The sequence below is a fragment of the Antennarius striatus genome, chromosome 17 (assembly GCF_040054535.1).
Source record: "Antennarius striatus isolate MH-2024 chromosome 17, ASM4005453v1, whole genome shotgun sequence".
Taxonomy (NCBI): domain Eukaryota; kingdom Metazoa; phylum Chordata; class Actinopteri; order Lophiiformes; family Antennariidae; genus Antennarius; species Antennarius striatus.
Genome location: NC_090792.1, coordinates 7,468,858 through 7,540,946, shown reverse-complemented (window position 1 = coordinate 7,540,946; position 72,089 = coordinate 7,468,858). Strand labels below are relative to the sequence as shown.

General features: G+C 40.7%; 2 protein-coding genes across 8 annotated transcripts; one reads left to right on the top strand and one right to left on the bottom strand.

Moving 5' to 3' along the window:
- Positions 1–3,412: 3,412 nt before the first annotated feature.
- Positions 3,413–4,958, top strand: nkx2.4a (NK2 homeobox 4a). The gene is made up of 2 exons (XM_068339366.1): positions 3,413–3,782; positions 4,276–4,958. The coding sequence occupies exons 1-2, from the start codon at positions 3,413–3,415 to the stop codon at positions 4,956–4,958; spliced, it is 1,053 nt and encodes a 350-aa protein (XP_068195467.1).
- A 38,841-nt stretch (positions 4,959–43,799) lies between these two features.
- kiz (kizuna centrosomal protein) lies at positions 43,800–66,780 on the bottom strand. 7 transcript variants are annotated; one of them, XM_068339314.1, is made up of 15 exons: positions 66,644–66,780; positions 66,147–66,209; positions 65,510–65,666; positions 64,095–64,163; positions 62,229–62,841; positions 61,895–62,135; positions 58,585–58,704; positions 57,771–57,935; positions 56,292–56,442; positions 54,036–54,192; positions 53,544–53,606; positions 52,104–52,196; positions 51,687–51,756; positions 45,137–45,183; positions 43,800–44,490 (listed from the first exon to the last, which is right to left on the bottom strand). In XM_068339314.1, the coding sequence occupies exons 1-15, from the start codon at positions 66,706–66,708 to the stop codon at positions 44,387–44,389; spliced, it is 2,178 nt and encodes a 725-aa protein (XP_068195415.1). In that variant the 5' UTR covers positions 66,709–66,780; the 3' UTR covers positions 43,800–44,386. The 7 variants fall into 7 exon arrangements, 4 of the variants coding, with proteins under 4 accessions (XP_068195415.1, XP_068195418.1, XP_068195417.1 ...); XM_068339317.1 differs by lacking the exon at positions 65,510–65,666 and having other exon boundaries at positions 43,801–44,490; positions 66,644–66,673; XM_068339316.1 differs by lacking the exons at positions 65,510–65,666; positions 66,147–66,209 and having other exon boundaries at positions 43,801–44,490; positions 66,644–66,702.
- Positions 66,781–72,089: the final 5,309 nt, after the last annotated feature.

Sequence of the window (72,089 nt, the reverse complement as noted above, 5' to 3'; positions counted from 1 at the left end):
GAATTAGAGGACTCTTGCTTGGTATCTTATCTAATGGAATCGATAAACATATCTCTTCAGATTTAGATTTTGACTAATTACAATCCGGATAAGAGAGATTTTAAAAAAAAAACATACTTTGCGAAGCAAACCACGCCATTAATCGTTACTTTAAAAAAAACAGTCTAAACGTTTTAGAAAACAGACTTATCGTTTTCTTCAGTAAAGACAAATCCTTACAAATCTAACAGTAAACCGAGGTGGCGAAGACGACTAGTAAATGTGTACACAGGTTGTGCGTAAATTACGCGCTCAAAAATTTGGTGGAATTGTTTTTTTTTTTTTTATAGTTGTGCACTTCAGATTTAATCTACAGCAGTGACACAATAAAACCGTTAATTAATGTATTTCTTTATTATTTTTTCACATTCTAATCTGAACTTTACTAAAAGAAAGACGAAGAAACAACTGGAAACCTCTCATTGTTTTTACACATTGTCTTTTATTTTATTTTATTTTACGTCTGAGCATTTTACACGCTTTATAAGGTAAAAGGCAGATTAACCATGTGAGGCCCGTGAGACTAAATAAATAACCACGTCTTCTTCACTCTACTCGGTCACTGAGATTGCGAGTTGCAGGTCAGGACCCTGGTCCTTCAACTATCTCTCCACATCTCTCAGGGTATAGCAAGGACGAGATGGAGAATAGAAATTCACCAACCTGATGCTTTGGTCCATCTGCTGTGCTGTAGGGGGTGGGGAACAAAGATGATATCGGAAAAAGATTGTCTATAATATATCTATATAGGCGTAAATGGTCAATTATTTTGTTCTGATAACAACATCTAAGTGGCCGGCTGAACGCTTAGATTTCACATAATGGGAAATTGGTTGTAATGTCCATATGAAACATCCTTTTTCTTTGATACATGAGGCTACTTTTGCATGTCACCAGATTTTTTCTTGCATACATAAAAAACGGACAATTTACTGTCGTTTAATATTTACTTTAGACATTAAGTCTTTTTTGGGGGGAAAAACAAGCTTGTTTAATATTTTCCATGAAAGTTTGACAAGTCTGAAAATTAAAGCTCAGCATTTAAAAATTTAATTGCAGGTAACACCAATCAGCTGCAAAGCAGGTTTTCACGTCGTCCCCGTATGTAGTTCTGGGAATATAAAATATTTTGCCGTCGCCTTGCAGTAACCAAGATATTGTGCTTGTAGCTGAGATGAATCAATAAATTGTATGCTATTTATTAGTAAGTATCACAGACACTGGCTACACTGTAATGCAACACCAAGCTCTAAAACGGATCCAAAAAGGCTTCTGATTAAAATGATTTTCTCGAAAAAGATGCAAGATGCGTAAACAAACCTTTGCTGGGCCTTCTTCAAAGCTTCTTTGGCGCGTCCGTTTGTTCCACTTCCACTGATCACATCATGTTCACTCTATGGAAGTTAACTCGTTTGAAAATTATATTAATGTGAACTATGGGCTCTCATAAGCATGCAGCTAACCAGCTCCAGATTTTTATGTGATCCCAACGTGGAGGGTCTGTGGTTCAGGGTCCTGCACTCTGACTCAGTAATCCACAAGGTTGAGAGGTTTGTCTCATTTACATAATGTTAGAGGTCTGGGCCGAGGCCTACCTTTCTTTTGGCCCTGAAAAGCCGACATGCTGCCTCTGTGAAAACAGACGAAAAGGCGCACATGATTCTGGACAGGCAGATGAATATTTGCACGCATGAAATTTATGTAGGAAGTTAATTGTCTTTCTAACCATTGATATTTTGTCTATAATATTAAATTTTAATGTTTTTTGTGAAAACCTTTTGAACTTATCCTCTCAGACAGATTTTAAAGCCTTCAAGATTCATGTTTTTTTTTTCCCTTCTTCTTCAGTGTCTTTCTGACATCGCCAGCTGACTTTGGAATACGCACGCATTGTTTTGTTTTCCTCAGCAACGATAAAGTCCAAGCACTTCAATTCAAATCCGCCGTGGAGTCCAGGCATCTGAGGAAAAGGGTAGAAGTAATTCGGCTACTGAAATCTGCATAAGATCTCTAATTTATTACAATCAACTTAACCGGAGATTGGTGTTCTTGATATGTCGCTATAATTGATGGCTGACCATGTCACATCTTCAAATGCTCAATTAGAGAAGGCAGCTACTTGGTGCCATGCTATGCCAAATTGCATTAGTGACTTCATGCAGACGAGTGTTTTCCTTCCTTCGAAGGAAGATGATAACATTTCACGTCTGGAAAACAACTTCACTGCAGCACACCTGCGCCAGTAAGGTGCTGATAGTGATGCGCTGCATGATAAATGTATGCACACTTCTGTTGGTTACTAGCTATAGGCAAAAAAATGTGCCATAAATCCATAGGGGACACATGTTAGGTTATAACGTGCATCTATATTAGCGCTTTACCTCATTATTACAATTTGTAGTACCTCTTTTCTCGCATGACCCTCCTGTTGTTCCTCCCTTCCTCTGATTCCTCCCCTGGCGCCAGTCAGTTTGCTCACAGATTACAATGTCAGGTCAAGACTGCAAAGAGCCTTTAATGCGGGATGCCCAGATTCGAGGGTTTGAGGCTCACAATATTGTCACCAAATTTCATTACGTCTAATGAATCAACTGATTTTTTTTTAAATAATAGATGTATATTATATTGTGAGGTCTAAATTATTCCCATGAGGAATAAGTACAAGAGAGACTGCAGTAGAACGATCAGATCTAGTTCATAAATATTTCTCTGCCTCGCCTGTTCCTTATTTAGGTATAGGTGTACTCACAGGTTGTGTCTCTACCGCCGCTCCTTTTCAGCTTTTTTGTCAATTGGAGTTTATTGGACTTGTCCCTCTTTGGTGTGGTAAAAATGATGCTTAAGAAGCATAAATGAGTCGGTCATAAAACTTCATTGTACCTCTTTGATGATACTCTGTGGCCCTTATGTCTGTTCAAAGTGCTCTCAAAGTTTCTAGAAAGAGTGGAATTCCCTACTGACGCAAAATAGATATGTTGTCAGATCAGCTGATTTGCAAAACATAATGGGTTATTCTCAGCAGCGTGGAGTTGTCACAAGGGACAGAATTATAAATATAGAGCGTCAGTTTTTCTATATATGCGACTTAGTCTAAAGAAAATATATTTTCATGAGTAATTTCACCAAAATGTCAATGCCTATTGTTTGATGGTTTAGGAGTTCGCTCCGCCCCCTGTGTTTGTCGTAAACCTGGCTCCTGGCTCCAATAAACCCGGGCTAAGAGCGCCCAGGGCTCGCCTCCTTCTCCAAGGCGATCAATAGGATCTCAGGCGCACTACAAGCACTCTCTTACGTAGACATCCACCAAGGAGAGAGCCGATACAACAACACGGTTGATCTGCTCGAACACAAAAATCTACCTGCTTTCTGAATCATGTCTTTGAGCCCAAAGCACACAACGCCTTTTTCAGTGACAGATATTTTGAGTCCAATCGAGGAGACCTACAAGAAGTTTGGTGGCATGGACGGCACAGGGAATCTAACCTCTCCACTGGGAGCCTACCGACAGCCTCAGGTGTCTCAGACCGGCATGCAACAGCACTCTATGGGCCATAACGCCACCGTGGCCACCACTTATCACATGCCGCACACCGTCTCCCAGTTCTCCCACAGCGCAATGGGGGGATACTGCAATGGAAGCATTGGCAACATGGGAGATCTGCCGTCGTACCAGGAAAGCATGCGGAATAGTGCAGCAGCAACAGGGTGGTACAGCGCTAACCCCGATCCAAGATACTCCACAAGTAAGTTCTTTATTTATACACACTTTTGAGATACTGCATTCGGTCATTGGAATGGAAATAAATAAATAAATAAATAAAAGTGCAATTTTTACGAGAGAGGAAAAAGCAAAGCATTTAATATTTGAATTTTAAAATATTTAATTTTGGATTATTTTATCGAACAGGGATATAAATATTCTACACTATTGTGATAAATCCTTAATTTTAAATCACAATGTATGACTGTTAAACTGAAAAGGAGATCATTCTTTCAAGTATGGTTCGACTTTTTTGTAATTATTATTGTTTTTATTATTATTATTATTTTATAATTATTATTATTATTATTATTTTACTATTATTATTATTATTATTTTATTATTGTTAGTATAGTAAAACTAATTCTTTCCAACTTTCGTAATTAACACTTACAAAAGCCAATAATCAATAAAGGCGAAATAGTGTTCTCCTCTTCTGTTTAATGAATGCACGTATATGTATGTATATTTTTAAGTTTCTAGATTCATGGGACCTTCCACAGGTATGAACATGACCGGCATGGGGAGTCTCACAGGAATGGCAGACGCCACCAAATCCATGCCAGCTCTCCACGCTGCGCCCAGGAGGAAACGGCGGGTTCTGTTCTCGCAGGCTCAGGTCTACGAGCTGGAGAGGAGGTTTAAGCAACAGAAATACCTATCGGCGCCCGAGAGGGAACACCTGGCCAGCATGATCCACCTGACGCCGACCCAGGTGAAGATCTGGTTTCAGAATCACCGGTACAAGATGAAGCGCCAGGCCAAGGATAAGGCAGCTCAGCAGCTACAGCAGCAGCAACAGGACGGCAACCTGTGCCAACAGCAGGCGCAGTCCCCGCGGCGCGTAGCCGTGCCAGTTCTGGTAAAGGACGGTAAACCGTGTCAGAACGGCTCGAACACACCGACGCCGAATCAGCAACAGGTCCAACAGAACCAACAACAAAGTCAACAACAGAACGGAGTTGTGCTCGCATCCCCGACCAGCAGCCTCTCCCAGCATCAAAACCAGCAGCAGGTGAACGCTTTGGACCTGGAGGAGATGTCGCCCAGCCCCCCCTCACTGCACAGCCAGCTCAACATGGCCCAGATAGACACGTCTGCTGTAGATTACACCAGTAACATGGTCAGCTCAAACCTCCTGTACGGCAGGACGTGGTAGGACTCACTACAGTTACTGTCACTCTTTCTATAACTGCGGATAAGCCCATATGTATGTATGTATGTATATGTATACATACATACATACATACACACACACACACACACACACACACACACACACACACACACACACACACACACACACACACACACACACACACACACACACACACACACACACACACACACACACACACACACACACACACACACACACATACATGTGGGCCTTCGGTGGTGGAGCGGGACAAGGCGCAGAGGCGCACCAGCTGATCAGGGCATATTTTTTTGACATCTTTAAGAGGGGAGTCTATTTTTGAACGTTGCAGAAATGGCTGCCCTTCAAAGCAATTGTGTCGTTCCTGGACCTTTCGTAAACCATGTTTTGGACCTTCCTCATGATGTTTAAACGTAGTCTATGTTGTTGAAACAAAAAGGAATGCTGCTTCATTAGAGTGCGGACTTGGAGTAAGGTGGGATCATGTCTGAAGTACACTAACTACCACTCCTCATTTGCGGTGATAACCTGGTATTTTATCATATTAATATTGTAAACTAATGTATTCATTTAGACTTAATAAATAAAGTAGGGACTTGTATATTTGGCTAACACACAAGAAGACGTTTAACTGTATAATAATCGTTATTACGTCCACCTTCATGTTTTCTTTATTCTTTTGTAAGTTAAAAAAGGAACAAATGCGTGATGGCTGCTGTATATGTTTCAAAACCAAGTGAACGTTAACAATAAATAACTTGAAGTGTGAGAGCTTTTCCTCAAGAAGTAATTTTTAGAGTGCATTTTCATTATGTTGTGATTGAGACCAAATTGAGCTGGAAAGCAAGGTCGATGAGGGAGCCAGCATTGTTCAGCTGACATTTTTGAGGGCCGCCTTTCATGGAGAATGTCTGTAAGACTCGAAGACCGGGCAAACCCCCTTTGAAAACCACCTACAGAACCTGACAGGTTTCATATAAAAAAATAAATAATACATTTTTAATACTGAGTGTTAATTTTTCGAATAAACTGATCAGTCGTATATTGTGTTCAATGGAGCCGCAGTGGAATTGATCAAGTTCCGTATCACTACGATATTCTATGAAAAAAACTACCAATTATTTTAACAACGATAACATCGGTAATAAATATTATACGGCATTTAATAAAACTCTTTTATTACTATAATAATAATAATAATAATAATAATAATAATAACAATAATAATAATAACAATAATAATAACAATTATTATTATTATTATTATTATTATTATTATTATTATTATTATTGCTAGTACGCGCAGAACTTCGTTAGTTTAAAAGTTCTACATTCATCAAAAAGCAATTTTAACCTCAATCTAAATAAAAATAAAAACGAATATATAAATGTTTCCTAATCTATCTTCGACTAAGTTACATAAGTTCCTCTCGTTTCGTGTAAAGTTAAAGTTAGGCTTGGTGTCCGTGATAATAATATTTGGGTTTAGGGTACTCTTGTTGACAATATAATAAATATGTCAAATTAAATCAATAATTTTCAATATGTGAAAATTTTAAAGACCTGTTAACTTCTAAGTTAAATCTAATTTATTTAAACGTGAGTCCGGGTTTTATTTTTGATTGAATCAGAAGGATTTAAATGGAATTTCAAAAATGCATTACAAAAATTATTTAAGAATTCTTCCCAAAGACTCTCAGAGACCGACCCTCTGGTAATTCAAATATTGTGAGTACTTTGTGTTATTCTGGTTTTGCGTGACAGTAAGAGGCTTATTTTTATTCCCTGAAAGATTCTCTGAGACTGTTTCTGTTTCAAATGCTCCGCAGTGCAAACCTTTTTTCCCCAAGCTGAGTCTCAATCTGATCAATCTCTGTTACAGATGATTGATTTGTGCACACAAACTCCACAGTGTTAAAGGACTTCACTTAGCGTCGCTGTGAGTTCCCCTTTGCTTCTGTCCTCCAAAACAATTTTTTGTCCAAGCATTTGCTGATAAAGGGATGTAACATTTCATTTCCTGTGGTCATTTAAACACGTTTGAAAATTACTTCTCAATCCCCTTGCTGATGACACCATGTGATGATGATGATGGCTATCAGTGTGTCTCAGTGGAGACCTTGGAGAGCCCCCATTTCAAACCCTTCACATACCTGGCAGCTGTATGTATATGTGCGATCATCCCTACACTCGAAGGAAGCGTCAGAGCCAATATGCACCTGACATTTGGAGTTGAGCTTTGCAACTCCATCACGAGGTAGTTTGAAATGAGCATTACAAGGAGAAATGCATTCCACAATATACATTTTGATGCTGCAAGACATTTCTAATATATTTTGTCTCTAAATAGAAGACATAAATGAACTGTTAACAAAGAATTTCATGGTGTACCACATGAAATGAAAGTGGAGGTGAAAGCATTCTTTTCTCCTTTGAATAGCCATAGTTATGGCGTACTAATAGGCTATGCTTGGTAATCACTGGCCATTGTGCCTGTTGCTCCTCTCAGTTTATTGTGGGGTACCTCTCTTTGTAAGGATATATGAGACAGGCTGGACACTGTAATTGGTGCAGCATCATCATTTCTGTCTGCAAAGTTTTGCAGGTTGCAGCTGCTGTGTTTTTGCAGAGACCGTGCAAAAGGTTGTCGATGTTAACAACAACCCTGCCCACACATGTGTACATGCATGCATTCAAATCGACGCACATGCAACCCACATTCACACACGCAAACATCTAATACAAAATTGCCTCTTTTACACATTTTTCCATCAGAGCTGGCAGACTTCAATGCCACATATACTGTCATTGCGGAGCATGAAGAGGGACATATTTTGTTTCAATGATGTAAAGAATTTTTTACACTATTCTTCTCATGTAATTGCATGTTGTACTGCATAATGTGAATATAGAAGAAAGCCTTGCTCTGCAACTCCCCAACCCCCCAACCCCCTTCCTTCCCATTATTCTACTTAATATGTCAGAAGGTCTGATCACAGAAAAACCTTTTCAAGTCCTATTGATGTGTTCCCCAATTGACCATGGCGACCTAGCAACCTAGAGAGCGCTAATTGGCAAGGGTTTAACATTATTGCCTGCATAGTTTACACAGAAATAGTCCAAACATATAACCCTCATCATACACATCACTCTACATTCTGTTTTGTTTTTGTTCATTTTTTGTTTATTTGTGTTTAGTTTCACTGTAGATTAACATAGAAAATTGCTTCATGTTTTCTGTCTTAACTAGAAAACGTTTAACAGTGAAAACAAAACCGTAGAGTGGGCCAGTTTCTGAATGGAATACAGAAAAAGAGTATACACAGGTAAATAGATACACAGGTAAATACTATTTATGAAATTGTGTTTCATAATTTACACCCAGGTGTATCATCTAGACATCATTAATGGATATAAAGTCAGATGCAGTGCCATCACCTCGTCTCTCCAGAAACAGTCGCCAAGTTTTGCCCCATCGAAATGATTAGGGGAGGTGAGATTTGCTTTTCTTTTCTTTGTGCAATTGATTGCATTGAATTGGCAAGTTCTGAGAGAAACCCAGCGAGATTTTAATTAGTGTATTGCCATCGTTTTCTGCCAAGGAGAATCTTTCTCTTTTCTGCGACAAATCTGTGCTCGCTGGACTTGTTTGGTTTCTACAGAATGAATCACGGCTAGTCTGCAAGTCTTGGCGTGTATGAAAAAAAAAGTTCCCTAATTCCTGTCATTTTCAAATGGAAAAAATAGCCTGCAAGTAATCATATTTCTACATAGGGAAAACATTTCAAGAAGGTCATTGGACTCTGAAAGCAATTCTTACTCCAATAGCTTTCCATGAAATTTAATATACGGCACACTTTTACCGCTGCATTTAGTTTCATGATGACGAGAATTGAAACGCACATGCAGACGCACTCACGACCATAATTACATGCTATTCTGGGACTTTCACTATGGCTACTTCTTTTTCTTATGATGAATAGCATTTTAGCAATATGTGGCGTTGCAGGTCCAACATTTTGAAGACTATTCGCAAATGTTTGCAAAAGGGTTGATGATGAAGGATGGAGGTGTGTGTGTGTGTGTGTGAGTGTGTGTGTGTGTGTGTGCGCATGTGCGTGTGAGTGTGTGTGCGCGTGTGCGTGTGTGTTTGTGTGTGTGTGTGTGTGTGTGTGTGTGTGTGTGTGTGTGTGTGTGTGTGTGTGCTGGTGGGTGTGATGGTAGAGGCTGTAGTTGGGGGCAGCATCCCTTATTAGAAAACCATGTCACATTCTCTTCTGCGCCGGCTGGACTCTCTGCACCGCCAGTAATCCCCCCTCAAAGTCTCCCTATGCATGTTATTCAATTCGCTCATAAGTAGTTAGAGAAACTGTTTTCAGTTGCCACTAATAACTACTGACCTCCAGTGACACAGGCCGACAATAGGTTTGTCAGGCCTGAAACGCACAACCAAAGAAGCTGATTAGGAACTCAAGAGGTTTGAAGCAAGAATCAATGGCTGCTCTGTCCCGCCACAGTGGTTCCAACATGGCACTGATGATTGTGGGACCTCCATTAGTTATGCCTCATTAAGTCCCACAAACTTCTTCAGGAAAATTACTTTAGCCAATTCTGAAATCTATTACGGCCAGGGAGTCCCCACTGAGGCGAGGAGGGACCTGTTTCAATAACTGACTGAGACGTATGTGAGAGCATGTGGCATTGAAACAACACATGCAGCGATAGACTTTTCCTTCATTTAAACACATCGCTACACTTGTTGGAATACATTTCATCTCCACGTTAAAATGCATGAAGTGATGTCTGAACTTTGTCCAGATTATAATATCACATAAAAGCAATGTCACTGAAAAGTGTGGAAAGTATCTGTATTGATTTTATTTCAGGAATTGTAAAGGAATGTGCTTTCATGCAATATGCCTGGTAGATTTGTGTGTTTCTGTAAAATGAATATGATTCCATAAGTGTTTTTTTTTAGTTGACCTCACACACCTATGAAGAACAGTGTAGTAAATTGTCATGGTGACTCCGCTTAAGTACTGAAATACCTACATTTACTCCTGACTGTCTGTTTTGTCGGTGGAGCTACACAGGATATAATTCTACTCCATCCTCACAATGGATTTCAATCTGCCAGAAAGACAAAAAAAAAGAAAATCAGCCAGCCTGAAAGATACTGTAGATAGATAGAAAGTTGTTGCCTATAGAGTTCAAGTGAAAATGAAAAACGAGACATCAAATTTTTGTCCAGAAATATGAACGGACACATTTACAGGACAATTCTTCTCCGTCATTCATAACACTGGTCTTTACTTTTGAACTAGCGAGCGTTTTTCTCCCAGCTCACCGTTGCCACAGTAATGGCCAGCTGCCAGTCTGCGGATTACTGGTTAATAGGGCTCGGGCTGAAGAGCAGTTCAATGTAGGTACGCAGTGGATAAGATCGGTGTGTGTGTATGTGTGTTGGCAGGGCATATTATCAGTGTGAGTGGTGCATTGTTATATTAGTTGTTATTGTCAGGATTCTTTTTGTAGATAAACCAAATCAGTTCCGCTTCAGCCTGCTTAGCTACAGACATTTTAATTTGATATGAGTACATATGCAGTGAACACGTAGCACACAAACGAGTCAGAATCCAGACTAGTAGTAAATTTTAAAAAAAATGAAGAAAAAAAAAGATTGTGAAATGGAAAATTCAAGGATGGCATTTCATGCATGTTAAAATGATCTGTGAGTTAATGGTGGGCAATGATCCAACAGCAAACAGGCAAACGCACACAGAACACACAAATTGACGGGAAGGGCAAAAGACAACAGACAGAGCCGCTACTCAACAACTACGTCTGTCAAATTAAGCCCTGAAGGACATAATCATTTCTTCAAATATAACATTCAGTAATCTGTCCCTCCAAAACATGCAGTAGTCTCAATATAACCATCCCAAAGGGCCACAGGGGCCAAAGAGGACCACCCACTTTCTTTTCAATTATCATCTTGCAGCAACCTGTCTCCTCTCCAGCATTCAGCGGGAGACACTGACTGCTCTCCAGAGGGAATTACAATTAGACCGTTGTTTGTCCCTCCAATAAACTTCCAGACTGTAGCCAACAATCTCAACTCTGTAGAGCATGTGACCCCGAGGACAAACAGGATTACGCCTCAAATCCCATGTTCCTTTACGCTCCCTACTTGAGTCGCTGCAGTGAGGGGGTCCAGGGTGGAGGCAGGAAAGGGAAATGTGGTGACACATCTTTATCCCTTTTAATTCCGCAAATTGCATCATTTGAAATTGACACGTCATCTCATCGCTGACTGTTACTATTGGCTTCCTGGTTTAAAGATGGTTCTTTTTAAAATGTCTAATATTGTTGTAAGTCATTTGAGTCAAGATTTGGTTGAGGTCCCCGCTTGTATGTAAAAGAGTGGCTCTCAACATATCGTCAAGTTCGCCAGAATCAAATCTGAGGGTCCAGGAGATAACAGATAGAACAGGACCAAAACTATTGTTCTTTTTTAAAACTTTTTCAAAGAGGTTGTGATGGCCTTTATTTTAGCATAGGTCCATGAAGTCCAGTGTTTGAACAAAAATGGCCAAAACTTGGCATATCCTTTCACAAATCACATCTACCTCTGTGACAGGACAGACATTATGAAAATCTGAATGTCATGTTGGATACTGTGTATTGAAATAATTTGATGGACTGGAATTGACGTTTGGTATATTTACTGAATTACTCTTTTATATTTCAATCTAAAGATGGTTTTTGTGATGTGTGAGAACTGTACATGTCTCCATCATTTTTAAAAAAAACAAGTTGAGTCTCCCTCTATTATTTTGGCAGGTTATTTAGTCTATTATTCACTCGTAACTTGTATCTTCTTTGTATTATCTGTCTGTTAAAACCTCATCAGTGCAACAAGAACAACAATCACGCAGAGAATTTGTCTGTGCAAGCCAATTAGGGCACAAACCACGTGGGACAAAGGCTGTGTTTCAGAGAGCCTGGGAGTCATACTGGCCAGTGGATCTTGAGTGTTTATTAGCCCCGATGTAGCCAGCTGGTCATACGCAGGCACAGAAAGGGTACATTGACTCCACCCGGCAGGGGGTTGTGGCACAGCAAAGGGGAAATGGGACTCTTTTTCAACTCTCCTCTCCACAATACAGCAGAGCCAATCAAAGACCCCCAGACCCTTTTGTGGGGGTAGTGAGTGGACTAGGGAGGGAGAAAGGGACAACCAGAAGGAGGGGGTGAGTTTGGGCTGCCTCGCTCCTCCTGCCGTTGTCCTGTCTGTACGGCCGGCCACACTTCACAGTTAATTAGCGGTCAGTTCCATTGGCCCCAATCAGCAGGAAATGTTAAAACTGCCCTAATCAGGCCTAATCCTGGCTTTGTGTCTCACACACACCCTTCCCCTGTCTACTTACTTTGTCTGCTGTATTGATTAAGGCACCGTTTGGGGATTTGACGATCAATACACTGCAATCTGCAATGGGTTGTAGGTGTACTCATGTCACACTGTGCAATGACATTTTAGAATATCCTTTAACTTTGTGGTAACTTTGGAGGTGGCATGGATGATTCTCTCACCTCAGCATCCAGCACTTGATTATATGTACTGTAGACAAATATCACTGTATGACATTATGTTGTTCTTTTTTATAAGCAGTGAGGATGTTCAGTGTCTCCAGTGAATCGGTGTCCCGTCCATCCGTTACTTTTCACTTCTAGAGTTTAACTCTAGAAGACTTTGATTTCTCAATAAACTTTCTGCACAAAAACAGAAAAGTGGAATTGTGATTTGTTCTACTCAGAGATTTTATACAACATTTTTATTTATTTTATTTCTTTAGTTACATGATCTCTGCAATGAGCTGGCGTCTTGTCTAGCGTGTGCCCCACATTTCACCCATAGCCAGCTGGGATAGGCTCCAGCAGACCCTCAGAGACTTAAAACAAGGTGATTGCAATTGTCTTACCTACAAGAAAATGGATGGATGGATGGATGGATGAATGGATGGATGGATGGATGGATGGATGGATGGATGGATGGATGGTTACAAGATGGACTCAATCTTCTGGTGACTGTTTTTTTTTTTCAACTGCTGACCAGTTTTTTCAAAAATCTTTCTACACACAATTTAAGAACCAAAGGACTGCCTTTTGCTATTGTGGAACCTTTTTGATTTTGTTTTTGTTTCCATATTTAATACATCTCAATTTTGTCACACTCTGACCCCCACAGCTTACACAGAAAATGTTTTAGATGTTTCAAAAAATTCTACAAAAATAATAACTTTAAAAGTTTAAAAGCAAAATGTTTTCAACCATTATATTTTAAAAAATGCAAAAGCAATATTTAACTCCAGGTCATCAGGTCATTTGCATGGGAGTTGATAGATGGAGTGAAATTAACTGAAATTATTAAATGTCTGAAGGAACTTTTAAACACAGGAAATCCAGACTGAGAAATGTTCTATGAGTGTTGACATGTATGACAGTTAAAAGTTGAAGCTCAAGTTCCACTTAATTTATGGGTTTGTTTAGGACTTTTCAAATTTTATTCCAAAAAATATTAAAAATACACTGCCTATGTACAGGAAAAGAACCTTTAAACACTATGAGAATTTTAAGAACTTTTATTTTGAAAATTTAATTTTCTTGTATTTAAAATAAATATGAGTTGCAATCAACAGCGCCAACTTACACAATACCATTCTCTGTATTCAGGAAAATGCACCCCTGATGGAGCAATCTGAGTATTTACTATGTCCTACATCTCCATTAAAAGATATTAATTCATTCATTCCTCTGCTTCTTATCAACTTCTTCTGCTTTCTGCGGGTCACGGGGGGTTGCTGGAGCCTACAGGCGAGAGGCGGGGGACACTCAAATTGCAATGCTGGTGCACTGTGGAGCCACACAAATGACAACCAACCATTCACGCACACACACACACACACATACACACACCTACGGGCAATTTGTAACAAACTAATTAACCTGAAGTGCGTGTTTTTAAAGGTGGGAGGAACCCGGAGGACCCAGAGAGAAGAACCCATGCAGACCGGAACTGTCTTGCCGTGAGGCGATAGCGCTACCCACTGTGCCACAGTGCCACCGTGCATTAAAGGAGACATTTTTGAAAATTTTGTATGGGCACGTGTTTTTCTTCTTGAACCTTTCTACCCATCAACTCTCACACACTTTATTTACAATGTGCTAGCATTAATGTTAACACGCATTGCCTAATAAAATTATTAGGTAATACAATCTAGTTTTCATTCGAAAAACTTATCTAATGTATTTTCAGAATTATGGAGGAGGCAGTTTTGTGACATAAGAAGTGTTGTAATTTATCACTTATTTCAGTCCTTTAGTCATTAACGGGTGTATATCGTTAAGTAGGATCTAATGCACAGCCACTCAAACATAGGCATGAATAATAAGATTCTGTTCCTTATACTAATTATCCTGCCATCATTCATGAATAATGAGTTTTGCTGGAACAGACAGAGCATACAGCAACACAAACATCTGTTAGAAATATAGAATATCAGCAGTATGTTGTTCAGTCTTTCTTCTTGTGTTGATGTCATCATCAGTGGCAGTCTTGTCTGCCTGCACCTACACAGTGGCTGCTCTGTTTCCTTGATTCATTCGATTCAGAGACTACTTGGAAACTTTAGGAGGAAAGATAGATGGATGGATGGATGGATGGATGGATGGATGGATGGATGGATGGATGGATGGATGGATGGATGGATAGATAGATACATAGATAGATAGATAGATAGATAGATAGATAGATAGATAGATAGATAGATAGATAGATAGATAGATAGATAGATAGATAGATAGATAGATAGATAGATAGATAGATAGATAGATAGATAGATAGATAGATAGATAGATAGAAAAATGAGGTCATCAGCATTAACATTATGGCGTAACATTTTAATCCACATGCTGAAGTGTAGAGAATGGATTAGGTAATTACCATACTTTGCAACAATATAAGGCCATAAATTAAAATCTCCAACAACTTCTCAAGTGACAACTCATCTAATCAGGGGGACAATCATGTAAAGGCCTTACTGTTTACTGATTGCTCTAATCAAAAATGGCTTCTTCAAACAAAGCTAATTGGTCAGTTTACTCACGGAGCGGGGAGGCAAATGTAGAGGGGCTACTGTCGTGATTTCAAGGACCCAAATATGTCCCATTTGCATTGAGTGCCACCAGAATGTACTTGACTCCCACAAGTTATCAGCAAAGCAGACAATTATTCATCAGGCACAAATTGGCACATCAAAGTCAAATCAGAGCGTTGCCATCAGGAAGACCCCAAAGCCAAGCCTGAGAGAGGAAAGATGGCCTTTGATTGACCGCACTGCCCTTCACAGAATCTATCAAGCCAATGCTGTCGAGCTCAATGCTTTTTCGAAACCTTGGAACTGCTTCATAACAATATCACACAATGCTGTTAGTCATAAGAAGGAGGAGGATCAAGGTGTACTGTCCCAGATGTCACACATCTTCTATGTATTCTCTGGGCGGCCACTAAAAACATAAAGAGTATTCTAAGGTCATATATAAAAGGTATTTTATGGAGGGCATCTCATTGACTTTGACAAATTTTTATGCTTTTTTTGTAGCATTTTCTATATAAATGTAAGGGTAACATGAATATGTTGCTAGTTCTATATAGTGTTGTGTGGCAGTGAGCCTGTCTGTAACTTTACTTCTTCTGCAGCCTCCTGATAGAACACTGCTGTTTGAGTTGCCAGGAAACACAATAGAACACTTAATAGTAAAACTACAAATCATTTTAAATACCTATAACCTTTACAAGCACCAGAGCAGTCAACTATAGTTTTGTTATAATTTTGTAGTTTGATTACAGTAATTTCTTTAGAATAACTTAAAAACTGACCAGTTGATGTGATTGTTTAATGTAAGGCTAAAGACTTATAGAGAAAGGTTTGGGATTGTATTCAACATACCAAGTTTTGTTAAGCTTGACTGACCTTTATCTTTAGGAGATTCTGGAGAGATTTTACTTTCCAACTAATCACAAATGAACTTTTCCTTGCTGAACTTCTATAAACAGCCAAAGAAAAAGGAGAGATTTATGTCTGTGAGGAAGCAACAGTTAAAGACATACCATTACAGGGCTTGTGTGTGCAATCAGTTTCTGGAGAAGGAAACCTTCACAGCACTGAACTCAACCCAAGTGAGTAAACTGACAGCATGAACAACGTCCAAGGATGCATCAGCATCACTGAGCCGCTCCGACTGAGGAGTGGACGACATCCACGTCAGGTTTGTTTTGACTCTTTTTCTTGGTGAGTAAAATCAAGATAACTACCAAAACCTAACGAGAAACAATACAGACAATGCACTCTTATGTAGCATCAACTAGATTAGAAAAGATACATTTAAACAAAATTTCTGTTTTCTAAATTCCTCTAGTGTACGAAGATTCGGTATAAAATTCTAAAAAAATACCCATACTTCAAAAGGTTCTTATTTCCATCTCACTGTTGTAATTTCCACATAGAATTTAACACAGAAAGTCAATGAAATGTAAGTTTTTATACAAACTGTTTTTATAGCAGTTGTGTTTTAGCTTTAGGAATGCACTTGTATTTATTATGGCTGTTGGACATGAGATTACATTGTTGTAAAGTCAAAGAAAAAACAGTCAAATAGAATTTGAGCTGAGTGATTGCATAATAGTCATCTTATATGTGTAGGCTATTATGAAGAAGGAAATATGAGAAAATGGGAATCGTGGTTCATTGTGATGATGTCACAATGTAGGGGATATGATGGATGTGGAATGGAAGAAGAAAGGATGGAGGAGGGCATGGAGATGCTGGACTCAAATACAGGCTGAGAATTGCAGAGATCTAAAGTTTAACTATGACATAATCGGCTGACAGAAATCTTGGCTGAATCTGATTGGTTTAAGAAAAACAACATGAAAAAAACATAATCAGGATAGAGAGAGAGAGAGAGTGAGAGAGAGAGAGGGAGGGAGAGAGAGAGAGGGAGAGAGAGAGAGAGAGAGAGAGAGATTTTGATTTTTAAAATCACGTTTATTCATAAGTCAAATTACAAAATAATCACATTGACACAAAATCCAAAAGAGATTCACGTAAAGAAGGTTTTCAATAGTACTGTGCATTTTCTGAACAAAGAAACATCTAACCTTTTAACATTTATCAAACTTAAAAAAAAGAGAAAGAGAGACAGAGAGAGAATTGTGAATAGAGATGATTTACCAGACTTACCACTGGAGTCTTATTTCATCCCATTTTAAAGTGGTGATGTATTGTAACTGTCAGGGTTCGTGTGTTCGTCAGGTTCTCCGTTCGTTTGTCCGTTCGTTCGTTAGTCTATCAAATATCTCCGCAACCGTCGCAGGTAGAAAGATGACACAAAAAGCACATTACTCGGGCAGCAAAGGGGATGAAAACGAGATGATGACCTTGACCTTGAGAAAAGTAGGTCAAGGTCAAATTTCAATGTTTGTACACGCAGGAACCGGATAAGATAGAAAGATGAAGTAGAAGGCCAGTGTGAGTAAGACAATAGATCAAAGCTAGTTCTTTGAACTACCTAGACTCTGACTGCCTTTGTTCTTGTTAATTTTGTTTTAGTTACTCTGACCAGTAATTTGTCACAAATTTTGAACTTTGTTATGACTTCATCCCTAATGCCTCATATAATGCATGTTTGATGAAAACACAATCAGAATCCTCACTTTCTTATTTTTCATTCACCCTCTGCAATAAATTCAATAACCAAATCTGTTTCTCTTTCAATAAGAAGATGGCTCACTTGAAAAGAAGCCACTTTGTCCCTCAGTCCTCATTAAATCGCTTCCTAAAATTTGGACGATTGCTAGCGTAAATGATTGGACACCACTGACAAGGTTAAAAATGTGGTCTTTATGGAAAACAAAGAAAAAATTTAAGAATCCTTTTCAACCAAGCAACAAGGCAAATGAAACATTAAGTTACTCTTTAAAAAAAAAATCCAAATGAATTCAAAGTTAAAAACATGGATAATTTAAATAATTCACATGCCTTTATATTTTAATCCTCAACCTTGATGCAACAAAGGACACGGTCATTTGCTGTCATGAAGAGACAGCAGCTTTATTCAGCCTGGTGAACAGACTTTGAAGTTTATGGGGCCAGAACAGAGGCAGAGAATTTTGTCATTAAAAATAGAATTTGGCATTGAAAACAAAACAAGAAATGAAGGGTGGAAAGTTGGCATTGAAATGTCTGTATTTTACAATATTTTACACTGTAAAAAAAGTTCTCATGAAACAAATTAAGAAACACACAAAAAATTATTTACAGTGCGCCTTCAAGCATTCGTGCATCAACGCTCGCGACTTAACCTCATCGCGAATTTGTGGTAGGCTGCCACGTGATACCGTACTCGCATTCTATTGTCTGACAGCATCCAGAAGTGTGCTCGGTTCCATGAGTCTTGGACTTAAAAGTGCTTTAAACAGTCGATAAAAGTAGGAAAACGTAATACAGATAGAAGGTAGTTTAATGTCAGTATTTTCTGTTTATGCTTCAATAATAACAAAATGCTCAACTTGACATTTTTCAGTGTTTTCAGTATAAACTGGGGCATATGGTGACACTGCTTTCTATGATGGCTTAATAACATCTTCCAAATTTGCAAGAAGATTAAATTAATCAAAACCATAGAAAGCAAACCACAAACTAAGTGATGCTAATTCTCTGTCCACATTCGATAAAGCCTATATCAGTCCCTGTATATTGTGTGTGTAACATCTGTCACGAGTTGCATCAATAAATGTGTCTTCTTTAAACAACCTGGAGTAAATGTGATATCAGGAGAGCATCTCTGTTCAAACAACAAAAAGGACACCAAGTAAGAGGCTCTTCATGGTGGTACAACGATGCTGCTGCAATCTGACATTTTTTTTAAGGTCAAGTTTAAATACAAATATTCAACACCAATGTTTCCCTTTTCAGTTCGTGTTTTATTCCCAATGCAAAATGTTGTTTTCGTTGACTAAATTCACTGTCATTATTTCAGCTCCATACATCGTAATTTTTTATGGATGTTTTTTTTATTTTTTATTAAAATTTTACTCTCAAATAAAGATGTTGATAAATGGTGATGAAGCACTGCATCAGAGAAAATTCAACTAATAAAGCAGTGACACATGGATAGCAAAAGGTCAGTTGACTGTTTAGTGAACTGGACAGTCAGTTCAGCTGTTTAAACCAACAACTAATGATTGAATTTCTACTGATCCATGGATTTATTATGCAGTAAAACCACTTGATCAAATGTTTCACACATCCAGTAAAATAATTATGTCAGTATATGCTACATAGATTGGCATACCTGGCATTCATTCATAGCTCTCAGACAATGCATCACACTTACTTTGATGATCCCCTCACTTTTCCTCTAGTGCCACTATAATGTTGAATCATGGTGGAAAAAAAAAACTCTTTGATAGATTGCTGTGTAATTTGGACCAGGCATTCATGTTCCCCCAGGATGATTGCAATGGGCCTAAATGGATTATCGTTTGGTGATTTTGTCTTGCTGTCCAAGAGGCTCAGATTGGTTTATAATCAAATACCTGCAGAATGAATGGCATCCCATCAGCCTCAGCTGTCTTTTTTTTAGTGCTAATTACCAAAAGTTAGTGTTTTGTAATCAGTTCTTCACATAGTAAACATGCATACAGATGCATAATACTCACCTCTTGATTTGGTTTTTAGTACTGAATTCAAGAGCTGGATAATCAGATCTGAAATCAGCTGTGTGGAGCAGGAATGCCTACTGTAATTGAGTAAGTGTTCAATTAACTTGACCAACACTACGAATTAGCATCTAAATACATGAAAGTAATTGAGGAAAACCTCATTTGTCTTAGGCATAAACAAAACGTGTACATCACAGCTGCAGATCAGGAATTTCTTCTTTACACTGAAGTCCCTGAACTGAATTTATTAAATCTGCCTTTCCATTCATGGTGACTAAATGGCAATGTTTTTTAAAGACAGAAAATATATGTCTTCCTCCTCAATGAGATGCGCTTAATTCAGTGATAGACTGAAGGACAAATCCAGAGGTCATCCAATGTAGGGGTTTCTGGTGAAGATCTCTACAAAGCTGCTGCATATTAACACACCTGAAAGATGGAAATGCATTACTTCATCGCATGTGTTACGTTTGAAGATGTTTTATAGAAAAATAAGAGCATTCCATTTCTCTATGATGTGGAAATCTCAAAGCATAACCACAATGTCATGTGTGGATTTATCTCTGAAACTTTGAGCACTAGTTAAAAATGTGGACGTGCCAATGACACCCAAATGTCTCCGGAACCAAGATCAAACTACCCAAAATGGTGCTGATTCAGTTTAATGTCAAATGTCCAAAGTTACTGAGCTACATCCTGCAGAAAACCAGCATCGGTGAGATTTTCTTGAATCTTCTTATTTTCCTTTCAGCTTTTCCCTTCAGGGGTCACCACAGCAAATCAATTGCCTCCATCTAGTCCTGTCTTCTGTATCCTCTTCTCTCACACCAACTACCTTCATGTCCTCTTTCATTACACCCATAAACCTCCTCTTTGGTCTTCCTCTAGGCCTCCTGCCTGGCAGTTCAAAACTCAGTATCCTTCTACCAATATATTCACTATCTCTCCTCTGGACATGTCCAAACCGTCTAAGTCTGGCCTCTCTGACTTTATCTCCAAAACCTCTAACATGTGCTGTCCCTCTGATGTACTCATTCCTAATCCTATCCATCCTGGTCACTCCCAAAGAGAACCTCAGCATCTTCATCTCTGCTACCTCCAGCTCTGTCTCCTGTCTTTTCCTCGGTGACACTCTCTCCAAACCAAACAACATCTCTGGTCTCACCACAGGTTTGTACACCTTTCCTTTTATTTTAGCTGAAACTCTTCTATCACACATCACACCTGACACTTTTCTCCACCCATTCCATCCTGCCTGTACACGCTTCTTCACCTCTTCTCTACACTGTCCATTGCTCTGGACTGTTGACCCTAAGTACTTAAAATCCTCCACCTTCTTGATCTCTTCTTCCTGTAACCTCACTCTTCCGCTTGGGTCCCTCTCATTCACACACATGTACTCTGTCTTACTGCGGCTAACCTTCCTTCCTCTCCTTTCCAGGACAAACCTCCACCTCTCTAGCTTCTCCTCCACCTGTTCCCTGCTCTCACTGCAGATCACAATGTCATCTGCAAACATCATAGTCCATGGAGATTCCTGTCTAACCTCGTCTGTCAGCCTGTCCATCACCATAGTGAACAAGAAGGGGCTCAGAGCTGATCCCTGATGCAGTCCCACCTCCACCTTGAACTTCTCTGTCACACCTACAGCACACATCACCACTGTCATACATGTCCTGCACATCTCTAACATACTTCCTGCCACTCCAGACTTCCTCATACAATATCACAGTTCCTCTCTGGGCACCCTGTCATAAGCTTTCTCCAGATCTACAAAAACACAATGCAACTCCCTCTGGCCTTCTCTGTACGTCTCTATCAACATCCTCAAAGCAAATACTGCATCTGTAGTGCTCTTTTTTGGCATGAAACCATACTGCTGCTCACAGATGCTCACTTCTGCCCTTAGTCTAGCTTCCACTACTCTTTCCCATAACTTCATTGTATGGCTCATCAGCTTTATTCCTCTGTAGCTGCCACAACTCTGCACGTCTCCCTTGTTATTAAAAATGGACACCAGCACACTTCTCCATTCCTCAGGCATCTTCTCACTATCTAAGATACTGTTGAACAACCCAGTCAGAAACTCTACTGCCGCCTCTCCTAGGCACTTCCAAACCTCTACAGGTATATCATCAGGACCGACGGCCTTTCCACTCTTCATCCTCTTCAGTGCCCTCCTCACTTCATCCTGACTAATCTTTGCTACTTCCTGGTCCACAGCAGTCACCTCTTCTAGTCTTTGTTCTCTCTCATTTTCCACGTTCATCAGCTCTTCAAAGTACTCCTTCCCTCTTCCCATCACACTACTACCCCCTGTCAATAGACTTCCATCCCTATCCTTAATTACCCTAACCTGCTGCATGTCCTTCCCATCACTGTCTCTCTGTCTTGCCAACCGGTAAAGATCAGTCTCTCCCTCCGTACTTTCCAACCTAGCATACAAGTCATCATAAGCCCCTGGTTTGGCCTTTTCTACCTCTACCTTCACCTTATGCTGCATCTCCCTGTACTCCTGTCTACTCTCCTCAGTCCTCTCAGTGTCCCACTTCTTCTTAGCTAACCTCTTTCTCTGTATACACTCCTGTACCTCCTCATTCCACCACCAAGTCTCCTTATCTACTTTCCTTCCTGATGATACACCATCTGGAAGGTACTCTCCTACCTGTCTCTCCCTGATCACATTAGCTGTAGTTGTCCAGTCATCTGGAAGCACCTCTTGGCCACCCAGAACCTGTCTTAACTCCTTCCTAGTCATGCAACACTCTCCCTTTTTCAGGTTCCACCATTTCGTCTTCTGCTCTGCCTTGGCCCTCTTCATCGTCCTCATCACCAGAGTCATCCTACACACCACCATCCTATGCTTTTTGGACACACTCGCGCCTTTTATACAATTTCCTCCGGGATTAATAAAGTATCTATCTATCTATCTATCTATCTATCTATCTATCTATCTATCTATCTATCTATCTATCTATCTATCTATCTATCTATCTATCTATCTATCTATCTATCTATCTATCTATCTATCAGTACTTTTGTATAGGTAACCCTATGTTCCTGCCTCTTCTGGAAGAAGGTATTCACTATAGCCATTTCCATCCTTTTTATAAAGTCAACTATATCTGTCCTTCTGCATTCCTCTCCTGGATACCAAACCTGCCCATCACCTCCTCATCACCTGTTTCCTGCACCAACATGTCCATTGAAGTCTGCACCAATGACAACTCTCTCACTTCTAGGTATGCTCTCCATTACTTCATCAAAGTCCAACCACAATTTCTCCTTCTCCTCCAGCTCGCATCCTACCTGTGGAGCATACCCACTAACAACATTGAACGTCACACCTTCGATTTCTAGCTTCAGACTCATCATTCTATCCGACACTCTTTTTACCTCCAGGACATTCCTAACAAACTCCTCCTTCATGGGGATCGACGACCCAATCCCCAGACAAAGAGTCTAGTTCTAGGGACATGGAATGTCACCTCGCTGGGGGGAAAGTAGCCAGAGCTTGTGAGGGAGGTTGAGAGGTACCGACTAGATATAGTTTGGCTCACCTCCACCCACAGCTTGGGCTCTGGAACCCAAACCCTTGAGAGGGGCTGGACTCTCCACTTTTCTGGTGTTGTCCAAGGTGAGAGGCGGCGGGCTGGTGTGGGCTTGCTTGTGGCCCTACAGCTCAGCCATCATATGTTGGAGTTCACCCCGGTGAGCGAGAGGGTCGCGTCCCTGCGCCTTCGGGTTGGGGACAGGTGTCTCACTGTCGTTTTGGCCTACGGGCCAAATGGCAGTCCCTGGGATTAGAACTGAATAGTGCTCCTGGGAACTCCATTGTTCTCCTTGGGGACTTCAATGCTCACGTGGGCAATGACAGTGAGATCAGGAAAGGGGTGACTGGGATGAACTGCCTCCCCGATCCGAAAACGAGTGGTGTTCTGTTGTTGGAGTTCTGTGCTAGTCACAGTTTGTCCATAACATACACCTTGTTCAGCCACAGGGATGTCCATAAGTGCACATGGCACCAGGACACCCTAGGCTGGAGGTCGATAATTGACTTAGTTGTTGTATCATCAGACCTCCGACCGCGTGTGTTGGACACTTGGGTGAAGAGAGGGGCAGAGCTGTCAACCGATCACCACCTGGTTGTGAGTTGGATCCGCTGGCTGAGCAGGAGGCCGGACAGACTCGGCAGGCCCAAAGGTGTTTTGAGTGTCTGCTGGGAACGTCTCGCAGAACCCTCTGTCAGTGAGGTCTTCAACTCCCCCCTCCGGGAGTGCTTCTCCCAGATCCTGCAAGAAGCTGGGGACATTGAGTCAGAGTGGACCATGTTTCCCTGCCTCCATTGTTGAAGTGGCTGCTCGGAGCTGTGGTCGCAAGGTCTCTGGTGCCTGTCGCGGCGGTAACCCCTGAACCTGGTGGTGGACACCGGAAGTAAGGGATGCTGTCAAGCTGAAGAAGGAGTCCTATCAAGTCTTGTTGAGTTGTAGGACTCCAGAGGCAGCTGACAGGTACAGGCAGGCCAGGCCTACTAGGGCTCGAGTATTCGCGGAGGCAAAAACTTGGGTTTGGGAGGAGTTTGGAGAGGCCATGGAGGAAGACTATCGGTCAGCCTCGAAGAAATTCTGGCAAACCATCGGCGCCTCAGGAGGGGAAAGTGGTGCACAGCCAACACTGTTTACAGTAGAGGCGGAGAGCTGCTGACCTCGACTGAGGATATTGTCGGGCGATGGAAAAAATACTTCGAGGATCTCCTCAATCCCGCTGCCATGTCTTACACAGAGGAAGCAGAGGCTGAGGTCTTAGAGGTGGACTCGTCCATCACCCAAGCTGAAGTCACCGAGGTGGTTGTCAAACTCCTTGGTGGCAAAGCACCGGGGGTGGATGAGATTCACACTGAGTACCTCAAGTCTCTGGATGTGCAGGGACTGTCATGGTTGACATGTCTCTGTAACATCGCATGGCAGTCAGGGACAGTACCTCTGGATTGGCAGACCGGGGCGGTGGTCCATCTTTTCAAAAAGGGGGACCGGAGGGCGTGTTCCAACTATAGGGGGATCACACTCCTCGGCCTCCCGGGGAAAGTCTATTCCAGGGTACTGGAGAGGAGGATTAGACCGATAGTCAAACTGAGGATTCAGGTGGAACAATGTGGTTTTCGTCCCAGTCATGGAACACTGTACCAGCTCTACACTCTCCATCGAGTGCTCGAGGGTTCATGGGAGTTTGCCCAACCAGTCCACATATGTTTGTTGGACCTGGAGAAGGCATCCGATCATGTCTCTCATGGTATCTTGTGGGGAGTGCTTCGGGAGTATGGGGTCCGGGGCTCTTTGCTGAGGGCTGTCCGGTCCCTGTATGACAGAAACCAGAGCTTAGTTCGCATTGCCGGCAGTAAGTCAGACCTGTTCCAGGTGCATTTTGGACTCCGGCAGGGCTGCCCTCTATCATCGGTTCTGTTCTTAATCTTTATGGACAGAATTTCTAGCCGCAGCCAGGGTCCGGAGGGAGTCCGGTTTGGGGACCAAAGGATTTCATCTCTGCTTTTTGCAGACGATGTTGTCCTGTTGGCCTCATCAAACCTGGACCTTCAGCGTGCACTGGGACAGTTTGCAGCCGAGTGTGACACGAGTGGGATGATGATCAGCACCTCTAAATCCGAGGCCAAAGTTCTCGACTGGAAAAGGGTGGTGTGCCCCCTTCAGGTTGGTGGAGAGTCCTTGCTCCAAGTGGAGGAGTTTAAGTATCTTGGGGTCTTGTTCATGGAGGAGCCGGAGGAGGTGTCTTGGGAGAGGATAGTATGGGCATCCCTGCTGAGACTGTTGCCCCCGCGATCCGGCCCCTGATAAGTGGTTGATGATGGATGGATGGATGGATGGATGGATGGATGGGACCAGCACAATAAGACAGTGGCCTGTGTCCTCTTGTGGCTACATTGGTGAGGTTTTCTTGGATAACTTGAATAAATAATAATGATTCCAATATGTTGAACTAGAAATGATTCTCTGTACATTCCATTGTTTTATCTGTGTTTTTGATCATGTATATGAATGAACAATACAAAAAAAAATTACAGCGATAGCAATCATAAAATGGATCTTGCATGTCAGCAGTTTGACATTCTGTGTTTACTTAAAGGACTATGCTACATATTATTTTTGAGGCTGCTTTTATTCATAAAAATGATGACCCAAATGGAGGAAAAACATGTTTACCCATAGATTTTTTTGGGTATTATCCAGTGTTGAGTAAACACATATCAAAGCAGGAGACTAATGAATAGCCCTACTGCCTGGCCTTCCTTCACAGTGTATGGAGCTTTTGAAAAGAGAACCAACTGAATGGCATCAATGTTTGCGTACAAAGAGCTGCCCCTGTTTGTCTGTAGCAAACCAAATCAACTTAAAAAATGGAGATCATCTATCTGTCTGTCTGTCTGTCTGTCTGTCTGTCTGTCTGTCTGTCTGTCTGTCTGTCTGTCTGTCTGTCTGTCTGTCTGTCTGTCCATCCGTTCATCTATGTGTGTGTGTTTGTGTGTGTACGTGTGCATGCATGTGTGCTTGTTTTTGGATGAATGACAAAAAGACAAAAGAAATGCATTTGTATGAAAACACAACTGTTTTCAGTCATATTGGCCAAATTGCCTGCGAGTACCGTAATCCATAATTAGGATCATTATTCTTCCTTTGTGGATGCTAAATTACATTACATTACATTTTTACATTACATTCATGGAGATGATGCTTTTTCCAAAAACAATCCAACAATAAGTGCATTCAACCACGTTGATGCAAATTCAATGGTAGAATAACTGTCTGTGACTGCCTTGTTTACAATTTGTTTTTAAATTGTTGATTGTTGATTCATATTGAATTCTTTTATATTTAAATTTTTTGTAGCATAAATGTTCTATTTGACTCATTTTTGTGTTGAGTGACCAATTTTACTGAAACTAACTCCAACCTTTTTAACTTGTCTCATATTTTAAGTATATTTCATCATTTATTTTTCATGTTTTGAATGTCAGTATATCATGATTTCCAAATACTAACTTTAATGTCTAAACCAACCTGTTACTCCTGTTACTCTACACGTAGACCTATGCTGACTGATTACATTCTAAAGTCCATATCTGTAAAATACTGTATATAAAACAACGATGTCATTATTCTATGCAGGACCTGCACTTACCAGTCACAATGATGCCATTTAAAGTTTTGTGTAAGATAACATTAAATGTCATTTGTTGGTTATAAATTACATGGTGAATTTCATCAGAAGTTAAAGTGTAAAATGTGTTATTAAAAAAATAAAAGTAAACGGTTTTGGACAACTTCAAAATCATGAACTGAAAATACTGCATCTTTAACTAAAAAGTTCCACAACTGTTTCTTTGTTTCTTTTAATACATCACATTCTCAATAGAACTAAATTTGACCTATTCAGCATTTAAAAATGGTCAAATTTACTCGTCAAAAACAGTAAAGGCACAAATGTTGTAATGTGTGTTATGTTTGCCTTGTTGGATGCTTTTTGCTGATTTTTGAACCATAAACCCCATCAAGGACTTTGCCTCTTTAAGTCTTCATCACCTTCGCTGACTTCAGAAAACACAAACACATTTAAAACAGGTTGGGACAGAGGCTAAAGCTGGTGACATATTTTTTTTATGTAAAGATGATTACACATAATCCAATACTATCTTCTCAGGTCATTTCCAAGAGGACAATACTTGCTGTGTGTGTGTGTGTGTGTGTGTGTGTGTGTGTGTGTGTGTGTGTGTGTGTGTGTGTGTGTGTGTGTGTGTGTGTGTGTGTGTGTGTGTGTGTGTGTGTGTGTGTGTGTGTGTGTGTGTGTGTGTGTTATAAATACTGATAGCACTCATGTTTTGATGCTGAGGGAACCATATTCATGGAGCTAATTGTCAAAATACCTCTCCCAGCTCAAGCACAGGAAGACTTGAGGGCACTTGTTTGCCTCCTCTGCTCTGCTGATTCAATAACTCCAAACAAGTTTGCAGCCTCAGGAGTGATGGCTCCTACTTTCTTTTATCACTATGAGGGACAAGGAAATGTGTAAAAGTGTCTTTTGAACTTCGTGTCACACTCACAGCTTGCAGTGCTTATGATGGGGCGTGACACACGGGTGATAAATGTGATGTACTTAAGCCTCACGTCTATGTTTCAGAACCTCCTGACGAAAGGCCATTCCTGGGTTATGTTGTGACTGACATTCTGCCCTCAAGCAACTATCCACAAATTTTAGCAGAGCCAGAGTTCACCTGCTTGTGTCCCTAGCTAATGATGGCTTTGGAACCTGAGCAGTATATAAATGGTGGCAGGCAGTCAGGCATTTGTTTATTCAAGTCGAACATTAGCATTTCTCCTACATGTTAATGGCTGACCCTGTATTCCCCCAATGAGGGCTAGTGAGTGTGCCAGCTCCTGGATAATAGCCCATGTTAATGACAGGGAGTCCAACCAATCCCCCACTGTGTCTTGGGCTAATATGCTTTGATCACCTTTGCTAACATCTCTATTATTAACGGATTTCAGCCATCAACAAGGAATTATATTAATGCCTCTTCCTGTGACCCAGCCCCACAGAACACAGATGTTTGTGTGCGTAAGGTTGTTAACATGTATTCCTCTGAGAGAGCTGTAGAATAAAGAGGTTATAAGGGTGAAGATTTGTAAATGCAATAACATTCACCAGCCTGACATAATGCATTGTCTTTTTTTTTTAGGGACTTTGGAGCACCCTATCTTTGCATGGACCCGGAGATCACCAGGTCCATGCAAAGATAGGAATATAAGACACTGCAACAACTCCCTCAGATCATTTAGCATTATTTGTGCATGCAGGGAAAGATGCAGAGCAGGAAATCTGTGGCTGTGTGGCAGGCGGGCACAGCCGCGTCTCTAGTGGCTGTGGGAGAGCATACCATGAATAAATTTAGCACTGTCCCCTGGAGATTGCCTTCAATCACAAGCATAAGGTGTCAATGCTGCGCCCTGTGTGCATGAAGCACCAAATTACCTTCCACCAGATTGCTGAGCTGGGTCTAATAGGAATAGGGAAACGGATTGCTGAGGACGAACTGCTAATTAATCTAGACAAAGTCAAAGCTCATGTCATGGGCTCGGTCGAACCCAGCCTGGGGACGCATTTATTTTGAAATCAGCTTGTGTTTCATCAAATAGGTATACAAAACAAAGAGCCTTCAGAGAACATATTGATGGAACAAATTATGAGTGTTATTTGTGTTTCTATGATATAAATAAACCCCCAAAACTAGGTCATTATATGTGTTTATTTGGTTTAGACTATTTGTTCTATACTGAATGGCATAAACAACAACAAAATGGTGCATTATCTGCCTTCAAACAAATATTTGACATAATCAAATATTTATAACCTTTATTATCCTGAGCAAAAACACTGAAGCCGCGGTAATGTGGATCCATAATCACCTAAGCATTTATTTAGCGTAACAGCATCAAATGTTCCCAGTGAATCCTATGGGGTATGAACCATAACATTAAAAGCCACCCAGTATTCAGCACAAGCTGCAATATTAACATTGCAATTTACATACAAATTTCCACGAATCTAAAAGCAAAAGAAGTCTTTACTAAGCCATTTTCCTATTTTGAATAATAGCTGGTTTTCTGAGATCCAGTTGATTGACTAAACAAAGACATGACTAGTGCATTAAAGCTATTTTTTATTGCCACTAAATCATGGTGTATGTAAAATTTTGTTGTAAACGGTTATTAACTGATACAGAAACCATGGATTTGTGTAATAGTTGGTAATCATTTTACCTCAGGATGAGTTTTCACCCTCATATACAGGGTTAAAGAATTAGAGTGTAGTCAATTACATTTAGCAGGTCACAGAAATTGATTTACTGCCTAAGGAATTTTTTTCCTGTCCTGCTGGGCTTTGGCTCTGTGGTGGCATTCTGCTCACATAATCAAGGATGAGCTTTGCCTGTCTACCCAATCTACTACTTGGTCCCATAGGGAAAGATGACTTGCAACAGGAAAACCTGCATGAATACTAATTTGCCTACTTGGCTTTAACAGCTTTTGCAAGCCAATCTCATAGGAATTTGTAGAATATGATGCCTTTCCATCTTTCCATATTAATTACCCAACTGCAAATGGGGACAGCAAGAGATGGAGACAGAGGAAGAGAGTGTGAGGTGGGAGAAAGAGAGAGTCATGGGAATAGCCCTAAGCAGAGACTCTGCTCTCCATCTTAAATGTGGTTAATTATAATGTGATTTGAAACATCTCAAGCAAGAATGTGCCAATCTAGATTTGGAGCTCTCCGACCACAGCTCCAGTTTGGGTCTCTTCATTATGGCTCAGCATCGTCAGTCCTTCTCACCCCCTCAGAATAAGTATGACAGAAGCAGGAGGACAACTGAGGCGTACTGTTACATTCACTGCGACGCATTTGGATCAGATTGATTTGACTCCTAAACTCTTCCTCCTTTAATTCATTTAAATCCAGCAGAGTCAGGACATCCACACCAGGGAAATTTCAGAATCTATTGCTTTAATTAATAAATCTCGTATATTTTTTAAAACTAATAGTGTTCAATTGAGGAAGATTTGAACTGACACTTGACTCATGAAGGGTCCACCCGATGGTCAAGGGTGTCTTCATGTCAATCATGTGTATCACATGTAGAAAAAATTATGACAACAAAAATGTGGCACAAGCTGAATTTTGTAACACTGTGACCACACGGGAAATGAGAATTGAATAGCAGATTCTCAGATTTCTTCATTGCTTCCTGTTCAGTTACCATTGGAACAGCCACAGAATCAAATACCACAATAGATGTGACACATGGCTTTCAGTAAGTACAGTAATTATTTAAATTGAAGTGTAAAAGATTTGTTAAAACAATTATACAATTATATAATTATTGCATTATATATTTATACAATACAATTATATAATTTGTTAAAACAATACCATCTGATTGCATCCATCTTGACATTTTTATACAGTTAAATGTGTATGATGACAATCAACATTCACTCTTTCAGAATTATATGGATATCCAAAGCTGTTTAAATCAATCCACTGGACTTAAAGTTTCTTGAAGACATTTCACCTCATGTCCAAGATGTGTCTTCAGTTCCAGTGTTATGGGTAGTTCAAGCCTGGACCCCAAGGAGCAGAGACTGACACAAACGTAAAAATAAACAGTTTTATTGCTCAGGCAAAAACAAAGGTGAGCAATGAAACCGAAACAACAGAGCAAAAATCAACAAAAATCCACAACACTGAAAAGAGCATGTAGCAGCGAGAAAACTAGGCACACTAGCATCACACACAGGACGAAATAATCTGGCACCCTCTTAGAGAAAAGCCAGGCCTTTTAAAATGAGGCTGATGAGCAGAGTGGGAACTGGTGTGGCTCATCAGCTGCTACGATCCAGCCACACCTTCTGCCACAGCTTGACCCGTCAAGAGAAAATGAGTTTTCACAATAAAAGACCTGCCAAGCACACAAACAGAACCATGACAGTACCCCCCCTCCTCAACGGACGCCTCCTGGCGGTCTTCCAGGCTTGTCCGGGTACCGATCATAAAAGTCTTAGGAGCTCGTCGTCCAAAATAAGGGAGCGAGAGATCCATGAACGCTCCTCCGGACCATACCCATCCCAATCCACCAAGTACTGAAAACCCCTACTCCGTCTCCGTACATCCAACAATTGCCGGACGGTGAAAGCAGGGTGCTCATCGATGATTTGGGGGGGAGGTAGCTTCAGTCTAACAACACTGGGGTTAATGATGCGTTCAATTACATAAGGGCCAATGTACCTGGGTGCCAGTATCCTCGATTCCACCTGAAGTGGAAGGTCCCGAGAGGACAGCCAAACCTCCTGGCCGGGCTGATAATCGGTGGCTGGTGTGCGATGACTGCCTGCTAATCTCCAATTTCGAGCGGCAGTACGGGTGAGAGCTGCTCTGGCTTCATGTCAGACTCGCCGAGCACGCTGGAGGTGCCCCTGTACAGAGGGGACTGCCACGTCGTTCTCTTGAGCTGGGAAGAGTAGGGGCTGGAAACCATTAGAGGCCATGAACGGGGACATTCCAGTAACGGAGCAAACCAGAGAGTTGTGGGCATACTCGACCCAGGGAAGATAGGTGGACCAGGAAACAGGATTCTGAGATGCCACACAACAAAGAGCTGCCTCCAGGTCCTGATTAGCCCGTTCCGTCTGGCCGTTGGTCTGTGGGTGGTAACCAGATGACAGGCTGGCCGACGCCCCTAATGCCTTGCAGAAAGCCTTCCACACCCGGGAGAAAAACTGTGGACCTCTGTTGGACACCATGTCCTGGGGAATGCCATGTAACCTAAAAACATGCTGGACAAGCAGAGCAGCAGTCTCCAAAGCAGAGGGTAATGTTGACAATGGAATAAAATGCACAGCCTTAGAAAAACGGTCAACAATAGTCAATACAGTCGTATTTCCTTCTGACGGAGGCAGGCCAGTTACGAAATCCACCGCTATGTGTGACCACAGTCGATGAGGAATAGGCAGGGGGCGAAGAAGGCCAGCAGGAGCATGATGAGAGGTCTTGTTGCGGGCACAGACAGGGCAAGCGGAGACACACTCCTTAGCATCCGCACTCATAGATGGCCACCAGAAACGCTGTTGAAGGAGAGCCAGAGTCCGATGAAAGCCTGGATGGCAGGCTAACTTGGAATCATGCCCCCACTGGAGCACCGGAGTTCGAACAGGTGGGGGCACAAACAGCCAATCTGGTGGACAGCCCTCAGGCAACAGATTACCAACTCATGAATGAGCCTCTCAGTGTCCCACATGGCTGCTCCCACCACGCGGGAAGAGGGCAGGATAGTGTCCTCAGATGAATCTTCCACTGATGGTGCAAACTGACGCGAAAGAGCATCAAGCGGCCAAGGAACAAGGCCTGCCGGGCCTGACGAGAGTTGAGCCTGCGGGCGGAACGGAGGTATGATAAGTTCTTGTGGTCGGTCCATACCACAAACGGGTGAGATGAGCCCTCCAACCAGTGCCTCCACTCCTGAAGGGCTAGGACCACCACCAGCAACTCCCGGTTCCCTACATCATAATTCCTCTCTGCTGGGGAAAGCCAACGAGAGAAGAACGCACAGGGATGCATCTTCTGATCAGAGCTGGAATGCTGGGAGAGGACCGCCCCCACCCCTGAATCAGACGCATCCACCTCCACCACAACCTGAGCAGCAGGATCATGGTGAGACAAAACAGGAGCAGAGGTAAACAGGCACTTCAGTTTATCAAAAGCTGCCTCAGCTGCAGGTGACCATTCGAAGGGGACCTTGGTGGATGTCAGTCTGGTCAGAAGGGTGGCAACCTTACTGTAATCCCAAATGAACCTGCGGTAAAAATTGGCAAACCCCAGAAACCTCTGAAGATGCTTCCTGTTTGTAGGAGTGGGCCATTTGGCCACTGCCTGGACCTTGGCAGGGTCAGTTCTGATTTGCCCCTTCTCCACAACAAAACCTTAAAAGCGAACAGAGGACACATGAAACTCACACTTCTCAGGCTTACAAAGAGTCTTCTCCAATAGTCGCTGTAGCACAAGTCTAACACGCAGGACACGTTCCTGAGAAGAGCAGGAAAAAAATTAAGATGTCATCAAGATAAACAAATACAAATTGATTAAGCATGTCCCGTAATACATCATTAATCAACGCTTGAAAAACACCAGGGGCATTGGTGAGTCCAAATGGCATCACCAAATACTCAAAATGACTGAGAGAAGTGTTAAACGCCGTCTTCCACTCATCTCCCTCCCTAATTTGAACCAAGTGATACGCATTACGAAGGTCCAACTTAGGCAATATGGTCGCTTGGTGGAGGTGGCCAAAGGCCGAATCAATGAGTGGAAGGGGATATTTGTTCTTAATGGTAATGTCATTTAAGCCCCTATAAATCAATACAAGGCCGGAGTGTCACGTCCTTTTCCACGAAGAAGAATCCCGCCCCCATCAGTGACGATGAGGGACGTAGGAGTCCAGCAGCAAGAGAGTCAGCTATGTAGGTCTCCATGGCCTCTCTCTCTGGACTGGATAGACTGTAGAGCTTTCTTGAAGGGTAAGAGGCACCAGGGAGCAAATTTATTGCGCAATCGGAAGGTCTGTGAGGAGGGAGAGATGTGGCGCGGTCCTTGCTAAAAACCTCCTGGAGGTCATGGTACTCAGAGGGAACAGAGGTAAGATTTACTGGCGAGGGCGGAGCTGGTGTGGACATGACAGAAAAGGGAATGGCAGAATGCAAACAATGTGAGTGGCAGAACAAACTCCAGTTAGTGATTGCGGAGGAAAAGAGGCTTGTTTCCAGGACACCGTACCTTTAAATAAAATGCGGTTAGAAGAGGGCAACTTAGCAGACTTATGGCTCACCAGTGCCCCTCCTGATGCTGAAGATCCTGCTCTTGTCACGGATGGGCAATGAGCTCTCATGTGGCCCGCCTTACCACAGTACATAAAAAACCTCTGTTCAAAACGACGTTGACGCTCTAGAGGCATTGGTCTCTTCCTCCCCAGCTGCATGGATTCCTCAGCATTGGAAGTGGTGGAAAAACTCTGGAGGGAAGTGGCTGGCGATGTGGTTGCTGCTGTCAAGGTGGCCTGGGTCGGAAGAGTGGAACACTCTCCCTGACTGCCCTTTCCCTACGTCTCTCATGGAGACTGTTATCAAGATGAATTGCTAGGGAAATTAACTCATCTAAGGAATCAGTTTCATCCCTAGCCGCTAATTCGTCCTTCAGTTCCTCACTTAAGCCACAAAGAAAACCCCCCTGTAATACTCTCTCATTCCAGCCACTCTCGGCTGCAAGAATGCGGAAGTCTATGGAATAAATAGAAACAGGGTCTGAGCCCTGACACAGGGAAAGGAGTCGGTTACTGGCCTCCTTTGGTTGTAAAGGATGATCAAAAACTTTCAGCATCTCGGCTGTGAACAACATATAGTTACTGCAAATGGGTGAATTACTATTATCCATAGCTACAGCCCAAGCAGATGCTTTGTCGGACAATAAACTCATGGTGAAGGCAACTCTCGAAGTATCTGAAACATAAGTCTTAGGCTGCCGGTCAAAAACAAGTGAGCACTGGTGGAGAAACTCTCTACATGACCCTAAAACCCCTGAATACCTGACTGGAGTGGGAATGAAAGGTTCTCTTGGCTGGCTGGGTACGGTGAACTGATCCAAGCGGCTGTCAAGCTGAGTCACACTGTTGCTGAGTTTGCTGAGAGAGTCCCCGATTTCCTGAAGCGCTCTCTCGTGTACTCCAATAAGGGTCCCTTGAAAAGTCAAAGCCTGTCAGTTGCCATCGGTCTCTGCGGGCTCCATAGTGGCCAGATTATTCTGTTATGGGTAGTTCAAGTCTGGACCCCAAGGAGCAGAGACTGACACAAACGTAAAAATAAACAGTTTTATTGCTCAGGCAAAAACACAAGTGAGCAATGAAACCGAAACAACAGAGCAAAAATCCACAACACTGAAAAGAGCATGTAGCAGCGAGAAAACTAGGCACACTAGCATCACAAACACAGGACGAAATAATCTGGCACCCTTTTAGGCAAAAGCCAGGCCTTTTAAAATGAGGCTGATGAGCAGAGTAGGAACTGGTGTGGCTCATCAGCTGCTACGATCCAGCCACACCTTCTGCCACAGCTTGACCTGTCAAGAGAAAATGAGTTTTCACAAGAACAGACCTGCCAAGCACACAAACTGAACAGAACCATGACATCCAGTGGTGGTTGGTCTTGTCCCAGCTTATGCTTATAAATCCAGTGGAATGATTTAAACAGCTTTGGCTGTTTAAATCAATGCATTGTTTAAAGCAATCCAGTTTGACAATTACATGAATGCAATTATGGTGACATGCTTTTTTTTTTTTTTACAATGGGTTGCTACAAAAAATGTCAGTGGAAGAAGTAACGGATAATATTTGGTGTGGTTCTAGAATGTTTGGCATCTAGTGTAGTCTTTAATCTGTGATGCAATACAATATGTCTAATTCCAGTCAACATAAAATAATTCTGCAATACTCACACATTTTGATGGCAAATACTGGAGTTTAAGATCAAAGCTGAGCAAGTAGATTGATTTTGACAATTTAATTTAATTTAATTTATTTATTTCCTTTCTTCAAAATTGAAGAAATATGTAAATGGCTTTCAAATATTTGTTGTTCTCCCCCAGCTAGTTGCCGCTGTTAAAACTATGGTGTAATGTATAGAATCAGTTTCCTACAGCAATAACTTGAGTGCCTGCATACGGCTTTGCATGGTATTGCCAGAAACGTTTTTTAAAAAAACTTCCCTAAACCAGGATTCACAATGTCTGAGTTAAACCTGGTCTACCCATAGCGGTCAAGAAATGAAACAACCAGTATTCCAAGAAACAGAACAGCAGGAACCCATTGATATACGATCAACTGTGAATTTCATACATTTCCTAATTTGTCTGTTGGTAGTGCTGAAGTGGCTGTGCTATGACCACATCCATGTGACACTCCCACTGGTGGATTTTTAACAACTACTTCACATTTCTCTAATTTCTGGTGCTGATTTAAAGGCTTATTTGAAGAATGTACTGCAAACATTACACATAAAGCAAACACTGCAAATACTACAACAGATTTCAAAAAACGATATTAAACCAGGAAGAGATTACATCAGAAGTTACCTTTGTCAGCCAAAATATAAATAAAATAAAAAAACACTTTTATTTTAGCCCATTTAGCAACACCACTGACAGATAACTGAGTAAGGTCATGTAAGGAACAAATCAAGACCATAGCAAGCACATCTAAATGTGTGCTTCACTATCAAGTGTCCTCTAGACACACTTCCCTTTCATTTCGTTACCTTAATATGTGTTATTGTAGTATTTGTAATGCATTCTATAAATGCTGCACAAGTGTTGTCAGAATGATATTTATTTATTTATTTTTCTGACATGTTAATATAACAGACTTCACACCTTCATCACATTTACAACATCAACAACAACATCTGAAAAATAAAGGGTTGACGGATGCAAGCCAATGGGCTTGTAAATTCCCATCCCCCAAAATCAACAAACATCTGTCTCATTACAATATGTAGTCAGCCAATTCAGACATTAAATGTTTTCAACTAGTTCACACATTGAGTTTTGACAGACATTCATACCCTTATCCCCTTCCAGATATTAGCTTTTGTCCCAGTTATAACCTAGAGAATAACCATGTTTACATTCTTTCCAGGAACACAAGGTTTGTTAAAATCATAGATAGTCAAAACAAGAAGTTGACCTTGCCAGTGTTCTCCACAAGAATATAATAATCATATTAAGCTCTTTCAGCAGACAGTGTTTATCCAAGAATTAACCAGTTTGTCACAGACACTTTAACCGTTTCACATTCCATTATATTGTCAACAGATATCAACATGCTTGTTAAAGTCTCAAACTTAATGTTAACCCTCCAAGCAGAAATCCATGTTTTTTTGTTCTTTAATCCATGTTTCTGACATTGATGATGTTGAATGGTTTTACAACTGTTCTATGGAATCCTTGATGTGTCCCAAAAACGGTGTACAGCTCCCACTATTGAAGTGATTCTGTTGTACTGATCTTTGGTATAATAACTACTGTTGTCCATCGTAATTGCTTGTATTTCCCCAACTTATCTGCATTCCTGATCATTGAGGTTTTCATCTGCCCCAGAGAAAGTGATTCTTTAACTCGCTCTTTAACTCTTTCATAGAAGAGACCATCTGGTCTAGAGTATCGTTTTTGTTCCCATCCTCATTTGATTTTCCTCTTCCTCTCGTCATTTTGCAGTCAGTGAGTCAGTATGAGCACGAGTTAGAGATAGCAACAACAGGAGACAGAAGAAAAACATCCGCTCCCGTTGAGAGCCGGAAGTACTATATACAGTATGTACTACTACTGTACTATATAGTAGTACTATATAGAAGTTTTCTTGTTTGCATCTTGTCTTTGTCTGTGTGTTTTATTGAGTTTACCAATTGCAGCTGTCTCGTTTATTTGTTTGTTTGCAAAATGTACAGAGTTGTTGTTTTCAAGTGGCTTCATCCAAGAAGAAAATGTACTGTTCTGGGGTCAGCAAAAGCAGAAAAAGCAGCCCAGTGTTTGACAATAAATCAGCCACACAGAGGGACTCTGCCTTCATCTTTGCCCCACAAACTAAAGGACAGCTGTAAACATTATAGAGAACTATATTGCAAAATATGGCCTTGTAATAGAATAGAATAGATCAGGGCTTTATGGATATGCAATAGCCACCCATAAAGATACCACATCCAGCTGCATGCCACCTCAGTACTTTTATTTATGTCAACTGAAATCTGTCCCTAAAGCACCACAATAAGGGTTTTAGGCATCCGTGCTGCACAGATTTCCACTTGGCCCTTTGTGCCAGAGAATCTCACCTGGTCTTTGGAGAGGGGGCAGAGGGGAGCAAACCTTCCTGGCCTGACCATGGAGACACAGCCTTCCTCTGTAACCCACTCTCATTCAAAGACATCATTCATGTGCAAATCATCCTAGGACCTATTGTTCACCCAGTGCGCCTTCAGATACTTGCTGAATCAAAGGAAAAATGTAATGGCAGGGTTGAAAATATGTTCCATATGAGTGAAAAGAAATATTCAGAGCGATCACTTTTGTCCAAAAAAGGGGTGAAAATGTGGTACAATTAGGTAGAAAAGAGAAGTTTTAAGTAATGTGAACATTTCTGTTTCATTATTTTATTTAAAATGTATTGTTTTTATTTATAAGAACAATTTCTGTGCTTATGGTAACACATTAACATGTTTCCATGTTTTGTATCATTACAATAACTTTCAGTAATGATTAAAATAATTATGATCGAAATATTGTCTTCAAAGGTACAGACCCCATGCAGCATTGAAATAATTGAAGGGGCACTAGCAAAATGTCATTTGCTTATTATAGACAGAGCAAACTACAATTAAAAAAAACATTCGATAAAATTAACAACCAAGAAAAGAAAACAGCCAAGGTATGAATGACTCCTTATGAATGACTTGAAAAATATTTAAAGTATACTTACAAGAGTGGTTGTACATACTTTCTTTACATCTCCAGTTATTTTGCATCAAATACTAAATGTTTTAAATGACTATGATTTAAATTTGACATTTTTTAGCATCCATATTAGTGACTACAGATAAACAAAATAAAACACAAGAATGTAATCATTTCAAATGTTCCACACTTACAGTATGTCATGAATGCCTTCGAGACAGAATGGTACCGTTCTAGCACATTTTTAGTTTGACTGATGTCTAAAAAGCAGTTTCAGAAAACTTGCCAAGGATGTGGGATTCAGGGATGGGTAATGAGCCAACGACTATCTGATGAGCAGACAGCCTCTCACCACAGCCACCCCAAAGTGTAACAGTATGAAAAAGAAAATAGACGGGAATGAAAGATGGCTGACTTCCATTTAACTGGTAGTGTCTAAAATCATTGTCTAGTTCGCTACTTCTTGTGAAATGTACACTCAGCGGTTTATTAAAGAGTAAAGTTAATGGTTGTTTGATATCACTGAACCACTATGACAGAGTAACATGGATGGAGGGTGGGGTGGGGGGGTGTCAGACCACCAACCCTTTGGTTCCTCGATGATACGCTTTACCTCTCGATCCACAGCCGACCCCAGAGTCAGGCAAACTGAACTAATGTGCAGAGTTGTTTCGCCCTGGTGGAGGTGTGTGTTCTACAGTGTCCTCCGAGATAATCATATGTACAATGTGTTGGATCAAGAGAGCAACTGACAAACATTGCCATGAAGCAAACAGGTTATAAAGCAATGGTACTGACATAATGTTGTTTTTTCTTTTAAATACTCCAAAGATATGCTACATTTTACTTGTCATACATTAAAGTATTTTAATACAATGTCAGGCTGGACAACAGTGGAATATATCTTCATCAAGGTCCAAAAGATTTGATCTTTTGTCCTCATTCATATTGCATTTTATTTTATTTACAGTATATATTTTTTCACATCGCATTTTATGAGCTATCCTGATCAGAGATCCACCTTCCCAGGGATAGATACTCCTTTATTGCCAATCATGGAATATGACCCTCAGCGCAGCACAAACCTCCACCAAATCAAACAGTCCCCTTCAAATCAATGACACAATTTTTTCAGAATCAACCTCATGCCCTGTTCAAACAAATAACTGTATAAATAGGTTAATGGTTTTGTAATAGTCAACCGTTTAAGTCAGGTGGATTCAGATGATTATTTGATCCACATCACATTTCAAAATATCAGTCTTACAGTGTAACAAAATAAAATTAAATCCTGCATCTGCTCCTTTATGCTTCAATCCTTGCCCAAGGACAGTCTGCCCAACAAGTTTCATGGGAATCCATTTGGTAGTTTTTGCACAGTCCAGCTGACAAACCAAGCAACTTGCAAACAAATGGAAAGGTTGAAAAAAAAAAAAAACCTCATCAGTGGAGGTAATAAATGTTAGCTGATATTTATGTCAACGGGCAACCAAACAGAGTGAAGCTGTAGATCAATTCATAATGGGCAGTATGACAGAAGTATTGGAAGCACAGCTCAATTAACTTTGAATAAGAAAACAACTAAATAACTAAATTGTTTTCCTTTCGATATTCAAGGACAAAATCACTAATCCAAGCCAAAGTAAACATGTTACTAACAACTTTGTTGATCAGTGGAAAAGATTGTTTAATTCTATATAATGGTGCCTGATCTCTTTGAAAATCAAAAGCACAGCCCTTTGTCTCTGTAAAACACATACCAAAGAAGCTGCCGAGGAGGCCACATCAGAATGAATGAATATTTAATTGAGGCCTATTGAGGCAGAAGATCAAAATGACCTTGCTCTAAATGATTATTCACTGATAACAATAAAAGTAGAGTAGGAGACAATGGAAGCCACACACTCGAGAGCTGCGGTTTGTCCAGCAAGCAGGAATATATTACGCACACATATGAGAACAAAACCGCAGCATTGACGGTGAATGTGTTTAACTTTACCACTTGCTTTCATCTATGTGTCCCCCCACTTGCAGCGAACATTAAATTCTTATTTGAACAGAACCCTGAAAACCATAATAACCATAAAGCTAAAGCATGTAGAGCATGAATAGCGTGAAAGACTTTTTAAAAAGAAGCCGCTCTGACACATTTATCAGGATTGTTTATGCATAATATGCATGAAATCTTCTGATATGGAGAGATGGGACCACCATTTCTGTTAAAACTCCAGAATGAACAATATAGAAGCATGCGTGAGATTTCAATACCTGGTGGCAATGAAAGAACCATGACCCTTTCTTATTGGAAGTTGTCTCAACAAAGAGAAGATAAATCTGGCCTGTGTGGGAGCAAGACAGTCCTCTCAACTTTGTAGACACTTATGGTAGCCCTTGGTGAGGTGGAAAGGGGTTGAAAGGGTGTGTGTCTAGCATGAATGGCTTTAAGTTCATTACTTCATAAGCAGGACTGACTGAGAGGAACAGACAACTAGAATAATAAAAAAGACGTTATTTTGCGTAATGTGTTGCATTGTTCAGCCAACACTTTTGTGAAAGGTGTCAGAAACATCAGATTGTTTGTTAGTTTATAAAATATATCTAAAAGCCAATAGTTTTCCTAAGAAATCAAAGAAAAAAAGTCACTCTAGTGTGAGTATGTCTGTGTAGGTTGTCAGTTATCCAGGTCATGGTTATCCAAAGTGTGAGTACCATGTTGTTTTTGTTGTTCTTCCAAGACTCAATTATTTTTGCAACGTCACATAGCTTTGGAGGTTGATGATGCAACAGGCTCCCCAATAATTCAACCACAAGACATGCTCTGAATAATGAAATGCATTCACAACAATGTTGAAATGCTAATTCTATAAAGTAAAAGAAACTGATAATGAAAATCTTCATGCTGAGTGTGCTTCATGCTGAACTCCACAAGCCAAGTGCCTTCTTGTTTAATTGTATTCAATGGAAGGATATCCGCGAAATCAGTTGCAAATATTTCAAATGGATAAAGAGCACTACAGATGAAATGACTGATTCCACGTCATGTCCTTGTTTTATTCTATACACCCCACCTGGTTGAGCCACTAAGATGAACTAAGCTGAAGATTGTGGTCATAGCTGCAGATTTGTGTCTGATGAATAGCCAGAGATGAAAGGTTAATATTACTCACAGTGTACTATTGTACACTGAATAAAATTCAGTTCTGTCAGACCTTGACCATTGTTATATCCAGTCGACATAATGCTCTACAGGTGTATAAAGACCAAGCAGTGCCATGGCTATGAATACTGTACAATGAAAATACATTTCTCATCTGCTGAGTTGAGTGACATTTTTCATGTATAGCTACCACAAGCTCAGCAAACTTTTTTTTTTGCTAACATGGAGTATATTTGGCAGAACTGTTTGATAATAGCACTTTGATTTTGAGTCATTACTTCAAACAGATGCACTGCATAGGTTGCTGTTCTTGCAATTATCTGACACAACCCTGAAATGTTAATTCAATTATCCATCTTCTACCGCTACATCCACTGTGGCGGGTCGCAGGGAGCTGGAACCTATCTCAGCTGAGAACGTGACGCGGGGGAAACCCCAGGTGCGACGAAATGCACCAACCTTGAAATGTGATTTTCTAAAATGTGACTATCAAGATTTTCAGCTTACACATATTTTCCCACAATATTTAGTGTTGACTTACACAACCATTTATAGAGTCAAAATAAACATGAAGAAACTCTGGTAGCCTCCCAGTGAAAACATCTGGGCACTGGACTAGGACCTTGAACAACACCCGGGACCAGGGAAAGCCAGTTTGTTTAAAGAAGATACAATACAGAGGTAACAAGGACAGCCACCCCAGGGGTGAGAGGGCGGGTCAGGAGAGAGCAGGTAAAAGGCGCTAGAGTGTGAAGAGTCAGCTGTGCTTCTTCTTCTAATTTGATCCAAGCAGAAGAGAACGTGGAAAGACAAATCAAAATAGTTTGGTGTACTTTTGTTCTGTTGTCTCTTGTGAATGAAGTGTCTATAACATGGTTAATCTTGGTTTGGTAAAAGAGAGAAACTACACTTCAGAAGGTGCACTGTATTTTTTTGACAACTGAGTTCTGTTTTTTCATTAGAGAAAATCCTAAGCAAGTTCTACTGCCTCACGAGGTATAGAATAGTATTACAACACTGGAGTGAAGGGCTAGTTGATTAGCATGCTAACATGAAATTTCTGCAACAAATCAAGAGACATCTTTAAGTGAACAGCAACTGTCTTTTTCACATTCTGGTGATAATGTTTTGTTTTTAATGTGTTAAACTAAAACCAATGGTTATATCTCAAAGAGCACATTTAAATGCAACATGAAACCTTTCCTCCCATGCCAGTCTAACTGAACACACTACAAAGATGAGATGCACATCATCATTATCATCATCTCTGTGGCTTGGAAGTTATTTTAAAAATGTTACTGTGTTAGTACACATTAGTACAATAGAACTCCACTTCCACCATGAGCTACCCATAACACAAGTATCTGTTGACATACTCCTTAACATGGATATTATGTTAGGGAGCCTTTTAGCAAACTCAAAATTATTCTGCCACAGTCCCTTTTCTATGGTGGGTCAGGGCAGTCTGAAGCCATTATTGGTAATGAATGTGGAGTCCTACTTTAAAAGGTTCAGGCATGTAAAGTCATCTAAAGCTGACTAATGGAATCCTACCGACACTGAATGCTAGGGGCTTTTACCACACACCAGAATGAGTTTTGGAAATTAAAGCTACAGACATAATGAACTATAAATGTAAACTTGGAAATGTATCCTCCCACACCATAGTTCAGTTATTAATAGTTACAGAACGTTTTTGCTGCAAAATCATAAATTGCTGAAGAACCGCGTGGTTTCAGGGATAATTCTGCTACCTGTGACTAGTTTGCAAGGTTGTACAGAAGAAGTCAGACATATATGCTTGAATCACTGGGGCATTAACACATTTATTAAGATGTGTTTGTGTAAACGTGCGCAAAGTATTTGTTGGAGGGGCTAAATACGCTGTTTGTTAGCGCTACAATACTTTGTGCCCTGGGAGATGGGCCTCTTCAGCAGGTTCACAGGTCGTCCAACATCGTGCAGAGTGGCCATTGTGCTTTGTCATTTCACAGGTGACTCACATCATTACACTTGAGCATGCTGGAGGTAAAGCACTCTGAGATGCTTGCGGCATTCAAAATGCATGATTTTCAGCCTAGTGCAAACAAATCGCTTTAAAAGATCAGTTTAATCTATTTCGAGCTGTTATTATGAGCTGGGAGAGTTGTTCAGATAAAGAGACTGAAGCAGGGTTAAATCAGAGTGTTGGACAACTCTTCACATACTTTACCCACCATGAGAGCTGCCAAGTTTATTATTTGTTTTTACAGTAAAATGTGCATATGATTTACAATGCAGACCACTAAAATAATGGTCAGGAGGTGGGTTACTAGGAGAGAAATTGCCTGGAAAACACCAGTGACGTTGGGGATGTAAAAAAAAATAAAAGCATTGCCATCAGTCCCAGAAGTCATCACTGTCATCGTTATTTGTGTTGAAAGGTTGAGGACGTAAAGCTGCTTCAATATCTGAGTTAGTTTCATCTGATTCCCTCCAGAATGCTGTGGAGAAAGTTACAGATTGGAGAGAAATATGACATTACTGGAGGATAACGATTAAGTTGAACCACCTTATAAGCATTTCAGGATCTCAATATACTAAAGCTACAGCTTTAATTTGCATATGACTTCACCATGAACATGTTATCAGTCAACCTTTCACAACCCTTCTCTAAAGCCTCTAAATGTTGTGTAGTTCATTTATGGTGATAAAGTGCGTCTGATCTGAACCAAAAATCAGATATAGATAAGATGTTAGGGACCACAAGTAAATATATTTATATTTAACTGATCACAGCGAAAGCTTCCACTGCTGTTAGATGCATTACTGCAGAATCTGGAAGTTTTTATGATTTTATTATTTTCCATAAAAAAATTTGGGTTCAGTGATTTACGAGAAAATTAGTCAGAGCATGTTAAGTTTTCAGTAAGTTGGATTTGGTTTCAAGGTCTCTCTATTCCATTGGCACATTCTGAAAAAGCGTAGTTACATGTAGAAAATAATTCTAATCAAACTGTGATGTTCAACATCATACTATTATCGTACATATGTTAACACATGAACCTCTTTATGGTGAATCTCTGGTATAATTAAAACTTTTTTGACACTGTGCCTTGCCATGTAATTGAAATGTCTGTTTATACTCACCTTTAGACTGTGGACCAGAATGAGCCTTTGAGTTGGTGTTCTCTTTCCTAGAAACACAGACAGTTATTAGCCTTGTAAAGTTATTACCACTGACCACTAGCTTTCTCTAAAGGAAAAAACTGCCAGAAGGCAGGGAGACAGCGGAGGGAACTTACTTGACTCCTGTTTAATTGTAACCAAAAAAAAAAAGAACTTCCACAAGACCCTCTTTATTCAAAAATAGTCCAAAGACAGGGTTGCCAGGTTCCCATAGCTCTGGTGATATCGCTATGTAAATGTGTGACCTCTGAAAAAGCTTTGATCTACCTCAATGCATATGCAATAAGGGCCTCGGTTCCACTTTTAAAGGCCTCCTCTTTAATTTACATCATCACAGAGCCTATTCAAACCCCACAATATGGCCTCATCATTTCCCAGGTTAGCATACATATCCATATGGTGTGTGTGTTTGTCCCTCCTGCACTCAAGCATATAGTGATGCCTTTCTTGGATAGAAGATTAAAAAAAAGATGTCGACCTCTAAACAGATGAGCTCTCGTCCAATGCAAAACAGTTGTGCTACATGTTCCTCCATCTGTATCAACAAATCCCGTGACCTCCTTGATTGTCATCCTCTCATTCACCCTCATCTCTGCCTCAGCAAAGACTTGGCACATGTGGCTGTACATTCGGCGTAAGGACCAAATTACTCTGCATTCAAATTGCCATCTCCTAAACTATGTATTGCTGTTTTGCACCACTCAAGACAGAATGAGAGAAAAAGGATGCAACTCCCATTCCTAACTGTGAACAGATTGGCTTTGTACTAAAAGTAATATACCATACAGCCAGGATAATCATTGGAATATATCCTTTATATTCATATGCAGTAAGACTTCCTATGGGACTGTGGATGATTTTTACATCTGTTCAGACATCACACTGAATCTCAGGTGCTTCAAATGCTAACAAATCAGAGCAGAGGCTGAGTAAGAAATACAGTGCAAGAAACGACAAAGAAGCAAAGGCCCAATGAATGATATTCATCTTATGTGCCCACACACATACGAACGGTTGCGTTTTGATTAAATAAAGGATTTTGATTGCTGGGATCTGTGTATGTCAGAACTTGCATAATCATTTCTTGTGGATTTGATGAAAGGGAAGTAGTTTGGGAGGTAAATGTTTTCCATTTTTTATTTAAAAAATTTTTGTGGGACACATCACTCTAAACTATGAGAAGCATTTCACCTGCCATCATCTTCACCTACTGATCATGTTAGACACCTGTTTATGTAAAAAGTAATTCTGATGAAAGAAAATAATAAAAGTAACCATGCAATTTTTGTGATTATATCCCTGAAGGTAAAACTTCAATATGTATGTAACATATGAATATGATTTAGCATTTTTGGAAGGGTAATATATAACTGTAAATCTTTAATACAGTACTTTCAGAAATGACAATGAGAACTTTTTTTGGTAAAACTATAGGATACAAGTTGTTAGATTTAGGAAGGGCTAAGGATGAATACGAAAAGTCAGATTTATACACATAAATTTAAAGTCAGACATCCATCTGCCGTTGATGTTTAGCTTTTCACGCTGCCTTGCAGATAAATCCAGAAGTAGATGTCCAACATTTACAACAGTTAGGAGACAGATCTCAAGCAGAACCAAAAACAGCAATAATCTATTTGATAACTTCCTCTCCTTTGCCACAATGATAGCTGTTACAGAGTACATTAGACTTTTCTTGTCTAGAACTTCCCCCACGATTGGAATGGTCGATCAACTGTTACACGTCACTGAGGGACAGGACGGATTTCAAGACAGTGCTATTATCACTGAGAGCCCAGTCTGGATCTATCCACAGCAATCTAATATTCTGTTTCTGTAAACATTTATGCCAGTTCACCTTTGGCTGAGTTTACTTTAATTGAGGCAATGATCTGAATATGAAAGATGGGGCTGGCCAACAGTTTACCAGCCCAGGCAGACGCAAATGTGATTTGTAAAATGATGCAAATTACACCCATTTCAGTGACCTCTTTTTTTCCACAATGCCTCCCTCAAACTCTTTACTGTGCCTTTGCAATGTTACACATTATTGTTTATCTCATGTTTTATCGGTTAAGAGTTTTTGTCAGTTATGCATAGCTGGAACCATGGAAACTGCAGGAGTTTTATTCACATTCCAGACAGGTTTTAAAATCTTATTTTATTTTCAGTGTATTCCCTATGTTGTTTATCAGTTTACAGCACATTATTTTTATATGAGTTGAGTTCAAGCTCTTAAATGTAGACATTTTGAAAGAATTTTGAATTAATCATGGAATCCAGGTTGCAAATTGACAGGTTATCCTGACTGGAAATGTAGTGATGTACATTCTGCAAATACCAATGCCCATGATAAAAATCTGTTATATTATCACATATCTCAAGCACATTATATGCATGAAAGGAAAAAGTGAAATTGATAACATTTTCACAAAGGTGAAAATGTGACATGCTTCTTAAAGAATAACACAAAAATTACTCATCCGTAGAAATACAAGACTGTCTGAGGAATTGCCTGTTCAGCTGGTCAAGGGTGATGTATGGAACGTTTGGAACGATATAAAATATGCAACATGCATCTGAGCTGGATTCACTGTGATGTGGATATACTGTAAGTAATTGTATCCAGTAGCACATTGAAAATCACGTGGGACATGTTTTCTCGTCAAAGGGCAATTTAAAAAATTCCCAAGTCAAATCTGGAGCCACTGAGATGTGATTTAATATTTCTACATACACATTTGGGAAAGAGAGGACTGTCAGAGGAAATAATGCTTACCAAGCACTGAATACTACCTCGCACACATCAATAGCTAGAAAACTGCTTTTATTTACCCTGGCTTTTTTATGCCTTTGCCACCCACACACAAATGCAAATATCACAATAGCACTTTTGCGCAGCGGTGCTTGTCTAAAGGTAAAGGGAGACCCATCACCTCATCATTCCCATCAACTCCTACTCCTATCCCAGCTGTGACCCCACAGAAACATTGTTTGGGCTCAGCTTAGATACACTCTTAACAGGCCTGAATGGTATCAGGATATAACCCTCAGTGGGGGGCAAAGAGTGAGAGGCAATGGTGATTGCACTGAGTGGATACTCTCTAACGTGTGAGTGCTCTCTGCTGGCGATGAGTGAGTACTGCAGCTCAAAGGAGGCAGGATTGGGCCAATGATTTCAACACAGCACACTCCCCTCCTGATGGGTGGCAGTGGTGTGGAGACCACCAGCGAAGCTAATGGCTGAGGGACAGACCATTCAATCCACTGGACATTTTTTTTGTCACATCTTTTGGGGTGGGGGGTATCCAACACAGACAAACACAAACAAAAATACAAAGATAATAATAGATTATTATGATTGATTTGACCACAATTTAAAAAAGTGATTACACCCATTATTTTCATTTTTAGTCGCTTTAACTACCAGCCAACATAACAAATTTATTAGGATATGATATTTGAATGGATTTGGTGTATAGATCCTTTACGGGGCCACCTATTAATTCTAATGTGTGTTTATGGAATATATACCAATTAGGTATTGTGTTTCCTGTTTTTAAGCAGCTAACGTAAGACAGTGACCTCCTCTGGTTGGAACCTATAAGTGCTGGCCCGCTCCTCAATCATGTATGTCCTGTTGTGCCATAATTTAAATTCATAGGTTTAAGAGTACAAATTTATTGCCTCAATGTGCGCAACTGTGCATCTAATGATCTACATTATATTGACTGTTAAAATGCTTGCATTGATTTTAGAAGAGATACTGTCTCTTTGTCCGACACTCACTCTTTGTCTCCCTCTGTCTCCCACTCTTCTCTTTCTACGTCTCTTCCCCTTGAGCCCTTTTTCTCAGCTCATGTCCCCTCCATACCTCCTCCTCCCAGTGAGTAGTCAGAGATCCACACACACTGCCTCCCAACGAGAGAGAAGAGAGTGAGCTTCTGAGTCTGACACTCTAAGTGATTTGAGGTCGAATGCTCGAGCACATCCTGTTGTCCAAAGCAAAGCTGTAAACCACTAATTGTTGAGTCAAGGTTTTTGTCAAGCAGGCACTAGGCACAACAATCATCACACCAGCTGATGGCTGAAGTATTTTGTATGTGTATATGTGTGTGTGTGTGAGCGTATGTGTGTGTGCACATGTGGTCAAAATATAGTAGGATAAAAAATGGGGTGGAATAAAAAGGTATAAAAAAAACAAAATCAAAAATAAGAAAGGAGTGGCATCTGAAATGCCTACAGTAGAAACACGCACAATGATTTTTTTGCAAAGAGGAAGCAGTGGCATGCACTCACATACAAAGGGGAACAAGTGGCCTTTACATGGAGTGCAGCTGCTTATTAAGACTCACTCCTTCGTACATTATTCCTTTCATCCCCACTCAACCACAAAGTGATTTTACTTTGCCACTAACAAAGACAGCAAAAGATTTCTAATGGACAAATCAGTCGCTTCCCTGCGAGTTATAATACAATAAACAGCACATTCTATAAAAAGTATCTGACTGAAAAACACTGTGTGGGAGAGAGTGAGACAGAGAGAGAGAGAGGGAGGAAATAAAAGAATATGAAAGACCTCAATTCTCTCAAACTCCATAATAGTGAAATGAGCACATATAAATGTGTTAAGAGTATCTCTTTGCATCTTGTATAGACTGCATGTATTTAATCTGTAAAGCTTATTAAGGCTCTAGTCATTGCTATGCAAAGCAGGACCCAGTGCTTTTCTGTTGCCTTTCAGCCGAGTGCAGTGTTTGGCCAATAGGACTGGCCCCCCGCCTCTCATTCTGCATTCATAACATGCAACATTTGCACAATGTATCTCTCAAAGGCTGTGAATAGAAGGCCTTAATACTCATGTAAACAACTGCAAACCAATTACTTAATGAATCAGGCCCACACATAATGAGGAGACTCACAAAGGGCTATAAATGCATTTTTTGCACCAAAGCCTCTGCTTTAAACTGCAATCCCTCTGCTGTAGTCTAGGCTTAACTGACAAATCATAATTATTGTCTAAGACAACCGAGAGAAAACCATTTTTGTATTTTGAGTCCAGCTCCATCCTCCCTTTGATGCCACTCATCAGCTCGCTGACAAAATAAAGCAAATAATTAACAAGTAGGATAGAGAAGGGGGCTGTGGTCCTGGAAGACAGAAAGGAAGCACGGCAGAGAGAGATGGACAAAGGGCAAAAGTGTGTGTGTGTGAGAGAGAGACAGAGCGAGAGGGGGAAAGAAAGAGAGAGAGAGAAAGAGAGAGAGAGAGAGAGCAAGAGGGGGAGAGGGGGGGGGAGAGAAATGAGAGAAGCGGGACAGGAGCATGCAGCAGTGTTATACTGCTGCTTAAGTGCAGGGCTTTTAGGCCACTTGTGGAAGCAATACAGCGCAAGAAATGATGGTGGCAAGTGGAATGCTAAAATCCAAGCATCCAGGAGATGCAAAGAAAGACGGGATATATAGTTCATGGCTCCAGAAAGGATGATGTCACAGCAACTAGAAGCTCTGGTTATCGATTTAAACCGTGCTCTACTACCCATTGTCCATTTTTTCCTCATGTACACAACTTGAATCTGCTTACAGCATTCTGTTTCTGTTTAATTTTTTCATTCTGCAAATTTTATTTAATCACACATATTGTGGACATGCCACGCACATTAATGACAGGGAGACAGACATCATCTGAGAGGGCCTGGGCCTGAAAATTGGCTCATGTTTATTAAAGAGGGTGGTCACTGGGGCTGGCAGTGACACACATCAGCAGCTATGAGGACCACAATAGAGCCAGCCCATTAGGCCCTTCCCTGGGCTAATAGGCAGACTGGGAGCGCCTGCTTGCCGGGCCAGGGAGATGCAGACTTCAGCCCTTGTGTCAGCATGGTGCCCAGTAATCACATGAAATCAGAGAAGATTATTCTTCATAACGTTTACCCAGCCATTACCATAGCCCAAATGGGTTCGCAGTGAAGAGGTGCTCTAAGGACCCGACATGAAATTGCAGATTTGATGAAGTCGTGTTGATATTCAAATGTAACCGTGGCGGCGTTAGCTTCCGCCACGCAATTTATCATTAGATCTTCCTTTCCAACCCACTTAGGGTGCTGATTTGAGCACCTAAATGCATTTCAAGGGCGAAAAATGAAAAGGACATGTGTCCTTGTCAACACTTGAATCTCCTTGTTCCAAAACAGTTGTCAAGGTTCTATTCTTGACATGATCTGTTTGCATTCTGACAAGAAGCCAGAAGAAAGAGATAATATGACTCCAATTCATTTTTATAGCAACTGTTTTGCTTTTGATTTTTCAAAACCTAGCTGATCCCAGCAAACACAGTGCGAGAGAGGCTTTAGGTGCCTTTTGTCTTTGTAAGCGAGTTAATGGGTGGCGGCCCCTTGATCTTATGGAAATGAACGGTGAATTATTAGAGTGGCCATGCAAATGTACATCAGCCACTTTGGTGTCTGGTGGCCCATTTTCTGTGGCCCGTTGAATAATAACAATGTTCTTACCAAGGGTAAGGGTCTTGATGTGAGGAGCATTTGGCCCTCCCCAGGTCCTCTTCATGCCCATGATTTATTCCTTAAAAGAGCAAATAGGGCCTGATGAAATCATCTGAGTTAGACATGTCATCACAAGCTCATCTACAAAGCATATTAATGTCAAAAATTATGAGATGCTGAGGCTTGCATTCAAATATTGCTCTCAGGTCTTTTTGATACACACACATCATATGAAGCTTATACTTTCAATTACTTAATACTCAGATTCCCATTTTGGGGGCTTATAAATAAGATTAAATATAATATTTTTATCTATAAATAGATTTAAAAAATATTTGGCATCTATGTACACAACAAACACACAGTGTTATGTGCCGTGAGAACATGTGACCAGTACTGACTAAGGATCCAGCTTCAAATCCTTACCTGGGAGGTCTTCATCGTCACTGTCCTCCTCCTCAGAACTGGGCAGCCTTTGCTGCATGGCTGATTGTCTAAGTAACTGATATGCTTTGGTCTCTGTTCACGCACACACACACACACACACACACACACACACACACACACACACACACACACACACACACACACACACACACACACACACACACACACACACACACACACACACACACACACACACACACACACACACACACACACACACACAATCAAATATTTGCTTAAAACCCAGCTTTCCAACTTTCAGAGGGTTCAGTGTTTGATGAGACAACACGATTTGGTAGTTGAGGGTTTTGGTCTCACCGGTGAACAGACTGTCTGAAAACACTGCTTAATCATCTAAACTGTTGATTCTAGCTTACAGTCTATAGCAACAGTTTCCATGAGACAGCAATCAGCACCTCACTTTATCTCTGCATGCCCTACAAGGAAGGCATTGATTGATTTTCTATTTTAAAAACACTTATAATTACTTTCCGGCAGCTGAAGTAGGTGTCATATTTGAAAGGAGGACAGAGACAAAACAAGGGAACAGAAGTGCTGAAAAAAATGGGTGTCATCTCACTGATGCTCAAACATGTATTCCAAATCAAAGTACACAGCAAAACTGAGACTTTGTATGACAGGTCTAGTTTTTCATAATAAGAGCGGCTCTTTTAATCATTTTCTTCTAACCATGAATCCTTAACAGAACATGGAAATCTTCATTGTTATTTCACCCACAGCACTTTATACAGTCATTTTACTTGTAATGAAAACATGTCAGTTAAAATACATACGCTTAGTCTTAGCGATTACTATCATGTCAAGGTCACGGTATTTGTGACAATGTGTTTTCCACAGCAAAACTAACCCTTGACACATATTTACTGTTTTTTCAGACTAGGTATGGACTTTTGAGTGGACATTGGAAACTGCACCTCGGTGAAGCAGACACATGAAACACCCTGTAGGCCATGTAATAGCCAAGGGTAATGTAGGATTGCTTGACATTTCAGAGATGCAACTGAGGGATGGGTAAAAACTGCGTCCAGGATGCCTTCACACCCAGCATTTTTCAAGTTTGCTAAAAGTATTGTTTAAGAGATAATGAGAGCCGATGACAGATATCGCTCTTCCTACCCTCGCGTCCCGACAATTAAAGCAGCAGCATTATGCTGGGCCAGGGTTTTCTCAGTTTTGTTGGAACGCCTCAGGCAAGGGTGAAAACACAGCTAGTGTTTTCTTGGAGATAATTAGAGAGAACTGGCACAGCTCTTCAGGTGGGACTTTGACCCTGGATTCACCTTGATCATCCTGTCTCAGACATCGCGTAAAAGAGCCCATTATTCACTGCAGTGGGAAGAAAACAAACCACAACACAAGGACAGTGTGAATGCTGGGGCACCGGTGATGCCTTTTTACCTCTAATAGGAACACTTTCCACAGGGCTTTCGTCCTGGCTGTCCTCTTCACTACTTTGTAGTTCTGTAAGAAAGGGAAGTGCATAGTGAGAAGCAGTAGCAGGGAGGAAGGGAGTTTAGGGATAGAAATGGAAATGGGGGGGGTCTTTCTTAGCTCTGAATAGAAGGCTGCAGGAAAACTGGGCTGTGAGGGATTTATTAAAAAGCTCTATGGTGAAATGGATTTTCTATTATAATAGGAAAGTTTTTGTTCACAGCTGAGATTGACTGTTATAAAAAAAGAAATCACGCAGTAGTAAAACATTTGTCCCTTGGATATTTGCAAGAATCTATTGTCAGTCAACCAGATCTGAAAATTCACTAAAGGCAGAGATTTTGATTGTTAGAAAATGCAGCCTTTCCTTTGTAACCAATAACCAAAACTCATCATTCAAATATTGTTAAATAGAATTTTCCATTATCATTATAAATAATGCTGAAAATCTATAGTAACCTTGGAGATGCTGCTTCTGTACTGGCCTGGCAGGCTTCACGCCACCGCTAGCCAAAAGAGAAGGAGGACCACACGAAGACGACAATTCGGTTTCGTCCTCTGCTGAGGGGCACTCTTCCCCGGACCTGGACACAAGTGTCCTCAGCAGCACTTTGGCCTGAAAGTAGCACAAATTAAAACCACACTTTTAATTGTTCCCATTTTGTGAAGGAAGTGTCAAATTGAACTCTTGCCGATAAGGCAAATCATTTATTCCGGTTCTGGCTGCTCATTCAGAGGTGTGGCTACAGTGAGACGCGTACGGCAGGAGCAAATAACTTCAAGTTCTCTCACTTATTTAACTTAAAAAGATTTATTTCGCTCACTTTCGGTCCCACTCTCCATCACAATCGCCCCCCCCCCCTCCTCTTCCTCTCTTCTCATCCATGAGATTAGAGAAGCGTCTAAAGCGTGCAATCATCCTGGCCTTAATGTGCAACACATTCCAGATATCTCCCCTCTTGGCTGAGAGAATTGAGACAAACTGCTCTCTTCCTCCCTCTCCAGCTCATTTTTTTTATCTCTGGGGAGATGAGGATACACAATTAAGAAGAGCTGTTCTGGGAGATGAGGAGCACGGAGATGCCACACACCGATTTCCTTTCTTTCCCTATTCCCTCCCCCATATCAAATCCTGCCATCATCATCATCTCTCTTTTGTGATCAAAGACCGCCTCTCAGTCTCAGATGGCCATTTGCTACTTTTAATGAATGCTAATATGGAGGGGATGATCAGGAGAAGAACTTTAAATACATTGTAAGTTGTTATCAGTAGGTCGCAGCGAATGTTCGTTTTCTGAGAAGCAAACACCCGACAATCTGAGCTTCCCTTTTAGTATCAGATGCTGCTGCTAAAAAAAACTGTCTTGATCCTTGTCCCCCATATCCGTCTTTGCACTTTTTTAGATTTAGTCAAATGTACGGTGGGTTGAGGGCTCTCGCAGACCCACTGCATTTTAAATATCAATGAATGCGACTGTTAGTACTTAAATATTCAAAGGGCTTCTTTGAGTGTATGCATACGAGCTGCATGCTCCCATTTGTTGGGGTAGCCGGGATGTGTGGCTTTACGTGAATGGAAAATTCTGTTTGCTCTTGTGTGTGGAGAGTAAGCTGTTGTATGAGAAGACATAGCAGAAAGAGAGAGAAAGGCAGAGAAGGAAAATAGAGAGAGGGAGGGAGAAACAGATGGAGTAGATGCAGTGAGAGAGATAAACGGCGAGATTTTTTTCGGATGCACTTGGACACAATGATGTAGATTGCAGTGCCTCTCTTCCCTTTGTCAGTTCATATTTTCAAGAGGCTCTACAGTCTCCCTCTTTGCCTCTTTCATTGCAAGAGGAGCACTGGAGCAAGATCTACAAGCCACAAGAACCCCAACAAGATGAGTCCGCAAAAATTAATAACACAAAACCTGCATGTGGTTATGACCATTCCTGTAGGTAAAAAGACACATGCTCTGAAAAAAAAGTGTGCTTTCTGAAATATCTCTTGACATTATCTAAATATTCATATTTTATATATATACACACACACACACACACATATATATATATATATATATATATATATATATATATATATATATATATATATATATATATATATATATATATATAAAAGAATAAAATTTCTTTATTCACTTGAACATAATCTGCACAAGCTCAATGAGTGGGAACTTTGAAATAATCCTGTTTGTTGTGGAGAAGGCTGAAACTGCTCCCTCTTTTCATCGAAAACAGCTGATTGTCATACGTTTGGCAAGGACCAAATTAAAAGTGTTTCTTGTGTGAATGAGCTTCATGAGATAAAAGACTAAGAGAAGCAGCAATTTGCAATTAGTTCATGGATCAGAGTTTCCGTTCTGTCTAGGTCAACATATAGCGCAATTGTGTGAGGAGGGCAGTAGCGATTTTATTTTTAAACACTGAACACAAAAAGGGCACTCAGATCTTTTCCCCAGAAAGCACACACATGCACACGCGTGCATGCACACACACACACACACACACACACACACACACACACACACACACACACACACACACACACACACACACACACACAAAGCAATGATGGATTTTGGAAAGAGGAAAAAAGTGATTGAACTACTTTTGCTGTATGTGCATGTCCACTACGTTCAGCACTAGCTATTGGGGGGGGGGTGTGACCTGTGATTTACTTGTCTGAAGGCAGTGTGTGTGTCTCCATCGCTACCTGGTGGCTGTAGGTGGCATGGCGCTCCAGAAGCAATGGCGTGAACAGCTGGACCAGGCGCACAGTGCTGAGGACACGGTGCTTCTTGAGCAGGAGAGCGTGCTTGAACCAGCGATCCCACAAACAAGCAGCATCAGGAGGGAGGCTGGCACTGTGGTGGGGGTGTGGATGGGAGAGGTTTTGCTTATTAAATTCACACTGGGACATATGCTAATAATTACATCCCGATTTAAAGCGGTGATGTATTGTTACTATCAGCATTTGTGTGTTTGTCCGTTAGTCCAGTTAGTTAGTCCACCAAATATCTTTGCAACCATTGCAGATAGAAAGATGAAACATAAAGCACATTATTCGGGCAGCAAAAGGGATAAAAATGAGATGATGACCTTGACCGTCAGAAAACTACGTCAAGGGTTAATTTTAACTTTTGTACACTCAGGAACTGGATAAGAAAGATGCCGGAGAAAGGCCACCGTAAGATTGTAGATCAAAGCTACTGGTTTGATCTATGCAAGTAGGTCACAGCACTAGCTTTGATCTTTGACCTATGCAAGTAGGTCAGGGTAAAATTTTGAATTCAGGGGTGTCGCAGGATGTTGCAGTCTCTGACTGCACTGGTTCTTGTTGTAATTATAGCACTCTTCAGTGAATGATTCTTTGACTGATTATTAAAAAACCAAGCTAGCTTTTCCATTCTGATATTTTTGATTATTTCATAAAATTTCATATTATTCCAATTTCAACTGTCTTAGTGATGCTTGTTAGCCCATCTTAAACACTTTAAAAGATATAAATCATCCTAACATCGAATTCAGAGAGCAATACAGTTCTGGTTTGAAACTGGATAAGAGGTCAAAAAGCCAAAATGAAAGAAAGGGGTATGAGCCTCTTTGGGTTGAGTACAGCTGGGAAGGTCTCCGTGAAATCAATAGAGTGGTGAAGCGGAGTATGGATTTGGCTCAGAGTATAACTACTCATTATCCAATAGGACTGGAAGTCACAGATAGGGCATTTTAATTTACTCATGACATTCACTTGTGAAGTGTTACCACACAAGGTGACACCAAAGATGACCTTTATATTTGTGGACGAGGGAGGCTGTATAGGATGTTAGTGTGCAATATCTCCGAGTTGGTTTAAGCATGTGCCCCCTAACCTGCTGTCTGGTCGAAAAAAAAATGCACAGGCAGCTATCCACTCGTGTCCTGAAAAGTGGAATTCACCTTTACTGTAAACATGTTCACTGTCTATTAAAAGAAAATAGATGGCTATTGAGCGGAAGCTTTTAGCAGTGAAATTTGTGCTCAAAACTGCTCTATTTTAGTCCTGTATGAGTATGAGAAAGGCAAGAATTGAAATATCATATAACATCTAATTTATAGTGCCATTATGATTCTTTTAAAGGAAAAGCTTAAATAAGTTAAAAGGAATGAAAATAAGCACAAATACAGAAAAACATTATTGACCTTTTTGTCTTACCTTATTTGACTAGGATCAGTGGTGGACTGGTGAGCAACCACTAGCTCCAGTGGTAGCAGGCAGCCTGTTGTTGTGCTCAGTGACAACCTCTGAAGCTCCTGAAGGATGACTGCTCCACATGCTTCAAGGTTTTCATCATTTACAGCCGCTCCAGCGTTACAAAGGCTAGCCAAGATACAGAGCATTCAACTGCTGCCATGGAGCTGTGGGCTCACAGGTCAGGAGTACGTGGGGGTCGTGTAACAGCAGCAAACACTTCAACCATACTCACACTCACAGTATAATGTAATCATACACACCAATGCACATCCTCACTTGCTCACGTGATATCATAGCTACATTTAACTGAGGGTCATGGTACAAGATGTAACAGAACATGCTGTTGACATCATCTGTAGCACTCACGCTTGCATTGCTGGGGAGAGTACGTACTGGGTTTAAAACGAACGAAAACATTTTGCTTTGCAAGACATTTATCCATAAAAAATCTATTTAATTAATGGTGCCATGAAATGTGGAAGGCTTAAGAAACATAAGCCCAATCTAATAAAACACATTCTCCATTTCCGTGGTTCCCTGCACTAATTCAGCAGGGTGGTTACCAGATTGATTCTGTGTGTTTGAGAACCCATCAGAAGTGAAGATGTGTGAATTTGTGCTATGACACTTCATTTAAATTGAGAGCCCTTGGCAGAAGAATGATTTCCTTGTTTGCACAAACTGCACCATGGCCACTAAATAAATATAAACAAAATGTTGCTTAGACGGGAAGAGATAAAACTGTGTCATTTGGAAAATGACAGAATGGGCATACCTGACAATTCTATTAAGTCGTCTTCCATCAACTGAAGAAACCTCATACAGACAGGACTGCTGACAATCGAGGCGTCCTTCAATGTCGTTGAACAGATAAAAGAGTCCTTCCTGGGAGAGACTAAAAAACATTACCCATTAATGAAGTGAAAAGAAACAAAAATGAGAGGTCATGTGATCGATAGTCTTGTCATTTGGGAGAAAAAGGGACACCAATTCATCTAAAAAATTTGTGATATTTTCATTTCTCCTGAGAATTTCCTTGAGCTACCCAAGGACTGTGAGAGGAACTTAATCAATACAGTTCTGCTGTCACAATGAAGAACTTTAGTAACTTAATGTGTGTGTGTGTGTGTGTGTGTGTGTGTGTGTGTGTGTGTGTGTGTGTGTGTGTGTGTGTGTGTGTGTGTGTGTGTGTGTGTGTGTGTGTGTGTGTGTGTGTGTGTGTGTGTGTGTGCTGTCTCCGAGATATGCAATGACAAGATATATCGGAACAGTGTTTAAACCAGCATCCACAGCTAGACCTTTTAGAATCAGCTATATGTTAATGGAAAAATAAACTTTGTTACAAATATGGAATATGATGATATTATTAACAGATCTACAGCATCACCACAAGTTCACAATTAAAAAGTGTTAGGAAAAAGGTTACAAAAAAGAGAGGAACCTCAAAATCAATTCATTTGGTGAGAGATTTACACATTAATCTGCTTCTGTGTGAGGCTGCAAAATGAGAAATGGATGCCTAATGCATGTGGATATTGGAAATCCATCTCTTTCGTGAGTATTAAACTCTGGGTGGCCCTCATTGAATTCTCCCAGAAACCCCAAGCCACGAGATTCTGAGCTCCCTACATAAAAGGGGCCAAAAAGAATTTATGACAATCTATAATGTGCTCCTGGGTTAGGGGTCAGCAAACAATTGCTCCCTCTTTTTTGCAGGTTGTTTCCTGGTAACATCCTGATTAAGCTTGCAGTTTGAATTATATCCATGACATTCTGTAGTGTGCAATCCGCCCGTGCTAAGTCCTCTTCAGTGTGGCTGAAGTAGCATAGGCAAAAGCCTATCTTTTTTTCTCTCTCCCTTATAGTCAGCGAGGGTCTCGAAATAGTCATTTTTCTCCTTCCACTTTATTCGTCAATGCTCTTTATAAGAGACATTTAAAGAGGGAATTAGTTGATTTTTGTGCAAACCTCTCTCTCCCTCTTTGTATTGTTGCCTTGACTTCCATGTTAAGGTCTATAACCTCACTTTAGACATTGCTGTTGTCCGCATGTTGACATCATCAGGAGCACATTGTTAGCTAGGAGGAAGAGGTGAGCCTCTCTGCAGCGATATCACTCTACAATGTGCTGTACTGACTTTAGGGTGATTTACCACATTTACCACATAGAATAGCTGTTTGAATGGTTTAAGAGGAAATTCACCAAACTGGTGTGAGGGAGATTTTTCTGATCTTCAACAAACCTTTATTTAAACAAACCACCAAAGCACTGATATGATACAAACATTTTCAAACAGAGAGAGAGAGAGACAGAGAGAGAGAAAGAGAGAGGGAGAGAGAGAGAGAGAGAGAGAGAGAGAGAGAGAGAGACAGAGAGAGAGAGAGAGAGAGAGAGAGAGAGAGAGAGAGAGAGAGAGAGAGAGAGAGAGAGAAAAATAAGCCTCCAATAGTAACGACACAATAAGTGCAATGGCTGCCGAAGAAAATTTACCATTTGTCCGATGCATGCAGACGAGAAAACAGCGCATCTAAAAAAGACTCAAGTCAGGAATGTGTACAGAAAAACATGGTGCACTAGTGGCATAGGAAAGCATTAAACTGACGTTGAAGTTTCTGTTATGATTGGATTTTTAAGAGCTTTTAATTGTATGATATGCTGCCACCAATAGGGCAGAGCCATCATGTGGTTCAGGGACGACATATTTGAGAGCAGGACATTGAGGCTATTATGTTGAGACTCAAAGAAGAAGAAAAAACCCCAGAGGATATTTCAGTTACTCACTGCTGCCATGCTGGAGGAGAAACATAATGGGATAATCTAATGAATTGCCCAAGATTGTTTTTCCTGACTGTGCACTGAATGGAGGGAAGGATATAAACTCTAACCTTGAGAGAGAGAGAGAGAGAGAGAGAGAGAGAGACAGAGACAGAGAGAGAGAGAGAGAGAGAGAGAGAGAGAGAGAGAGAGAGAGAGAGAGAGAGAGAGAGAGAGAGAGAGAGAGAGAGAGAGAGAGCATGGAGTAGATGCGCTCAGAGCTTTACATCAAAGCCTCTGGTTTTCTCCTTGTACACAGAAGCCCTCGGTGTTAACAATGGAAGCTGCAGCACCCCCCCCCCCATCATCTCCCAGCACAGGCAAACTGCATTTCTTCTTGAGGTCACACTATAAACAGTATAGCAGACCACACAGAAAAAGCCATGCACAAAGAAATGTGCTTCAATCTCTAGGAAAAATTAGAACCTTAAAGACTACTTTTCAGAAAAAAAGGGAATTCACCATTTTTTAAGGAAACATTTCACGTAGGCAACAGGACTATTCCACAGAGTTTTAGCTACAGATACAGAATGTGTTTGTTTTGAATACAATTAACCCACAAGATTTTAAAAAAAGAATAAGATCAATGCCTACAAATGTGTAGAAGAAAGAAATTGCACACTAATTAAAGTTTTCTTCTTTTTGTTGAATAAAAGGCCCTGGTCCTAGAATGCTGAATGTTGTCAGGAAACTGCAGAGGCTTTGTGCTCAAACTGATTTTCTGTGGCCCCAGCCTCATCCAAAATGATCCTTCAACTCAGAGGCCATCATCACGCTAAGGATTTGTGGCTGTAAGTGCTGTCCACATGCCCACCCTCCAGAACACTCTATGGTGCCACAAATTTCCTCCTCCAATGGGGAATTCCTGAAGTCTTTCAAGCGGAAAATTGCTCTGTTACAGCATTATCTTGGATTATGGCAATACTGTCGGTGACAGGTCCTGAGCTCTCCCCATAAGATGCATCACTGCCACCAACACAGCTGCTGCTGAGCTACAGAGAACACACTGGCATCAACTGTGACTTCCACAATCCTCTCTGTCAGCCTCTGATTTGATGGTGGCAAGGACTTCTACTTTAGCCTTCTGTGGTTCAGCATGGCCCTACGAAACATTCTGCTTCCTCTGCTTGCTTAGCCTTAAATCTTGGACATACATAGTGACCACACCGTGCATGATTTAAGAATACATCACAGCAAAAATCATACTGTTGGTGTTTTTCTCCATTGATAGCCTTTCCAACAACAATAAACAGAGTTCATACATACTGTACCTCTCCAAGGTCACCGGCGTAGCTGAGGATTCATGGTTTAACTGTGGTGTATGTTGGGAACCATCAGAGCGGAGGGATGAATCAGGACTGTGCTGATTATGATCTTCACTCCTCTCAGGTGCTGCATCATCATCTGAATCCTCTTCCAGTTCAGATTGTGTGAGTGATATAGACAGGTCACTGGTACTGCTCTCTGACAGCTGCACATCGGACACCGGTGAGCTGACACTCGCACGTCCACCTTGATGAAATCACAATAAAGTTATCAATTTTTTTTTGGTTTTTCTTTAAATTTTGGAAACGGTGCTCATAAGGAAGAAATAGCATTGCCAACCTGGTGTATCTAAAGCTTCATTTCCAAATGTGGATTGAGGCATCGAATGGCTAGGACCTCTGTCTCCACCTTCCCTTTTACATGACTGATGGACAGTCTGACTGGTGGTAGTGTTATCCACAATATTTTTAGCCTCTATGGGGCTGTGGCTACTGGGTGGCAAACTCTTCTCAGGCTCTGTCAAGGTCACCAAAGGTGACGGTTTGTGTTCATCATCACTTCTGAAAGGCACAGAGCCAACTGCATCTATTAAAGTACAAACAGATGGGTCCATTGCCGTCGTTCTTTCATGTTTGTCACTCAAATTACTGCAGTCCGAGGAATCGTCTGAGGCGGAAATGTCATCTGATAAATGTGCTTGGTAGCTGGCGGCATCCCCTCCGCCAACTCTGAAGTCCTTCAAAGGGCCACTTGGTAGTTGTTCAAGGGACTGCATGCTGTGATTAGGTGAATGATGCAATGGCTGGTGTGAGAGTACACTTGTGGTGCCAGCCTCAGCGTCACACCCTCGAGAGACCTGGCGACCTATAAAAATTCCCACTGGTGGTAGTGCAAAATCCTCAGCTGGGAGAGAGTGGGAGCTGTCCTGGTGCCGACTATTCACAGTTTCAACCTGTAAATATTGAGGTAAAAATAAGAATTTGAAATAACACTTCATTTTTAAACTATTTATTATTGGCAACGAGATGCTTCATATATACAATATTTTTGTAGGAATGAATAAAACGCAAATATTTTTATTCATTGTTTGGGTTCAATTAAAAAGTCAGTCAGATCAAATGTGTGAATCATCCACTTAAGAATTTTTGAAGTCTTCTTTCAGATTTATTTGGGCCAAAGTCAGAATTCTTTTCACTGAATCTTTCACAAGAATGTCTTAGAATCAGTGTTTTAACTTTTCATCTTATTAGAAATCCTTTAGACAAGTTTTGATTCATGTCTGCAATGTCACCAGGGGGGAAGGGTGAAGCAAAAAAGCCTCCCTCCAAACATAATAACAAAAAGCATGGCTTCTGTTTCTTTTCTGATAAGCGTCTTAAATACCAAACAGTTAGCTGCTTAATAACATTCACTGTAAACCATGCAGTCTGCCCAGCAGATCCACAAAGTAGGTAAAAAAAAGAGGAAAAGTTAATTTCTTGGCTGAGTGATTCCATCGGTAGCTGCAGGGCAAAGTAGAAAGTGTTTCACTAAAGTAGCAATTGATTCTTCTATCAATCTGCGGCATGCGTGTGCTCTTCCAAGGAATGTATTAAATATGAAAATCATATCCCGTTATCATCTGTCTCCAGCTTTCAGCCCGGTAAGCTTCCCTTAATGAATGCTGCAGCCTGAGGGACATGCACACTGCCAGCCAATGGCTTGTATGCATAATGGAGTGACGGTACCATTTTGCTCATTACAATATCGACAGGCTGACGGGGGGGTTTGCACACAGTTACAAGTGACTGCTCTAGACAGCATGCTCCAAGCTATTATGAGATGTCTTAGACATTTCATCTAAAAGAGCTTTAACTGCTTTAAGTGAAGGGAGAAAGCAGCTATGGGCTTGAACTACAACGCTTGCACAGATGCACCAGCAAGGATTAGACACCTGTGCTATTACAGATACACAGTTTAAATGTAGACTCCTCTACAGATTTACGAGGCATAAGGCCTACTTGCCTCTGTTATCTACAACCTGAAAACAGAGCCTGATAGAACTGAGATTTGCATAAAACTTGTCAACATCTCAAAAAAGAAAGAATCAAACATAAAAAAACAAGTGTGCTATTTGTCAATCAGAAAAAAACAAACATCACCTTATTCAGACAGTGAAATAAAAACATTCTTACAGTATTAGTCATCATTTTCACAAAAAAATACCTTTGCTGAGTCACGCTCCATTTCCTTTCTCTCCTCTATGAATTTTGAGATCTTTTTGAAAAAGTTGACCTTTCAGGAGGTAAGAACAAAATGATACACACATGTAAATCGATGCTGTGTTTATAGAATAACATGGACACAAATACAAAAAGATAGCAATATTTAGCTATACTGGGAAAACTGACTGAACACAAGGAACTGTGTGTTATAATGCTGTGAGTGGTGCTGAATATTATCTGAGGTGTAAAAGCAGAATATTGGAAAGCAGACAACATCAAGCATCAGTCAATCACCGTCACTCACAGTCAGGTTTTCCCAAGTGAGTGTCCTCTATGTAACAGCTGACATCCTTTAACATTTATCTGACCGGCCAGACAAACCGCCTTAATCCCAACTCAAATTAAAAAGCCTAATGGCCTCCTTAAGGGCTCTTGGATGAGCTCAAACATGGCACAGAAACTCAACAAAACAATGGCCATTTACAAAAGCAGATGTTTTAAAAGCAAAGCTCTCATAATTTTGCATTTATCCATTTTTGTCTTTGAATGTCTTGCACAGGCAATACGAAAAAATAAATCACAATAAAGGTATAAAAATGAATGCACCAATTTTGCTTCATGTCCATTTGAGAATTGATGTTTTTCATTATACCAAACACATTAGCCATGAACAATCAGGGTGAGTTTCCAATGAACACAAAGATCAACGCAACAGCCAAAATAACAACAAACATGTAGGACTCTTAAAGCATCAAGAGGAAATAAACCAAATGCTTGAGGGGAGAGAATGACTAAACCTCTGGAGCACTTCAGAGTCTCTATATTGGGCAATTAACTCAGCGAGTCATAATTAGCTAATTTTGTTAATTTGATATTAAACTGTCGAGCACTGTCGTTCAGTTTTAAGTGATAATCTGACTGGCCATTGTTTTCTGCCTCATTCATTTGCATGTCATGATAAACTGCACAGTTTGAGTGTTTACTACTTTCACATAAAGCAATTACAAGCAAATATTACACCATAAATATTACAGCAAGATATTAAGGCATATACAGAGAAACATTTATAATCAATAAATACAAATTCCTGAAAAAAAAACATTATATTGTAGATCTGTGAGTTTATCATTATCATTCTTTTTATGTATTTGCCAAGCAATGTTATGTTATATAGAGCAAGTTTTTCTTAAATACACAGGGATTAAGAATTCATTAATCATTAATATTATTTTACTTGATAAAATATTTCTATAAAAGCGCAGTTGTCCAATCCTGGATCAACTCACTGAATGGCAAAATGATTTTTTCATTTCCATAATTCTACAATCAATGTGTGTGTGTGTGTGTGTGTGTGTGTGTGTGTGTGTGTGTGTGTGTGTGTGTGTGTGTGTGTGTGTGTGTGTGTGTGTGTCATACCTTTTGAGGTGGGCCATGATCAGAACAGTATTTCTTCATGCTAATTTCTATGCACTCCACATCTCTCAGAAGCTCAAGGTTTCTCATTTTCGCATGTGTTTCCCTGTCACTGATTTCCTTGAGATAACTGCGCAGTTTGTAACACGTTATCTGTGAGCTGAAGGCAGTGAAGAACTATTATTCCAGAGAAATATTATCTCAGTCTTTTGTCAGCTAGACTTTTAAGGAGAAAAGGTTGAGCAGAATAGTTTTTTTTTAATTTAAATTACACTCTCAACTCTTGTATCGACCTCATCTTTGCAGCTCTGCCCTGGTATGTTAATATTTATAATCTATTTACAATGAAAACAGGATGCCCTGCTTTAACACGACTGGGCACTGGGGTGATGTTTTAGTTCTTAAAATAAGTAGAATATGACAAATGCTAACAATTTCTTTCATTTTCCCAAATGGAAACACCAACATGTCCATGCAGCCTTACAGTATTCAGTATAGAAATTTAATTTGTAGCGAGTATACAAATCAAATTACATATAACAATAAATAATGCCATACACAGTGAGGCCAACTCCAGTCTATCTCATACATCAAAGAGTTTAAGAAACATTTATTTAAGTACTGTAGCTTTTTTACTTACACTCTTCTGTCAGATCTGGAGAGAGCAAACAGTTCCCTCTCCAGCTCCAGCCTCCGTCTCTCCCTGGAGTTACAAGAGTTTTCACACAGACGGATGCAGAAGCTCAGTACTTTGCAAAGCTAGCTGCTGGCTAATCATCGCCAACACTAACCGACATATTCCGTACAAAACGACATTAATGTGTAATGCTAATGTGGTTAGTACGTGGGCTATCGACGAGCTCAGAATAAACGTTAATGAAAGTTGAAGACGCAAACAAGCTTCGGGTATGAAATGCTTGCTTTTTATTTATTTCCATAACACACAAGCAAAACGTTAACATCTCTGCTGATAGAGTCCGAAGGACGGCTAGCAAAGTGGCTAGCATCTCGATCTAGTCAGCTAAGCAACAAGCCGGCTGTCGACCTGTGTTTAAACCCCAGAAGGAGCGCATATGGGCGGAGGAGGTTACAACTCGAGCCCGAGGTCTCTACCGGCTCCAAAAAGGGAAACCTCACCTTTCATGCATCCTTTGTTGGATCGCTGTTATCTTTTCATAGTACTGGTCTCCGCTGCTAGCCATGTTTTCAACTTACGCAGTTTTGGCGCTATTGGGGAGCAAAACAGGAAGAAGAAGAGGGGTGGAGTGTTTACGGTGGTTACCATGAGCACCGCTTCCCAGAAATCCCTGCGAATAAACACAGAAACACGTGGTTTGAAAATTTACCACTCCTACTATGGTGACGAAACAACCCGCCCCTTTCTGTCTGTGATTACCTTATTCTGATACTATAAGACTAAATACAAACTATTATCAGCTAGACGTGCAAATTCTTGCGAATCGAACCAATCAACAAGTATGTTCAAGCCAATCACAGGCAGAGTGGGATTACTATAAAAGAAAAAAATTATATATGTAAAGAAAAATAAATATAAATATGTAAAATGAAAGTATGATAAGAGTTAAATTATCTAAATTTAACATAAAACATGAGAGGAACCATATAAAATAAGCAGACAAGCTGCCCTTCTAGTCTTTAATGGCACACCTGTATCAAGATGTTGGAGAGGAAGTGGTTAAATAATACAGTACAGGCACTATCTTCTCTAGTCACTGAGAAAACCTGTTGAAATAAATAGCACTATTTTGCTACGAACTGAAATGCATGGTGGAAGCTGCTTATTTGACTTTTTTTAGGGGGCACTGTGCAGTGCGACACTTTTAATGAGTTTGCCGATTTTAAGTCATCTGTCTTTAATTGTTGATAAGACAATTTCCCTTTGCATAGGTCATGGCAACACTACAGCATTTGGCAAGTGCAAATTTTGAATTAAGAGCCAAAATAAGTCAAAACTTGTCAACGTTAAAGTTTGACAGGCAAAAACTTGATAATCAGCAGCCCTCTTTGTGATGGGAGATAATGAGATGACTTAAATGAAGTACTGTACAAATGATGAGCTGTGACAGCTCCACCATTTGCTTACAATAATTCCTGCAACCTGTTTGGACTAAATACCAGCCATCAAAAGACTTCCTTTATCTTCATTTGATAAGCTTCCATCGCTCTATCAAATGTAGATGGATGTCTCATTTAGTCAGATACTTCTGTATCATCCCCAATCTTGTCTTGCATTATCAAAGTTCACGGCTGACAGTTCTCATAATGTCACGCTTTGATTGCAGCCACACGTCTTGTCGAGCCGACGACACTACATGTCCTTGCAGGGATTCAGCCCGTCAAAATGCATCCCCTAATCAAGCAATTTTCTCAATTCCAGTTCCTGAAATTGCTCCAAAGCGGTTGAACTGGGGAGTTTTGTTGTCCTTTTCTAATGCTAATCTGTCCTATTCTGAAATTCTGTGCGAGGCTATTTGTTGTGAAATAAATCCCCTTGTTTGCCTTCTGCATATATAATTGATATTATTGCCAGGCTTTTTGTTTGTGATGTGTAGAGCTGAAAGGCAGTACTTTGGAGGTGAAGAAAATGGGACTTGCAACATTGTGGTTCCAGCTGAGCTCAGCTCAGGTTGTTGAACCTTTATTTGGCGCATTCATGATTGTTCTCAGCAGATTATGGCCTACAATATGGACAGCATAAACAAATACTGTTTAATAAGCCTGTGTTGTTCTGTCCTACTTTGTGTGTCAGACAGATGAATCATCAATGTGTACTGGAACCCTGAGTGAGATCAAAGGAAAATGATGCTTCCATTGATGTTAAAAGCATGGATTCAACTTGTGACTTAATACATGTTGGTGAGCCTGATTTTGGTGACTTTGTCTAACAATGCATAAAAAACTACATTATTCAGAAATTATTTTCAAAATTGTTTTTTGTCAATAAAGATAATGGGATCCATAAAAACTCAACAGTGAATGAGCTAAAATGTAATTCATTCCGAGTTAAAACTAACATATTGCTGAAATGGTACAACATTAAAACAGTTTTCATGATAGAGTAATTGTAATCTTTGCAAATAAAAGTTCGATGCATACATTTTCAATGGTTCTCTTTAAATAGCTGCACTAAGATATTATTTTTCCTATATGTCGTTTCACACTGTTACTGCCCGCTGCCTCTCTGAAGACAGACAATGTGTATGGCCATTGATATGCCCTAACAGAGGTCACAATTTGCATGAGAATTAACAGCTAGTAAATTAAATTGATATTCAGCACACATCCCCATTGAATTCGTTAGACCTTTTCTCCCTTGTCTGGCAGAGCCCATGTTCAGCCCCTAGCTAGACAGAAACATCTGTGCAGTTAATAATTTGATAAACAGCTTACACAAATGCTAAATTATCTCCTCCGCCCCTCCCATTTTCTTTCTCCCCTTGTGTGAGACTTGGAACATTTGGCTCACCTCTCTGTGGTGTTGGGTTTATCTGCCTTTTGTGGCTGTTCTTCCGCAGCCCTGGTTTTCATGGCCCTCCCTTCACTCCTTTCTCTATCACGTAGATACTGAAGCAGTGTTTGGTGTTAATGCAAATCCTGAATTTTCATCTGTGAAGAAAAAAGGTGGTAGAGTTGGCTATTGTGGCAAGTTTCAACTAAACTTAGTTTGAACATTTGTTATTCATTCACTAATCTTTCTGGCTAGCGTTTATAAAAAATGCTTAAGGAGATCCATGACATGTAACAACACATTTTAACGTTTCCAATGCCATTTTTGTTCTCTACTGAGTTAAAGCCGATTGTTTACCCAGAGCTCAGGTGACTGCCTGTGAAATTGCAAATTAAGGTCTGACATATTTTTTCCAGAGAGCATTCAACATCAGAGTGCAAAAGCTTTTGAGTTCCATGTGTTAATTCAATGATCACTTGTTTCTAAAATTGCCTGTTACCACTAGCGAAAGAGATTTGACCGGGCTTTTATAATCATTTCAAAAAGTAGGCACTTGTCATTGGCACAGGTCTGGTTTGATTTTCACAAAGTTATATTAAAAAGATTAAATTTGTCCAGATAATAATATTAGTGGGATCTGTTCAGAACCAGGTCTGACTACATTTTAAAAAAGAATACAAAATGTCAAAATGCCTAATCTTTATATGTCTGTGTGTGTGCGCGCGCGCGTGTGTGTGTGTGTGTGTGTGTGTGTGTGTGTGTGTGTGTGCACGAGCACACATGCCTGCATATGCGTTGCTAGTGTTCCTATGTGTTGTGAGTACGTTTTTGTCTCTGAGAGGACAGCAATTAGTTAAGTGCCATCAAGTGGATGAAAAGCTGCAACAAATCCCCTTTATAATTCCATGGAAAAGAAAGCTGACACAATAGAATGGGATGGGGGGAAACTAGCTTCAAATGTTTGCCTTTTTATTTGTGACTTACGAAGAAACTGAACAGTAATCTGCAGAACATATTGTGCATGTTATTTTTCAAATGTAGAGTTGCTTAGCAATGTCATTTTTTCTGCATGTCTCTTTTATGACTAAGGGTGAGTGAGGTCATCAGATTCACCATGGTGTTGCACTTGTTGGGCATTGAATAAACATCAGAACAGTCTCGAGTACCGTCTGAGAGCACAATGCTTCAGTGTGGTTTGGAACAAAGACTCCCAGGTCTAATGACAGTGGCCTGTTATCAACGCATGCACGCCTTGTGATGTCATATTTTTTAGAGTGGATTCATTCTATTGTTTTTAATTTCATTCTCATTCCTTCCTTTGGGCATCTGCTGCTCAACTCATTCAGACTCTTTCCCAGTCATTTTCACTCGCTTGCAGCGCTTGTCACAGATGCTGTCAATCGGTAACAGAGACAGAAAGGTGAGGATCATCTCTCAGCTTGACAAGAGTCTGTGGACATGAAGTTTGACTGACAGATGGGGCAATATGGCACACAGCGGAGAATGAGGGCAGCTTGTGTGGTTGTCAGATGAGTGGGTTCATGTAGGCAAGGCTGTTCAGGTCAGAATCAGGGGTATGACAACGAGGGATCAGTGTTTGCGCCAGTGTTGATGTAGCTGGTTAAACTAATACTCATCCAACTCTGTATCTAACAGCTCTGCTCGGTGGTCTTGAACCAGCTGTTCTTTAGCTTTTTGTACCAAAAGAAAACCTATGACTGATGGACTGATGCTGAAGTATTGTGTATCTTTTGCCGTTTTTGGCCTCACCATGTATCAGTATTCTGTGCTTTAACTTGACATGTCCTGGGCTTGAATGTCAAACCTATGTAAAGTACAATATTTTGGCTCCTTATGGCATGATTGCAAAAACACTGCATTCAGACTAAATTCGCATTTATGCTTGATACAGTCAGCTTTCACTGTATCATAATTTTAAAACCACATTTCCAAGATGCTTATTTTTCTTTCTGGGGACCTAGAAAAAACAAGAAGCTAGGTGCATCTATTCCAACACCAAAAGAACCAATCCAGCCCTGGGTGGCCCATTTGACCCTCTACTCAATGAGAGGGGCACAGGGCACATGGCTCATCCACATTAAGGCATTAGGGAATGCTTTATTTGTTTGTGTCTCCGTGGGTCACAATCGGTTGACACTGCCGCTGTATGTCATTGCGTTTATATGGCAAAGGAAAGGATCAGCTCTGGCTGAGGCCCTCCCTGCTGTATTAAGCCATCACAGCGCTGTAAGGCGAGCTCATATAATGAACCCTGTTACCACTACCACTGCGCCAATATCCCCACAACACAGCATGCATATTGATTTCAGATTCTGAGTGCATGTGTGTGCATGTATGTAATGTATGTGTGCAAGTGCGAGCGAGCTCACTTCTTCTAGCAAAGAGCAAGGGAATCGTGTTACTCTCTAACTGATTAGAAAGCTCATGCATAGGAAATCACGACAGAGACACTGCTCCCCATCTGCCCGCAGTGCAGGTGAAAACAATTTACACATCGGCAGGCTAATGGATACATTCATTGGGAGCACAGACAGAGGGATCGAGGGGGAGAGGAGAAGAGGGAGAGAAAGCGGATAGAGAAAAGGAGAGGGCTTGTAATGGGCCCAGACCGATGTAGGCCAATGACCCTGCTCATGCGGCCAAGCCAGATAGCTGCGTATCAAATAACACATAATCACCGGGGTCAGGGACTAACGAATGCGGTCATGGCCCACCAGAGCAGGCTTTTGCCCATGCTAAAGACACTTGTAAACAATTCGCCTGGGTGAAACATGGCAATAATATGTTGATTCAGCAGGTAATGAGGTTCTCCCTGATTCAATACCCCCAGCTAACCCCTCTCCCAGGTGAGCCAGTGAAGAGTAGGAAGCCATGTTGGCGAGCGCTCACCTCTACCAATGACCTTTTCACAGCAGTATGGACACAAGGCAGTCTGAAGAGCACTATTCTCGTTTTGCACAAGGCGCTGAGTGTCAGAACTTTCATTCGCAGCAAGCAAATGAACAGGCAGGCGCTGCATGCTAATGAGTGGCAGGCTATTTTCCACCTTTTTTATCTGCACATTATGCTCTTGACTTTGGAGAAGGTGGGAAT

Excerpts from the sequence above, each read along its gene's own strand:
- nkx2.4a (XM_068339366.1), top strand. The coding sequence starts at position 3,413 with ATGTCTTTGAGCCCAAAGCACACAACGCCTTTTTCAGTGACAGATATT. Across the intron at positions 3,783-4,275 it reads CGATCCAAGATACTCCACAA|TTTCTAGATTCATGGGACCT; the intron begins GTAAGTTCTTTA and ends TATATTTTTAAG.
- kiz (XM_068339314.1), bottom strand. The coding sequence starts at position 66,708 with ATGGCTAGCAGCGGAGACCAGTACTATGAAAAGATAACAGCGATCCAA. Across the intron at positions 65,667-66,146 it reads TCCAGATCTGACAGAAGAGT|CTCACAGATAACGTGTTACA; the intron begins GTAAGTAAAAAA and ends CACTGCCTTCAG. Across the intron at positions 62,842-64,094 it reads TGGAGCGTGACTCAGCAAAG|GTTGAAACTGTGAATAGTCG; the intron begins GTATTTTTTTGT and ends CAATATTTACAG.